This window comes from Gopherus flavomarginatus, chromosome 11 (genome assembly GCF_025201925.1).
Source record: "Gopherus flavomarginatus isolate rGopFla2 chromosome 11, rGopFla2.mat.asm, whole genome shotgun sequence".
NCBI classification, from domain to species: domain Eukaryota; kingdom Metazoa; phylum Chordata; order Testudines; family Testudinidae; genus Gopherus; species Gopherus flavomarginatus.
The window spans coordinates 45,380,459-45,452,547 of NC_066627.1; the positions used below are offsets into that span (position 1 = coordinate 45,380,459).

Here is a 72,089-nt window from a genome sequence, read left to right on the forward strand (position 1 = left end):
TAATGTCTTGGACAAAGCAATCATCCATCCTGCTTTTGATTCTTCAACTGTAAATGAGTATTATACTATACAGTTACCAAGTGCCCTGTGGTTTTTGTGAGGATGGTTAGTGTTTGTGCAGCACTGTGAAGAACTAAGTATCATTATTATGACTACTAGTAAGTGTGACTAGCATTAACGAATGTTTAACAGTTGTTTTATCCTCTCCGAAAAACACCAAACTCAGGCTAACCCACAGGGGATGGAGGGGTTAACAGCTTTGGCTCACCAGTTCCATGTCAATCAAAACTCAGAGAGTTCCACACAGACCTGACATATGCACACACATTGGGAGGTGCACCCTGGAAGTGAAGAGAAACTTCCAAGATGTGTTTTACAGGCACAGATGCATTTCAATATGGTCATGGACCCCTTGGTTTTCACCTGGTGGGATGCTCTGAGAGAGTCAGCATGCAGCTGTCCTTACTTCGTTTTCAGGTGGTAATCCTATTGGCAGAGATCCTTGCAAATTGTCTGGAGTTTTACAGTGTGCTCAGTGCACACAGAGATGGGACTCTCTGGGATGCAGTGACAAAGCAATCTTTTGATTGTGCAATAACCATTATCAAATCCACAGTGCCAGAGTAAAGCCAGTAGGTATGCAGATGTGCATCTAATTTGCACTTGCAGTTACTGTGACTGTGCATGCAAACTGAAGAGCTCAATGTGCAAATGACAAGGCATATACAATGTCCTGATTTGCGGATGTAAGTGTGTTAACTCCAAGCACAAATTAGGTGTTCTTTTGGCATACAACTGTGCACCTAAACCTGACCCATATTATTTAAGATGACCTCAATATGTGACTCTAAAGCCAAATCGTTGCCTTTCTTTTTAATTAAAAAAGAACAAAACCAGTAAAAGTTTTTCTCTTTCATAAAATGAAGAACAACACCTTTGCCTTGCTTTGGCTAGAGCTAAAAATTTGGCTCACAGACTTCAGAATCAAAAATCTTTGCTTCCATTGGGTCAATTATCTGCATTTTTAGATGATGATTATTAAGAATATTTATATTACAGTAACTTAGTATTTTAGAAGGCTATAAATGCTTTTTTATATAATTGGCATTTTAAAAAGTCTATAAACATGCACTGTGTTTGCCTAATGTACTATAAAAGCTTCCAAAGGAGCTGTTATTACCTGACTAGTCACTTCACACATGCTTTGAGGAGGGATCTTTTTTTTCATTCTTGTCTTTTTTCCAGTCTGCCATTAATAAAAGGAAGCAAACCATTAACAACTTTGGAGCTGCAAGAAGAAGTAAAGAGGTTTGTAAACTTGGATTCCAAAGGAAATGTTTGCAACTTTTTACTAGGCTCTTTTGGATTCTCCCCACACAACAGTATCTAAGAGACAAAATCAGTTTAGGTTCATACATGCAAAACTGACAAACTCTGCTTCTTTTAAAGTTACATCTTGCATTGTGTTTAGAATGCTGCAATGTCTCAGTCCTGAATTTGTTCACTTTTACATTCTGCTGTATATCTCGCTGAAGCATCTTTGGTTAAAGAAGTTTTAATGTGTGTATCTATAGCTATATCTACACACACACACACAATGTGAAAGTGTTTGGTTCTTTTATAACTTACCACAGCGACCATATATGGCACATTCAGGTCCGTATCTCTGGTGGCACTCTGTGCACACAACTCTCACCATTATCTATCCATGGAACAGGTGTATGACCAGAACCTCAGGAAAAGCAATGGTCTAATGCCATCAGTTTTGGTTCTGGATTCAGATGTCAAACACCGTATCATTCAGGGTGATTGGATCTGTGATTTTGGTTCTGTCCATTATACAAGAAGAGGGGGCCATGTGCAACTTCAGATTCTGATCAAGGTTTGGATTGTGTGCACTCCAAAAGTACATGTCTTCTGCTCTGGAGATTTGGCTGGGGCCCTCCTCCATTAAATAATTGCTGCAGTTCATGGCATGAGGGTGTGTTCTCAACCTCAGATGTCTGTTAGTGGTATGCCCACAGCTGATTCAAGCCAATAGATGGTTTTACTGGGCCTCAGGTACCAAACAACCACTAATCTTCAAGAAAGCTCCACAGCTTAGCTCCGCTCTTTTAGTGGAGAATACATGGAACTAGTAGTAGATGGGCCTGCAAGATTAGGATGGAGATCTCATGGAATTTTGTCTATTTTATGATTCTGCACTGGGTTGAAAACAGCATGAGAACAATCTTTCTTGTCACTTGTGACACCTATCCTAGTTGTATAAAAATGAATGATATCAGGTGGCAAAAATGATCGGAGAGTTTACAAAACCTTATATCAGTTTGGGTTGGAGATTTGGACAAAAATCTCTTTGGTTTCTTCTTTGGAGAAATGGTTTTTATTCATATAAGGCTATGACTGGGAAAACATCCTTTAGACCAGGGGTTCTCACAATAGGTTTTTTGGTGGCCTCAGAGTGCAGCCACCAACTCTTGCTGGTGGCTGCTCTGACAATTTTTCCAAAAAATACTTAATTAGATTTAGGAAAAACAAACAAATATACACATACGCATTTCCATATCTTTATAATTTATTCATGTAAGATTTTTTTTTGCAGACTCAATAATAAAAATAACAATACACTTGTCTCTGTTCTTTACTGAACCTAAACAGAATAGAAACACAAATAAGGTGCTTTGCATGTTCTATTTTTTTTTCTTGTTATGTCTTTTGCTTTTTGGGTGTTTTTTTTCTTTTTTTTAAGACTTCCTAGTTACTAAGTCTCCTCTAAAAAGTGATATTAAGAAATGTACAAATATCACTTTTCACAGCAGATGTACTCAGCCCTGGCAAGCCTGGGGATAAATTAAGCCCTGGATGGAGAGGTGGATATGGAGGCATCAGGGGCCAGGAGCACTGGTGGAGGCAGCAGGGGCCGGGGTGATGGAGGACGGTGACCTTGGGGTCAGAGCCCACCATCATATGGCTGGGATACGGAGCCTGAAGCTCCATGGCTGGAACCTGCCACCCACCATCCCAGGGCTGGAGCCTGACCTCACCAGCCTTGGGAAAGTGGGGAATTCACTGGCTATCTGTTCCTCCATCTTTTGTGTCTCCAGAGGTGGGCAGGGCCCAACCACCGCTGCTTTGCTGACACCCCCCAAACACACCCTCCCAATCACTGCCCAGGAGGCTGTAACCACAAGAAAGGTCAACAGATTTAGTTCCCTCCCTCCCCTATGTCCTAACAAACCCATGTGTTTTGGCCTAGTAGTTCTATGCTGTGCACAGCCCTGGACTGCCCACATCCTCTCTCCCTGGCAACCTCTGGAGAGGCACCAGAAGATTTCTACAGCTCACAGAGTTGTGTTGAGTCCTCCTTTGGAAGGTCTACACTGGTCGTGCCCTGCATATATATGCCATACAGTTTCTACGATGCTTTTGAATCTTGTCTGAAGCCGGGGGCATCTAAAAACATATCTCAAAGTTAAAATCTACCCACAGACTATCAGTGTGCGTGTGCTTGTGTATGTGTTAAGGGGAGGATGGAGCATTTGGGAATCCCTCTTCTCTCAATGTTGCTAGCAATTCTCAAGTGAAATGAGCATTCTGTTGAGACAGGTGGGATCTTTAATATACATAGAGAGAATTTAGACTTCTGGGGTCAGATCCTCACAGACTGCTGAGCTCTCTTTGATCAAGACCTGAGAGAAAAGGTGCCTCTAAGCTACCTTTCTACTCTCCCAATCCTGTGGCTGGCTTGGGGGCAGATCTGGCCCCTGGTATAACTTAGAGCAGCCTCTGGGATGTTCTACATTACACCAATAGTAGTGACTTCTGCCATCTCAGGATCATCAGGGTACAGCATGCTATGGTCATGCTCCTTTCCTGCTTCCCCAAATCTCTATCATGGGGAGCCTGGAAGCAGGTGATGATGAGCTGACTATACTGGCTTTGTACCACACAGGGATGTTCTAATACCAGGGAAATTCCTAGCTGCCCCATTAGGGCAGCTTTCAGGCTGGCAGCCAGAGGTGGGGCCTTAGGGCCTAAGAGAGAGAGACAGGGGTCAGATGTGGTTTGTCAGCCACCCATGTTAATCTTGGCCTCTCTCCTGTTATCTCACCTTTACAGCACAAGCCACTGAAGGCATTGAGGCTGCATTAATGTGACTTAGAGAAGAATTTGACCCTGTATAGCTCATCACTCAAATTTTAACTGATAAATTCATCTCTGAATGAAATGTGCTGGGTTCCTCCGGAAGAAATGCTTGTGAGCGTGACCCTGAGCAGTACCAAGCATTGAAGTCAATAGGAATGGAGGCATGTTCAGGACCTCACAGCAGATGCTCAGTACCTCATATCAATTCAGGAGAGTGCAGGGTAGGTTAAAAGCTATCAGCTACCCACAAACACGATAGTCTCTGAATAGTATTTTCTTATAGCCTCTCATCAATATCATCAATTGGGGATATCCATTAGGATCAATAATATAAATCATTTACAATTGCTGCATAACTGTATGGGTTTCTGCTGCTTCCACTAAATGGGTTATTAAACAACCTTTAAAATTGTTAGATCATTACGGGGTACTATTAATTGCATATATTTTTATTTACCTGTAGGTTAGAAATCTCCACTGATGCAGTTATGATAATGAATAAAAGGTGGAGTAAGTCATCTGATCCTCATTCCTTTTTCCCATGGCAGGATATGGGGCTTGATGTTACAAGGTGCCAAGCACCTCCTGCCTGGTGCCAGCCGTCTCACTGCCATGGGAAATGGAGGAGTTCAGCATCTTGCAGGATCAGGCCCATCATACTGCCTGTACAAGTACATTTCTGTTTTTTCCTGGATGGTTTTCAGAATCATGGGTTCGGCTCATGTGAGATACTATCAAATTCAATTCCAAATCACACAAAGGAGAGTGATCCCATAGGAGCCTTTATGATCCATTCCGGGTGTGAAGAAGTGGCATGTTCTTTAGAGCCAAGTCTGAATTATACAGAGCTGCTAAGTGAAATGTAATTGTGCATGGGGGGAGGGGCGGAGGAGGAAGAGGATCATTAGATGAGTGAAAAGCCCAGATTTGGGGTTTTGCTTGCAAACAAACAAGGCAGATTCATTAGGAACAGGCAGAGTCACATTTATCATTATTTGTTTTATCCCCAAGGTGACCTGGTCCTCTCCTTACATTGATCTTTTTTTAAGCTGGATCTTATAAGGGGCCCTGAAATCTGATTTGCTTCCCTCACTTCAGGAGTGCAAGTCAATGCAACGTGCTCACATTTTGTGTAAGTACCTCACCTTAAATTAACGAGGATGATGACTTTTCATTGGGGCCAAAACACTAGCATGAACAAACCCCCTGAGAGATACCAGCTTGTTGAGTTATTACATGCGTAAACAGGGCACCCTTTGGAGGGTGACTTTCCCTGGCTTAAAGTTGAGCTTACTCACATTTCCCAACATGAGGAGCAGATAGCGCATGCTCCCCGGGGGCCAGCAGCTTGGGAAGGCTCAGAATAGAGAGAGACTCGGCCAGCCAGTGAGGTGCCTGGGATCTCACAGTCAGGGAGTCTGTCTTAATGTGGTGCTTTTGAATCATGGCTCTTCTCTCTTTAAGGTAAGAATCAATAGCCTTTGAACTTCTTTCCCCTACCTCCTCTTCTGGATACGATTCCACTAGGGAAGAGAAAAGGAATCAAAGAAAGATAGGCAACCCCTCCCCTGCCAATCCCCTCTGCCCCCCTCCCCTAACCCAACCAAAAACCCTGAGGGGAGACAAAGGTCTTCCGGAATGGACATGGTCTCTGTCTCTGTCTCTCAACAACAGCGCTTACCATACATAGTCTGGGCCTGGTGAAACCTTGGGACAGGCAGAGAGTGGTAAGATGAGATGGCTCTCTATTTGGCCTAGCTAAAAATAGCCGAGGGCAAAAAAAAAAAAAAAAAAAAAAAAAAAAAAAAAGGCAGAGTCAGGACCCCGCAGGACTAGTAGTCAATGGGCTGAGAGAAGTGATTGAACTCCAAATACTCCCTGCTCCGCTGTCTCCAGCTGACAGGCTATTTTTTGCCATGGTTGACTAAATATGGTCAGGGAGGCAATGGCATGAAAAGGGGCCACTTGCCTGGGAGTGCATGTTTCAGATGCTTAGCTGGGTATATAAGCACTGGAAAGGTGGACTCGTTTTCTGATCAGAGGTTTTCCCCCGCCCCCCCAGACTTTGTGCAGCAGCCCCCCCAGCTTTTTTTTTTTTTTTTTTGCATGCATGCTCTTGGTTGCATCCTGACCTCTACCTCAGGCTGACCCTTTGGAGGGGCATGGTGGGGGGGGGGAAGAGAAGAGAGGAAGGGCGGGAGATGGGAGACTTCTGCAGACACAGCCATTATGCATCAAGGTGTGCGGCAAGATGTGCATGGAAGGTTGCCTCTCCTTAACTCCTGCTTCCACCTTCTATTCTGCCTGTGCTCCTCAGTGCTCTCTCTCTCTCGCTCTGTCTCTTAGCCTTAGCTGTAAGCTTTAAAGCTCTCCCTCCTTCCCTTCCCTCCCCCCCACCCCACTAAGCCTGCGATGCAGCAGGAGGGATTGAGTTGTAGTGGTGCTTGTTGGAGGGGGTGTGTGGGGGGGGTTGCCTCATAATTTTTTTTCTCTCCAAGTGAGGGGCTAATACTATTACTGGGCCTGCTCTCTTTTTCCCTTCCTGCATTAGAGATTGGCTATCAGGAGAAGGCTGACGGCTGCAGCATGAAGCGCATTATTACCTTGTGATTCCATGACCCTCCTCTATGCATCCCTAACTCTCGAAAGCTGATTCAGCTTTCAGCTAGTGCTCTGGTGACTCTACTGCTGCAACAGAATCTTCTAACTGGTATGTCTTTTTCCCCCCCCTCTCCTATCTGTCTTTCTTTTAACCGCACCAGCTCAGCTTGTTTTAAAACACTTTCCTGGCTAATGCAGGACTCGGTGCCCATCAAACTTGCCCAGGGACTTAAATGTGTGCCTCTGCTCTGTTGGCTCTGTGTTTGTGTACAGAATGTGTGTTTTAATATGTGGGTGGGTTAGAGACCTTTTTTTCTTGTTCTGCTGTGGCATACTCCGCATTTAAAAAACAAACAAACTGCAGAGCAAGCACTGGACTAGAATAATCTGAACTGAAATGTCAGAACTTTGACATGCAATCATTTTGCAAGGTTAAACCAGCCTTTAAATGCCTGATACTGATATGGGCTGGCTAATGACACCTGGGGGAATTTTTTTTTTTTAATACCTAGTTGGTGCAAGCTGAAATAATACCAACAAGAGCAAAGCTGAAATGTGTTTAAACTTACCCTAAGTTGCAATGATCTCAACACTGCGGTGATTAACCATTGAAATGCTAAGAAGCGAGTATTAATTACAGACATGTGGTTTATGGACAATCAGAAAAGGCAAGTCAGAGGAAGAGGAGTCATATTTTCACTGCAAGGCATTTAAAATGCTGGTTACACTGACTATTCTTGCTTCTGAAGCAAAGAGCTGGCTGTGGTCATTACATTTTTTGTTATAGTGGTATATATATGCACACACCCATGCACACACATATAATGATAAATATATATATATATGCACAGTAGCAATATATTGCATAGTGTGTATATATATATACTACGTATACACATTATATAAATATATGTAATATGTAATATATATCATGTGAATGCAATATATATTATATCTGTGTATATATAGTATGCCTGTGTGTGTGTGTATTAGAGACTGAAGAATGTACAATCGTGTAATTTTGTCAGAAATCCTTGATTTGTGCTGTCATTTTAATTGCTGGGTTTCTCCTGAACTGATGATATCGTCTATGCCTCAGACATTTTTTGGAAAGTGACTCAATTTAATCTAAACTGTACAGAATGGATTGCGGGTGGGCTTGGCCGGAACTAACACAAACTTCTACCTCTTTTCAACTTCCTTTCTCACTTGTTCCCACTGCCCCCATGAATAAAGACCTTCTCCTGCATCTCCCATTCTTTGCAGCTCCAAAAAGTTCAGTGCTGTCCAGCTGCTGACAGAATTCTGTAAAATGACTAGACTAAAGTCTGAGGCGAAGGAGGAAAGCCCTGTGAGCGTGAACACATGTCATTTCCCCCATCCTTCGTACTCTCCCCTCCCACATTTAACTTCACTTCCATTAGCTTAGGGCTGTCTTCCTTGCTTTCATCAGCTCCTCATCTCTGCACTCCTCCTTTGTCAAATGACACCAACAATTTAGCATTTCCCTTTCCCAAGATTTGCCTGCCCCCAATCAGCATGCAACATTTTCCACTATGAATGAAAACAGACAGTTAAACCAGCTGAGATGAGGGAGGGAAAGTTGGGTAACCAGAACGCAACACGACCTGATGAAATGTAAAGCAGGGGGTGCAGATATTTTTACTATGCCAAAAAAATTAAAAAGGGGCATTTTTGGAAAACATGAATATCCATGAAGACCCTAAAAGTGAATTAACAAAAATGAAATACACTTCCACCCAGGTGTTACTAGTATAAAAGCAATTGCCACTTGCTGTCCTCAGCAAGACTGGATAAACTTGCCTTGACTTTTATAAGTCATTAGATAGGGGTTCTTTTCCTAATCTTTAGTTTTGAACCCTTGACTTTTAAATACTTTATGCAAGATTCTCCTTATTATACTTTAGTTGATGTCCAATTCATCTGCAAAAGTTTGGGATTGTACAGGAGAGCGTGCATCAACATTTATTCAGGAAAAGCTAATGGAGTGTCAATTACAAATGTTTTAGAGGTCGAAGAAATAAAGTAACCATCCTTCTTCCCACACTTACATTTACTGTTGTTGGGACAAGGGAAAACAAAATTCAGCTGAATGTCTCGTAGGGTGACCAGATGTCCCGATTTTATAGGGACAGTCCTGATATTTGGAGCTTTTTCTTATATAGGGTCCTATTACTCTCCATCCTCTGTCCTGATTTTTCACACTTGCTATCTGGTCACCCTAATGTCTCGGCCATGCAAAACTCTCCCTGAGTGTCTGATTTTTCCTGAAATCAGAGCAATCAGATGTTCATTCACATTATTGGTGTGTCTATTTAAAACCTCAGTTCTCTCTGCTACCTTAATTTCCCTGCAGTTGTGCATTCTGATAGTGTTACAGGTCCATCTCTCTTCTCTTTAGTCCCAAAAGGTTGAAATTTGCCTTTAAATTAGACAAACAACAATAAGTGATAAAGTCAAACAAACAAAAAGGAATGAAAAAAAAGATGTTGAACAAAACCAGGGCTAAAGCATGTAAGCAGTGTAACATGGCAGGACTAAGGTAACTTCCAGGGCTTCACGGTAATTAACCTTCCGAAACACTGGCATAGTGGGACCACTCTGTTTCTTTCCAGCGATGATAGAAGTTGACTGGGAACTGGGAAATATTTACTTCCCAGTTTGCAGTTATATTCTAAAATGCAGTGAAAAAACATCGATACAATTAAGTATTCCAAAGTGCTTAGTTTGCCACTTGCTAAGTTTACTTAAACCCTCTTTAAGGGGTTCATTAGAAGACTGTGTGAAACGGTAAAATTCATTAACACTAAGGCAGCCATTCTGCATTTGCCTGTAAATTGGTATTGATCTGCCAGCTCGGGCTAGGGGTAGCAGTCAAACGAAGCAGGTGAGTGGACAAGCTGAGCATACCATTACAGCAATGCTGAATGAGCATTAAGCGCCCCGTGTGACCTCCTGGTTTGCCTGATGCCTAAAGCCTGCCCATAATAGTCTCGTATTCAGTACAATCATCATTTTCAGCAGTGCCACTCGGACCACATTGTTAGAGGAGCTTTAAAGCTCAGAGTGGCTGTGAGGCAATGAGGGAGAAGAGCGAGAGAGAGAGAAAGGAAAAAAAGAGACTGACTGACTAATGAAAACAGGAGAAAGAGCCACACACACACACACACACACACACACCCCACATGCATGCAGAGGAGTGCTTGAGGAGTAACTTGCAGACTTCCACTCTGGCCTATGCTTTCTGGCATCTACCTTTGGCTGCCCCATTCTGCTTTTTATTTTGCATATCTGCAGGTATGTTACAGGCATCCTCAGTTGTTATGGAGTTCAACCGGATGATATTTAAAAACAATTAAAACCAACCCCCAAGCCTCAAAAGGGCTTTCTGGGGTTTCGTATCTGCAAGGTAGTGTTTCATTTACAATGACCTGCAAAGGAAAAATCTCTGGAGTCTCTAGGTAAGATCCTTTCTTCTTCTTACGTTTTAACCCCAACTAATTGATAAAAGCAATTCTTTGTCTGTAACTGATGACTTTTCTAACTGTGGCGAATGGAACAGCAAGCTTGGTGTTGATTTGTAAGTTATCTACCAGACACCTGATTTTTTGGGGGGTGGTATATACCCCAACTCGCTGTAGTTGTTTCTAAATCCTGGGATGGGAACAATTCAGGTGTCTTATTTTTTTTTCTAGTGGCTTTGGAGAAAAAAGAAAAGAAATCTCTCTAGTAAGAGATATATATAAATATAGATTTGTCTGATTTTTTTTCGTAGTTGAAAGTTTTGGATTTCAAATGAAACATCTACTTTTCAGGTGAACTGGGTAGGATTTTTGTTTTCTTTTGCTTCCCCCCCTACATCTCTCCATCCGATTTATGTGAAAATGAAGCACTGTCAGGGGCAAATTGCCAGATTGCTCAGACTTTTTGTCCAATGGAGTGTCCATTTGTATTCTCAGTGACAAAAAATCAGAAACCTGCAGAGGAGCAGCTATGGATTATTGGAGATTAGTCTGAAGTGGGGAAAGTGTGTGTGTGTGTTGCTGGAGGAAAGAGAAACTCTGCTCTGTTAAATTGAGCCTTAACTGAACACTCCTGGGATGTGAATTCTGAATCAGCACTATTTTCTCCTGTGAACATATAAATGCACATATTGAAACTACCTTCTTGAGAGACATACTTCTTTATATGCCCATATGAACCTGGCAAGCTATGGAATGTAAAGAAGTATGTATTTCAGGTGGGGATCATTCTCAGTGGAGCAATGTGTGATCCAATGTCAAAAAAGAGAGAAGGACAGACAGAAATTTGTTTAAATGCCTGACATGGCAGACTGACTGGGGAGTCAATTGATGATCTTGTTCCAGTGCATGTATTGTTCTGTCACTTTGCCTGTGTCAGCAGGTGGAAATGCTCATCAGGACATTAAATATTCAATATGCTGACTGCGGCATGGGCTTTGAAAGGCAACGCCAGAAGAAAGCTTGCTGTCCACTTGTGTTTTTTAACAAGGGTAGAGGCCAGTTGCTCTTTTTTATTTGTTTGTTCCTCCCCCACCCTCAAAACAAGTAGACTAGATGCCAGCAAAGCAGATTGAGCTTTAAATTGAGAAACGAGAGAAAGGGATTGGATAGGAGAATAGAGGGGATAGAGAGAGAGAGAGAGAGAGAGAGAGAATACAATGATTCTGCCTTAGCTGTGCAGTATTTTAGTTCTAAATTAATGTACAAACTAAGTTCTCATGTTTAAACGCAGCGAGAAAAGGTATCCTAATCGTCTTTATGATGAATTCAATTAACAGCCATCAAAACAATTTAAAAGTAGCTAAAGCACAAGCAACCCTAAATATGTGCATATATTTCCCCCAAAAGAATTATAAAATTAGCAGGCTTGAATTCAGGAAGTCTTATTAGGCTTTTAAACATTTTTTTTACACTGTACAACAAAATGCATTTGGTTATTTTTCTGTTCTTCTGAAATAATGGTTTAAGAAGTGAATTAGGATGAAAGAAAATAGCGCTAGATATTGGATATTGGAGATATGTAGAAGTAATCCCTTATCTGTTTAACGATTTCATTCTAAAAGTATCCTCGCACTTCCAAAACTAACCCGCCTCCCCACAAAAGTGCCTAACGCAGATTTTTTTTTTGTTTTAAACTTCATCAGAAGTATTTTTCTTCCCCCAAAGTTAACCAAATCTCAACTAGTGGTGCTATCGGAAATTAACCTGAAACATTTTGCTTTAATAGAATGATTTGCCTCCTGGTTAACATCACCTTCAATTTGCTTTACTGCTGACATCTCTTTTGGCAACTTGCTATCCATAGCTGGGGCAGGTCAAGCAACCAACAGACACTTGGTTTTGGAAATTAGTAGAGCGTTGCGTGTTCTAATGGCCCAGAAGAGTAAGCGAGATACTGAATTTGGATTTTGCAAAAGTCCTTATTCTCCTCTATTCAAGGCAAGCACCATTGTCACTTGTTACGTGTGTGCCAAAGGGGATTTAACTATAAGCAGGAGTTCATGAATAACTGGTTAGAAAAGGCAGGCTGAATACCACTGAGGTTTTATACCATATATTATTCAGTAGATATTAATTTTTTTATAGTAAATGCTATAGAAAGGCAGAAAGGGTTTAACTGTAGCTGACTAGGACAAGTGAAAACCTTTTTATTTACAAAGTTTCATTTAAAAAAACAAGACTTGACACTGAATGAAAGTGAAACTGCGCCAGCTTCATTTCCACCGTGTAGGGCTGAGATACGTGTAAGGGACCAGACAGAGCACCTGTTATAGTTCAAAGGGGCGTGGTCCTTCTGGCCTTGGTGTTTTTTTAAATCATGTGATCTTTGCTCTTTAGGAGAATTCCACTCCTGACAGGCCCTTGGGAGCCTGCAACAGGTGCAAATCCCCACAATAAACTGTTATGGTTTTTTTGCCAGAAGGGATGACCTTTTGGCATGAATTACAGATTCCCTGTATGAGAAGGGGGAGTGAGGAGACTCATGTTCTTCACCTGCTGATATGCATTTCACTAGGGGCCCCCAAGCTATTTAACCAGGTGTGTTTTTAAAAAATATTTCCCTTGTTGCAGTAGATGTGGGGAGGAGCCCATCATTCCCCAAACACCAAATCATTTAGTAAGCAGGGAAGCAATGTCCTGACAAAGTTTGACTAGTCTGTAGTTCCACCAACAAAGGCAGTGGCCACTGGTGGAATTACAGGGGGAAGACATCCAACCCCGCTAAGCCATCTCACAGAGGCAGCAGCTCCTTCCCCAGACAAAGTCCATGTTTGACATTAGAGAGGTTGTGTTTAAATAAAGAGACAAGGTGTGATGAGGTAATCTCTTTTATTGGACCAACAGAAGTCAGTCCAATAAAAGAGATTACCTCACCCACCTTGTCTCTCTAATATCCTGGGACTGACGCAGCTACAACGACACTGCATGCTTAAATAAAAACCCTGGTGTTTTGAAAATAGATTTAACTGAGCAGTAAAACTACAGATTGTAGGCTTGGTTGCAGCTTCCCCTTATTGTAAATCACCTACATTAGTCTGATCCATGGAATTAAAAATGAGAGAGATTCTCAGTGTTGTAGATAGAAAACAAATTTTCCCTTTTTGTTGCTAACATTTTCCTCCCAGTTCAGGTTTCACTGAAACTTTTCCGATGCTTAGTGTTGCTCTTGCGCTCAGGGACACTGGTTCTGATTTACAATAGGTACTTGCATTCCTGATGCCATTTTTAACTACTTTTTCCCTCTTTAAATTAATAAACTTGTTAATCCTAAGGAATTACTAATATTAGGAAGTAACTAAATATTCAGATTTAATTTTATGTAAATATTTTGGAAGCTATAATTTTAAGCAATGTCTTTGTGGTATTTTAATATCTTGGCAGAAGGAAAATGAGTGGAGGGGAGATAAAGGCATGGGGTGATGTGCTTTAGGGAGCAGCATATGGTAGAGTATAGCTCAGCGATGAGGCCTTCTGCTGTAGCTCTGCTAAATACCCAAGTCTGGATCTTAGCTTTGCTGACGTCCATTACAATTCCCTCTTGTCCCCCTAACTTGCTTCCCTGTAACAATGAAAATGACCCTTGCGGTCCCTTCTAACCCTTTGATTCTATGATTCCACACATATCTCTGTGCTTCTTAAAACAGCCTCATGGAGAGCACATGAGAATGAAAAGCATATGGTACTGAGTGAACATCAAAAGTTGAGCTCTGGTCCTGTGCCCATCCAAGTTAAAGGAAGGGGGAGCCTGCCATCAACTTCAGTGGGAGACGGATTGGGCCCCAGGTCCTTGTAAAAACATTAGGCTACTCTCACTGCTGGGTTGATAGTTCTTTCTTTAATTACAATTGTAACAGGCCCCATCCCTGCAGAACTCATCAATTGAAATGAAGATTCAAGTTATTTCCATTTTGTTCTCCATACAAGAGAGATTTGTTCCCGTTTTTCCAGTCCAATCTAAGTTTGTTCCTAAGAATCCCTCCGCAGTTCATGTTAGGCAAGTAATTCTATTGGAACCAGTTGGGAAATTCAGGTGCTGTCATCCAAATAGCAAATGGAGGATTGTGAAATGCCAGTTATGGAAACAGTAGCTTTGAGAATTATAAAAGCCGTAAATCCAGTGGACCAAATTAGTTAAAATTTTCCTATACTATGCCTCACAAAATCCAGTCTTTTTAAAAATGAATTTTTCTCATGTAAGCGAAACCATCCCCGGATATAAAATGGCTATTTTGCACACACTCAAGAGAGCACAAGGACGATTTGTGACGTACAGTTTTCCCAGTGGGTGTTTAGGTTTTGTTTGTTTGTTCCTGTTGATGGCAAGTGATTATAATTATTATTATTATTTTATATATTTAGAGCAGGTTGCCAAATAAATTTCAGTACCTCCTTCTAAAAAAAAGTCTGTTTGCAATTCAAGTTTAATAGTGCTTTCATCAAGCGCAATAAAGCATTTTATTGCACAAGTATTTCAAAGCATGTGCTGGCTCTGGTAAAAGCATTAGTAAAGGGGTGCATCAGCAATCTCATTTAAAACTGTCGACTCAATGTGAAAAATGGTGCGTTGAAGAATAAACTGCTATTAAGCATGATTAGATTGACCTGCAGGACAGATATTTTAGCTGCTGCAGCACAAGTCGATCAAAGTGAGCATAGCTTGGATTGCAAATTTTTTTTTTAATGCCCTAAATTAAAAATGAAAGAGCCTTAGAATATTTAGGACCAGAGTGTGACTTTGGGGATGAGATTTGTGCATTTGATTCAAAGGTTTTGTGCAAGGCGGGGGAAGGAGGAAAAATGTATTAATTGCTGCCACTTTAGCATAAATTGAAAGTATGTTACTCAGATCAACCAATCAAAAAAGAAATTGTGCTGACTCAGGGTTTGGACTAGTCTGCACGTCTGATTGCAGAAAAGATCAGTACTGCACTGCAGTATCTCTCCCTTCCTTTGACACCAGCCTCGCTGGGCAGGGCTTCCCTTGTGTTTCCCAGGACTGATTTAGACTCAGAGCAAGAGAAGGTCCTGGAAAGAAAGAAAGAAAGAAAGAAAGAAAGAAAGAAAGAAAGAAAGAAAGACGCCTTTGTGAGCCACAAGCTGATAATTATTCTTTACAGTCAGTTAGCAGGACCTCCCATCATAGGTTTCAGGACAAATGCAAATGGCATGAATTGCTTAGGATATATTTAAAAAAAAATAGTTCCATCACATCATATCTAATAGTGACTAAGGGCGCTCTGTTGGGATAAATATATTTACTTATTGTTTGATCCCCCTGAAAGCTTAGAACTGCCTTTTAAATACACCAGTTGCTGTTCCATTTTAGTGAATGATAGTAGGGTTAATCTTTGCAGCCTGGTATTGCAGTGGTTCTCGAAGTGGACAGCTACATTTAAAAAAAGCACTGTATTTCCATTGACTGTTCAAGGTTATTGAGAGAGAAATGGAGTCTAGTGGTTAACGGAGAGTTCTGGAAATCTAGAAGTCTTGACTTGTATTATTGACTCTGACACTCTCACGTGTGTGGTCTTTGTCAAGTCATTTAAAACTCTCTACTTCAGTTTCCCCATCTGAAAAACAAGGTGAATAATATTTATGCACTTATTTCTGTAGAACTGTTGAAGTTTTATTCAGATAATGGGCCAAATTCATTCTTGGGTATAAACACCATCTGAGTTAATGAATTTATATCAAGGACAAGTTTGATCCATTGCTAGTTAAGTGCTTAAAATACTAGCTCAATACTAGTGAGACACGGTTGTCTCTTTCATCAACAGAAGTTGGTCCAATAAAAGATATTATCTCACCCACCTTCTCTCTCTAGTATTGAGCTGGTATTTTAAGCACTTAACTAGCAATAGATCAAACTTGTCCTTGATATAAATTCATTAACTCAGATGATGTTTATACCCACGAATGAATTTGGCCCTTTATCTAAATATCTCTCATTATTTTTATTTTGGGACCGACATGGTTACAACAACACTGGATAGCTAAATACTAAGTATTATTATGTAAAATATCATTCACTGCTACTGCAAACCCATGCACACAAACGTATCCACGATATATATTATATACTGACATGTTTCAGTTTACCATTGCACTGTGTATTAAACAGAGATCGAAATCCTGGCTCCACTGAAAATCAATGGCAAAACTCCCATTGACTTCAGTGGGGTCAAGATTTTATCCAGAGTAGCATTAGCCATATACAGGCATTCCAGGACAATAGGCTTTTTAAAGATAAGCCCAAACCCTAGTCTGTAGTGATTTTACAAAGCCATTTATGGGACATCTAACTCACCTCTACCTGTACTAAGCACATCTAGCTGGTGTAGTGCATGGGTAAGCCACACACCTCCCGGGTGCGGCGTTCTGTCCCATCTAGTAGCACTGAGACCACTCAGAGCGAGAGAAAAAGAGATTAATGAGCTTGCTCTACAGCCTTAGCTAACAGCCAGTTGGCTTTTGGCTCATGCACTAAGCTCCAGAGGTCCCTGGTTCAATCCCGCCCACGGTCTGTCAGTGTTACACAGGCATGAAGCCTGGCATAGCTCCTAGAAATGGCTCAGCATGCACAGGAAGGAGAGTAGGCCCAACATAGCATGGGTTGTTCAAAGTGCTCCAAAGAGTCGGATGTGACTTCGGTGTCTAATGGAAGAATTGCATTGCTGCAGGAGAAAGAGAACACAAAGCAGCTGAGCAGTTCAGAGAGTGAGCAGCGATTTTTGTCATGAAGCTTGTACACTTGGAGTTGTGGCACCTTATCTGTGCCCAGTTTTCAGACTCTCAAGTGCCTCTTGACAGTTTGTGTGCAACAGAGCAATGTGGCTTTTGTCCTGTGATTTTTCTGAAGCTAAGGAGTCTGTGTAATGCAAGTGCTCTCTTTCCATGGCCTTGCAGCACATAACTTCTAGTGTGTTTATACTGTACAGATATAGATGCATATGCAGATCAATTCACATCTTCTTTTATCTTGAATTCAGTCTAAAGATATGTTGTTTCAAATAGCATACTTTTAAAAGGTTTTTTGTACGTCCTATTAAATCTAATCTACAATTTTAGCCCTATCTTTAGTAGTATTAACTATGCAGAGCTTCAATACCCACTCCAATATGTACACGTATGGTAAGTATACAGACATAATAAATAACAGATGTGTGTTGTGTATGTAATTTTTATATATACGGACAAATGGAGCCTATTCAGAGAACAAATGTATTTTTAATAATGAAGGAATTACTACTTTCAAGGGGAACTCAACAGCAGAAGTTTTCAGCAATCAGATCATTCACCAACCGCGTTCTGAAGGAAGGGGATACATAATATTTTGTCAGGCCAATTGACATCCTGAACAGATGCAGGGTTTTTTTTATTGTTGCTGAGGTTTTTTTTGTTTTAATAAAGCACTGTGCTGTGTTTGCAAGTTGTTCGCCATGCCCAGATATGGCCAGTATTTGAAAGTGTGCCGCTATCTAAAAAAGCCTAGGGGCCATCTGATGAGTCCAAGGGGACTACAGAACAGCTGATATAAATAGTCCTCATTCTCAGCTGCCCTTCTGGTGAAACTGTATTCAGATGTCATCTGGGCAGTCAAGTAGTGCAGGCCTCCTCGTGATAACCCAACACAGAAGTGCAATGCGATCAGTGACCAAACAGCTGTAAGAACATGAGCCACTCCTGCGAAGGCCTTACATAGGCAAGTAAACACAGGCATTTCAGGAGTCGGCTAAAGCGACAGGAGCAGGAATCTGGTGACCTAACAGCAACCAAGAATAAAGTTCATTTTGAAGGCTAGGACACCAACTGTCAATCTCAAAAAGTCACTCTTTCTACTTTGGAGGCATGACTTTGCCTTTCTCTTTTTAGCCCTCTGAGTTCAAATTAAACTTGCAGGGAGAGAGCCAGGGACAACCTTCACATTGCAGAAACTGAAACAGTGCAAGTGATTACTGAAGTAAACAAAATAAGGCATTTGATCCCATTCAGAGGTCCAGTCCTGTTGCCTTTGAAGTCTGTGGGAGTTTTGAATTAAATCTTAAATTTAGTCCCGGTAAGCAACATTTTTAAACTCCCCATCCCAAAGAAGATATAATAAATAAATAAATAAATAATAACAACAGCAATAATAATCTAGAGGCATCCAATTGATCGAGATAAATGTAAAATAACGAATAGCACATGTGGATTTGATTTATAATATAGTCATGTCTAGATATAGATATATACAATATGTATGTATGAGACAGACATTGCTTTGTATAAATCTAGGCAGTAGGGACCTTAACCAAGTCATCAAAGGAATCACAGACTTTTGCTTGAATGGTGCTCAGATTGGAGTCCATAGCCCTGTTTGTCTGAATGGAATGGGGGACATGGAATTTATGTGGATATACAGAGGGCTGGCTAAGAGGGTGAGATTTTTATGTAGATGATGCATATGGGGGACAAACCTGAAATGTACTTCATTCTGTACATGACTAATTCTTTTGAAGGATGAGCCCGGGGAATGTAAAGGCAAAATAAGTTGAGGGGGGGCGAGTAAGATTTCTTACCCTTCTTTTGTTTAGACTATATAATTATTTAAATGATATAACCAGCAAAGAATATCATGCTCTTGTTTTCAATCTGAAATATTTAGCACATGAAAAAAGACTGTCAGAAAGTGCATTGATGAAGATATACCAAAATTAACACCTCTCAGTAGCACACATTGCATAACCCTAAGTGGTCAGTAAGGGAAAGAAAAAAAATAAATCCCTGCATACCCTTTAGGTGTGAAATGGTATTTTCTTATCTAGGAATGTGTTAGTCATTAATTTAATACACAGTGTTTGTCCCTTCTCGTTTTCTTCATTGGTGCCAGAGCTCTGATGCACTTGTGAGCAGAAACATATTTCTTTCTTTAAATTAAACCAGCTTTTTACTGAAGTCCTAAGACACAAAAAAATCTATCTTGCCATTTCTGCAAAGAACAGCAAAAGTAGCCCTTGCCTGGCTGTTCTCTCGCACTCTGTCCCCCATGTTCATTTGGTCTATTTGAAACCGAATTTATTCCTGGGAAAGCCCCCATCAATTTCCTTTACTCTTTTGTTGACAAGTTTATTAAGAACCCGGGCAACTATGTATTAAAGTTTTATCAGTGTTACGAAAGAATGCATTCTTTGACTAGACACCAAAGTTATGGATTGAGCCTTAGCATTTCTTGTTCCATACTTTGGCTGAGTCAGCACAGCAAACACAAGCTACTATCTATTTTTTTTCTGACGAGATCTTTTCTTAAACAATGTAAGTAACAGTGTCTGGTGATGGTAAACGGTTTAGGGGGTGGATAAATGCAGACATATTTCCTTGATGGGCTGTGATTCTTTGCTATTTATGTGAATAATTAACTAAAAATTGGAATTAAACATCCATTTCTCAGTGAATCATCACTTCCTGGCAATTGAGGCTATACTGTTGGGACAAGAAATACGAAGTTATTTATATGTTTAAACAATAAATGCAAACAACTCAAATGATAATTGTAATACCCCATGATATCTGAACTGGGTCTCTATTAAATGTATTAGTAATGCAATGAAACATCTTAGACCAATTTCACTAGGTTTGGCTTGATATCTCTTGTCTATGGGTGTATTGTAATGTTATGGGTATAGCTGTGTGATATAGGAACTTCGCTCATTTTCTTTAGTCAGAAGATTAAAAGAGGGAGGACCCAAAATGTTACACAAACGGTGTTAAAAATAAAACACTAGAATCAAATAACCTAGTTTCTGTTTGGTCATGCAACCGAGCTTTTAAATGTTGAAAGAGCCGTGAAAAATAGTTGGTATGAAGGTTTTTGAATGACAAAACAAAAGACATGAGGAAAAGAAGCAAATGTATAGTTTAAAACCAAAATTTTTGAACCAACAAAAAATCCCTCTGATCTCACAAACAGCATATTTCTTTACCTGTGACAATGTTCAAGGATTTTTCAGTTCTTAAACAGGTTTGCTGGAATAATTTGTCAAGTATAACAGGGAGTTTTCTGTGTGATGGAGAATCATTTGTCACAACACACAGTAGTGCACCAAAGCAATCCTAAAAGCTCTGTGCAACTCCATAATTAGATAAGAGTTAACATATGTGTATTAGATAGATCGACGTTCATGTTATAGGATACATCAGAGCAGGGGACTGCCAATATTGTGCTGTGCATAAAGTGCATATTCTGGGCAAATACATCTTACTCTGGGAGTTTATCTACATCACCATTTGCTCCAATTATAACTAATTGGACACATATTGCATTTTCATAGCATCTAATTTTCTATTGATTTTAACAGGACTGCTGGTGTTTTGTAGTATACAGCCGTATGTGGTATCAGTTGTTTAAAAATGCTGAATACACTCCCTTAGATAGGATTATGCAATCAGCAGATAGTTTAAAACCTATTTAATTGTTTGGTTCATAAAATGCACCAACTGTATTAGGGACCAGCTTCGTTCTCTTCCTAGAATAGTGTTGCAATTGCGGAATCCAACAGATGCAGCTTCAGGAAACACATACATATTACTGAATTTCAGATCAATGACTTCAGAGTTTTCTCCATTACATTTCTAGAGCCTATGTATTTAGGCACCAGAATGCCTCAGACAAATACGACCATTCTAGAAGGGGCACTGCTGCTACGCTCTCTCTTACATTAGAGATGTGTCTGATACACAGTATTTGCATCAAATTCAGACTGTGAACTCCTTGTATTTTTTGAGTGGGCTAGCTCTGCGTTTGAATTTGGCCTCTTACTTACACTGGGCCCTGTAGCAAAATTTGGATCCAGATCTGGATGATCAGATTCAAGATTTTGATTCAGGCCTATCTCTGTCTTAAACTTTAATAAGGGACAAACTGGCTAATATTTTTTTCCATAGTAGATTTTGTTTGCTTTATCCTTCATGGTGAAAATTGATATATATAGTAGTAACAAGGTGTAACATCCAAATAAACATGGACTCTTAAATTAGCAATTGCATTTAAGCAAATAACCACTGCAACAGGATTGAAACCATTGTCCTCTGTTGAGCATCACTGCAGAAATAGGATTTTAAAGTTATCTCTAGCCCAAAGAATAGAGAAGGAAGGGAAGTGGCATCTCAGCAAAGTATTTTCAGTGTTGTACGTCTGTACCTTTGAGGCACAAAACAAGCTTGGAGCAAGTTTGTATGTTGGTATTAATTACTGAGACCCAGCACAGCTGAGGGGAGGGGTAGCTCAGTGGTTTGAGCATTAGCCTGTTATACCCAAGGTTGTAAGCTTAATCCTTGAGAAGGCCATTTAGAGATATGGGGTAAAAATCTGTCAGGGCTGGTATTTGGTCCTGCTGTGAAGGGCAGAGGACTAGACTTGATGACCTTTCAAGGTCCCTTCCAGCTCTATGAGATAGGTGTAGATAATAAAACTGGATGGTGGTTGTGAGTTGGAGATACAGTGTTACACACAGGGTTGTGGTAAGATTGCTCTTGCTTTGCTGTCTTTGTTAGCCATAAGCAGAAACCTCATTGTGTTTGTGGGAGACAGGTGAGTTCTACAGAGGCATGTAAGTTAAATATACATATTATTAACGTCAGGTAATAGTCTTGGTTTGAGAGACTCAGTAGCCAGTGAGATGTCTGCAACTACTCTAGTCCCCCCAAGTGCTTTTCAATAAGTTCAAATAAAATCTAAGCAGAAGATGCATGTGTCCTGCTGTGCTGTACTTTTAGGGGTTGTATACTCACATTTTAAAAAGAGATGTTAAGAAAATGTAGTACAATCTTTCTATTATATATGATTTAAATCTATTATAATATGATTAGTATTTGACAGCTGTATGGAAAAAATAACCAGTTAGTTTATATTTTATGGCTTGCAAATTACATTTTGTGCAGAATACAGCAACTGGGGCATTGATTTAAACATCCTTGCAAAGATACAATGCAATCAAATTGAAACATCTGCAGTACCGGTATGGGCCCTTTGGTGAAAGACCAACAAAGTGAGAGATAAGAGGCTCTCTGTGTTATCAAAGGGCATTTCATTTTTGGGAAATTTCTTCAGATTTAGCAACATTTGCATGGAAATCTAATAAATTAACTTGTGAGAGGGAAAAAAAACCTTCTTAGGCTAATTACTAAGGGGATGTGCACTTCATTAAGATAAAGCTGTAGAAAATAAATGTTCTGTATTGTTGTTTTTTCCTTTTGATTGGATTTTAGAATGATAAATTGTTAATGCATTTGATCTAAAAATGATTTGTTTATTCAGATGAAGACCAACAGTATTTTGTCTCATTTGGCCTTTTAGCTTGTAATGATAATGGCTTTGAGGGGCGTTCATTTTTCAAAAGGGGGTTAGACTGGAATATCCAGTAGAGTAGCCAGGCCCACTCCTAGAGTCAGAAGGATGGGCCCAGTGCAATGGTTCAATGCAGGCTCATTCTATTGCATGTCGAATCTTCTGCTTCATTAGGAATATTGACAATTTGTGATAAATTCTTTAGCTTCCCTGTGCTGTCTATAACATGTCTTTATTAGAATATCGAGACAAAGGCAGAAAGCTCTTCCAGACAGAAGATCTTCTTGTATTACCTCCCAGTGACACTCACCTCAGTATCAAAGATTCTGTAACCTGGTACATTTGTGCACCCTCCTGAGCATAAGTATTCACAGAGGAGCCAATGTCTGGGATAACAATAAAAGGGATGCACGATCCAGTGCTGCAGCTCTTCTCTATGGCTGCTTTCAGATAACATTCCCATAACATCAGTGGAACGCCAGGGCGGACCAGGTCCATTCAGTAGCATGTCTTAAATGCACTGATGTCAACAGCTCACACAGCTTGTTGCATGCTGAACCAAAATGCCGCTGCCTGTCATGATTTAGGTTGCATGCTCCATGAAGCATTGTTAACTGAAGGTGTTTCCTCCCCCCTCTCCCACCAGTAGATAATTCCTTTCCCCTACAATTAGCCAAAGGATGAGTTTAATACTTCCAGGTCTTCTCTTTCTACGTTTATTTAGTTCCTTGACTTGATTATCTCTTGAAATAGTTCCTAGAGATAACTTGATTTAATTAATTGTAGAGCTCTTCTTTAAAAGCTATTCTCTCTTTCCTCCCCCCTCCCCACCCCCGTTTATTTATAGGAAGCTTAGAGTAACGGTTTTGAGTAGTTAAGTGATCTATGATACTTACAGATACAACCCAAAGCCTGTATTGGTGAGCTGTAATGCTGGCCCATTGGTTATATTTCTACATTGCGTGGTTCTAAGCATAGGCATTATTCTCCTGTTATCATTTTGCACAGTTGGTGGACTGCTGTAACATCACTTTTCCCTTACTAATCTTAACAATTCTTTACATATGTTAGACTTAAAGATATACATAATATTCATGTTTGACCCTCCCCCCTGATAAAACAGGTCTGATTTTATTGTACAGCACATCACAAATGATCAAAACAAATATATATTTTACTTAATTTACTTATTTTCAGCAACAGACCATTAATTCTGCAGAGTCTTGTGAGACAAATCTCTCTCAGGTAGCTGAAAAATAACTTCCATGCTTGCACTTTGGGCAAACAGAGTTTACCAGCACTAAGTATTGTATAGTCCTCCGAATGGCTCATGCTAGCTTTATTTCTGGTTTCCCATCCTGATTCCTTACCCCTTTTCAAACAACAAATCCAAGGGAATAGAAGGTTGCCATGAAACAATAGCGGTTTTCCTTTTTGTTCCTCTTTTTTACTTCCCTTTTCATTGCTCTCCTTTGGTTAGTCACAGGTGGCCAACTCCTCCTCCCGCCCCCTCCCCATCACTTGTCTCAAGCAGATATTAAACATATTGAAAATCCTGCTTTTCATGCCAGGTTACAGGCTAATGTGGATTGGTGGGTACAGAGACAGAGGTTGCTAACCCCAGGAAATGTTTAAGCTTACATTACTTGTTCCATCGCATCTGCTGAGGAACATCGCTGAGAGAAGATGTCCTATCCAACCCCAAACTGTTCCATCACAGGATGACTCACAATAGTGCACATGGTCTACTGGCCTCTATAGCCAGTACCTACAGGTCATCCTTGTGAGCAGCAAAGCATAAAACAGAAAGGAGAACAGCAAACAATAAAACATTTAAAGGAAGAAAGCGTGAGGTGGGGGATTTAAGTACCCAGATTAAGCCCATGGCCTTTACTTATGTTGAATCCTAATAGTATTTTAGCTCTTGAAGAAGAAGAAATTAAATAATGGATTTAAAAGTGCTGTGGCCCGGAGGTTACTATGGAAGAGTAGGAAGGCCACTACTTCAAATTATCTATTACATTCAGACCCACGGTTCAGACCTAGCAGCTAAGAAGCTTAAATAAATCCTGATGGCCTGAAAATGAAGCTGTTTGAACCAGGGCAGCAAGTCCAGAAGAGGTCCAGGCAGCTGTGAAGGAAAGAACCTGAGGAATCACCCTTTTTGCCTTCCAAATGCTTTGCTAAAGCTGGTAAAATGGAACCAAATCAACTGTTCAATGGATTTGGTCCCCTTCAACCAGCTGTAGCTGTGCATTGATCACTCAGACGCAGCTTGAAGGATTAAGTACTTGAACTGGACCAAGACAACTAAGGTAGCAGAAGACAAATGGACACATGGACCCTGTCGATAAGGAAATTATTATGACTGGCGCCTGCAGATCTATCGCCCTGACTCTAAACTGGTGGGCTGAACCTAAGTCATTATGTGGTTGCCAGTCAATTTCGTGTAACTGCAACCCCTCGAGATTGATAATCTCAATCTTCCCACTGTATTGATCTGAGCTGTAATTCAGACCTGTATATTTTAACTGCAAATGCTGCATTTTCACATGTATGCACTGAAGCCTTTCAAAGAGCCCCTTGCCTCGATGGTCCATCTATTGTGATGATGAATAAACATTGTGATGCTAAATTCCCTTGTTGGTATTTTATACTATGTGATAAACTGACCATTCAGCAGGCTCTCATGAAGAAATGTATGCTCTATGGCCAATGCAGCTAGATGCAAGAAGTGAGCTACAAAATTAAAGATACTTTCTAAATGTCTCCAGACTGGTAAATATCCACAGCTTGTGTAATCAGTGCAGCCACGTGTTAGGTTTGAGAGTTTATGGTGTATAACAAACAAATATGCTCCAATAATGGTTCTTTGTTTGTCTTTGTTCTTTAAGTTGACCTCATGTTCTTAAGGATTTGGGGTAAGATATAAAGTCCAATCTGGCCATAATGAGCATTGATGTTATGCTAATAGCTTAAAGAAAATCACTCACTTGCTAATATAATGATGGGTGAAAAAATAAGCCAAGGGTCATCTTTTCCAAACTTTATCATAAATCTACAGGACTATCACAAGCTACAGATACTGCTGGTGCAATGGGCCATTAATACCCAAATTCTGATGTAAGATTATATATTTCCCTCATTTTGAGATACTCTGGTCAAATTCTCTGTTGCTGTAAATTGAGTGCACTGCTGTTGATCTAAATGCAGTTTTGAGTGCTTTCATGAGGAAAGAATTTGACTCGCTTTAGCCCAGATTTAGGCCCCGATACTGAAAACTACATGAATGATCTACCAGAAGCCAATGGGATGTTTGCTGGAGTCTCACCTTAATTGGTAAATTACGTTCAAACTCATGTGTATTTTTATGTGATCAGAAATTAGGGAGCAATGTTATTAAATTAGAGCTCACACCTCAAGTAAAAAGCACAGTTCTGTTTCTGTCATTATTAAAAGACCCATTTTGTTAGCATTTTGCAGGTGTTCAAAGATACTTGAGGAAATCCTGACCCAACTGTACTCAATGAGATTTTTGCCCTTGACTTCAATAGGCCCAGGATTTCACCCACTGTTTCTTCTTTGAAAATCAGTTAAACTGAAGTACCACTCACAATAGATAGAGAAAACTAGATCCTCCCAGCTAACCTTCTTGGAAAATAGCCGCCAGAGTGACTCACATTCTGAAAAGCCAGATCAAAAGGCAACAATAACAAATTTTACTAAACATGACTAGTAACAATATAGTGGCTATGCAGTGAAATCATGTTCTGCAATAAGGCAATCTTTTGTTAGAGATGGTTTCTGTATACTGGAAATAACTATGGTGTCATGAAACTAAATACCCATGGAATTTGAAATGTAGGTATAAAGTTGTTTGGTATTCCCCTCCCGCCAGCCCCCTGCAATTAGCTGGTAATTATTAGCAAATGTGCCAACAGGGATAACACAGTGCATCAGAGCTGATTAGAAATAGTTACATTTATTTTTAAAATGAAAAGATATAAAGCAATGCATCAAAAAATAGGGACATTTTTATCCTCATAAAGTGAGTGTGTTTTTTAAAGACACACAAAAAAGAGGCTTTTTCATCATGCAACAAATTGCAGAACACCAAGATCACATACCATGAAAATGCTTCAGAGAAGGATTTCCCTATGGAGTAATGAAAAACAACAGGATCTTGTGCATCCTATTATTGGTGGCTGGAAACATCACACATACACCCCTGGGTAAGCAGTTTGCTTAGTGAGAAGTGACCAGGCTGTACTGGATTGTAAACTGAGTTAAGCAATACCAGCCGTTCCCTAGGCAAAATATGCTGCCCTTCATCTTTGTACCTTCAATTTGCAGACACAAATAATTGTGTCCACAGTTTTTCCACCGACAGCCATTTGCATTGCAATTTATAATTAATGTCAATGTCCAAACGCCCGAGTGAGCCCTCAAATTGGGCCTCAGGTAATTGGGCAGATACAGGAATGAAACTTGGTTAAGGCTGATTGAAAATGTAGCTCTCTGAATTACCTTCACAACATCCCAGAGCCACTCAGTCAGGGTAGCCACTGAAACTGTAATTTAACCCTGCTTCAACATTTACTAGCATCACCTTAAGGTTGTGTTCCTGCCAAGCAAGGAGCCCAGATTTAGAAACAAGGAAGGACAAGAAGAAGAACAACATGGAATAGTGAAGGGAAAGGGAATCCTCAGAACTAGTCCCTGTTTGCAGACAGTCTAGGCTGTGAATGATATCAAGACTCTAGAAAGAAAAGAGAGAGTAAGAACAGATGCTTCCAGCAGAGAGTGGACTGGGTTTTCAAAATATTACTTCCCTCCCTCCCGCTCTTCTCAATCTGGGTAATTCTCTCTAATTCCCACAGGCCGCATCCAGTGTAAACAGCAGCATTATTAAAATTCTTCCTTGGTAATAATAATTAAGTTGCTAAAAAATGTCAAAGGGGAAAGCTGGAGGCATCATAATTTAAACAAAACAGAGAAAGTAAATGAATTTAAGTGTTTTTCTTCTTAAAGGTGCCATATTGCATAATAGCACATCAACTGCAACTGGTTTGGTTGACTTTTCTTTTAACTTTTGAACAGATATTCTGCAATTAACAGCTGAAAATACATGAAGCAACTGACATGGCATAATTATACAAATGTATTTGCACAGACAATCTGTAAAGCATCCATTTATCCCAAGGCATTATTTCTCTAGGAATTGTTCTGTATACATGCATATAACAATATTTAGCATATGTACGCCTAAGAAAACACACACATACACACACACACAGATACACATAAAAATTATATGTATGATATTTTAGTTTTATAAAAAGTGCTTATCAAATAGAGGTTTTGGGGTTTTTTAGTATATAAGCACTTTGACCAAGATTTGCAAACTTGGATGCCTAAGGTTAGGCATGTAAGTCCACATAAGTGACCCAATTTTCAGAAGTGCTGGAAAATTGCAGCTCCCACTAAAATCTATGCCACTGGGAGTGTTTAGGACCTTTGAAAATTAAGACACTCATTTAGGTGATTAAAGATGCTCTGATGATTATCTTTAGGCACCCATGCTTGAAAAATTTTGCCAGTATTTTTGTTGACTGATTGCATTTTTATAGAACAGGTAATTCAATTTACTTAACAAGGAATTTCTGTAACAATATAGCCTATGACAGTCTATTAGAGGAAATACAAGATTCAAGAGTAAGGCTTAAACATAGTAGATTACTATGCATGGATTACAACAGCCTTGGGCCAGATCCTCCAGTCAGGACAAGAAACTTGGAAAGGACCAGGTTGGCAAAGATGGCATTAAGCCCCTGATCTGTGCTGGCCTGATTCAGAGCAGCCCGTGGGCTGCAGTTACTTATGCTGCTTGCCTAGGGTTTTCAAGGGACCTTTCTGGCAGCTAATGATTGTTGGGACATGGGGATGCCCTGGTCAAGCAGGCTGTCTCCTGACTCACTCAGGAGATGGGAAGGAGAGAGGTATAGGAGCTGCTAAAACTGCCTTATGCCACCCAGACCAAGGCAGAGGAAATTCTCCAGGGCCCTCTTGTGTCTGCAAACAAGATAAAAACTGGGTCAAAAATTCTGTTGCAATTCTGTCTATAGTTACGCTTTTTCTAAACCTAGTTAGTGCAGCACTATTGCATTAACTGGCTCACTTGCAGCCAGTCCGTGCAGAGGCCAGGGATCGAATGGGCCATAGAGAATGAAGTATCCTGTTGTCCCCTAGAGATAATTCCACTTGGTCAGGGTTGAGGTTCATCCAAGCCCTGCTGCAGCTCAGATTGTGCCTGCGCTGGGGCCAAACAGAACACCTGGGCTGTCGGCCTGTTTCCCTGTAGGGTCCCTGAATACATATCAGAAGGGAAATACAAGATATAAAAAGAGTTTGACTCCACCCTAGAATAGCGATGTGCTTTTCAAAGGTGTCTCCGTGCCCCCTCAGCTCGTACTGAAGTCAGCTCAGGGTTGGGCTTGACTTCAGCAGGGGACGGAGGAGGTGTTGGGTGCAGAATGCAGCAAACAATTCTGCCACTGAGGAGAGGTAACCCCTGCAACAGGCCTGGGCTCCACTGGGGCCTTTATTTTTTCTTAACAAACCTTCATGGCTTAGGGCCCTCATTGGTGTTACTGCACATATTAGTTCAGATTCCTTTCTCTATGAGGATGATACCATGTCCAGAAGGCACATGCAGTCTCTCACTAGCAGGGCAACAGCAGGATTTTCTTCACTCCAGGCACAGATTAAAACCATAAAGAAATGGCAACAGAAGTTGAGGGGAACAGACTCGAGTGGCTTTTCCAGAGGGAGCACTTGTCTTCATAACCCGCTCTTCTCCTGCCATGACCGCACCAACTCAGCAGCCGTTACCCAGGGTAAAATCTTGTCCTCATCTTCTCCCGCAGGAGCCAGTGAGATTCGGATATGACGGGGTGGGGGAGGGGTAGAAGGGAGTCCCTTACCATGGCCTCTGCGCGACATTGTGGACTATGGCTACAGCAGCCCAAGGGAATTTTTTCCAGGGTACTGGAACTTGAGGAATGGGGACAAGAAGCTCTGCAGAGCCACAGGCTCATATGATCCAGGGAGGGGGAATGCAGGGGCTAAATATACCCCTGGCCCTATAGACCTATTTGTTTCCATAGTAGACTCCCAACCCTGGCTCCCAAGCAGCCGTTTAAACCTCCTGCTTTATGGACAGGCAGTTGCTTAGTCAGCCCCAAGAGGGTGAGACTCATAGGATGGCGTTAAAAAAGAAGCCATAGAGCAGAATGGGGGTGTGGAAAGTGGTCACAGCAAGGTCCCTGCAACAAGAAAGAGCCACAGACTTGGGGAGCAGATGGGTGGTGGGAGAGGAACACTGCAGCTCAACACGTACAAGCTGCCATGGTAGGTACCAAGCATGGGTTTTATTGCTGCTAGAGTAGGAGATGTGAGCAACTCACAGGGGAATGGAAGCAACAGTGAGGAATTTTTATTGGGGCAGGTGGCAGGATTACCCAGGCTGGGAGATGTGGGTTCACACCCTAATCGATGCAGAGACCAGGCTCCCCACGGTCTTCAACCCCCGCATGTGTGTGCCACATACCTCGTTCAGCAGCACAAACTTTTCATTTTTTAAACGCATGTGAAAAATCAGTCCTCTTCATTGTGCTTTGCATAAGCCGCAGTGGTGGTTGGTAGTTTTGCTATTGACTTCAAAGGCAGCAGGATTGGATGGTATAATAGTCATTATTAAACCTTTAGCCAATCGGCTTCTAAATATATCAGATAGAATTGTAATCCATTTCCAAACGACAGGCCCCTTACACATTCAAACAGATAATGCTAGTTTCCTGGAAACCTATTAGCTTCTCAAACAAGACAATCTTGCGGACTCAGCCCCCAAGCATTTTGTGCAAATATTAAATAATTAGCAAGAATAATCCTTTTTCATTTGACCTCTGCTGTAATAAAGACCCTTGTCTGGAAATGCAAGTGTTATTTTGAGCAGCCATTCATAACCTGAATCTGCTAAACAGATCATCCTAAATACGCTAATGCTCAAATATCCACAATATTTATATAGGATTTAACAGAGATAAAAGCCAGACATGCTCCATGACCCAAAGACCTCCCAGTGTGTATCAATCAAACTTTGGGAAGGAAGATGGCAATGGAAGGGGTGGCAAAAATGAAGCTAATGTGAATTATATTATATTATATTAAAAAAAGAATTTTGTATGTTGGGATATTTTATTTAGGGCATCTATCCATGCTCTCGGGGTCCCCCTGACATACTTTAAAAATACATGGTAAATTCAGCAATACAATTTAAGATGACCCACCACTAGGCAACTAAAAATCATGCCTCCCCCTCCCCTTCCAACAATGCCCACTCTCACAATTCTCCCCCATTTACACATATCGAGGGGGGGGGGAATAGAAGACGAGCTTTGCTATGTGTTCAGAAGGTCATCAGATTCTGGCTACTTTGGATCATTTTGAATTGCACCTTGAACGCTGGCAACTGGGCCTGACCTCCAGCTATTTGTATTGAGCTCTACATTTGTAATCTTTTATGTGTCTATCAGTAATAAATCCCTAGCTGAAACCCCTGATCCAAACACCTCTGAGCACTGAGGAAAAACGGGATCTGGATTTGGCCCTGTATTTTTGGATGGGACCCAGCTCCATCACTCATATTGTGGCTTGGTTTGTTTCTTACTGGGGGTGACTGAATCTGTGCCATCACTGTTGGGTACAGTGATTCTATTGGTCAGATTTTGTCCATGGATTTTTATCATGTTTGTCCTTTTCTTTCACATGGCTCTCCTGAAAAGAGAGAAGTGGGGATGTAGGGGAAGGAACCCACATATAGCTGGTCTGTGGTGACATTTCATCAAGTGATGGAAATCCATTTTCAGCCAGGAATGCTACATTATCATAGTGCCTGAGCAGAAGCTACTCTTTCTTTGCTCACAGCTGGCACTGACATATAGCCTGAAGGGGTTCTCAGATCGAAAGCTAAAGATGGTTAAAGACATTAAAAATTCTATGATGTGAGCACCGTGAACACCAAGAACATCATCCGAGAGGAAGATGTATTTTGATGTATCGGGCAAAAGAGAGAATACAGATTACAGCTCTCTGGCCAAAGATATTTTAATGATACGTGAAAAATATATATGTATATGTAACTAACAGGCCTTTTCTCATTGGTCTTTATTGACTCTTTCCTTTAAAAAAAATATTACCAGTAAATATAATGGGCTGCCTGCATCTTTCTTCCTGGATGAATTATGGTTCCTGTGGGGCTATTTATCACTGAGTGCAATGATTGGGCTGATCATACAAGTGATCTGTTCAGCACTTGACTTCACTTCCCAGCAGGCTAGTGAACATCCTTCTTGTCTCAGGATAGCTAGCATTTGCAAGGTCCTGCCATGGGTTTTGTTACGCTAAATAATAAATATCCCACTTAGAAAAAGGTTGTAAATCTTTCCACTGGGCTGGAAAGAATTTGCATGTCTGCATTCACTGAGATTGGTGCTGCATTAAGTCTTCACAATGTACTTGTGTAGAGACCCTGAATGGACTCAGTACTAATGTAAGAACTTCTTTTTAATAAGACTCACAGATATTTTGTACATCAGACATGCCAGAGCCAGCTCGTAGGAAAGAGACACAGGAGCAAGGTACTTAGTTAAGTGAAAAATGCGCCTCCCTCTGCCAAAAAAAGCAATTAAAAAGTCAATAGTATTGACACAAGCTGTAAGTAAAAATGGATGAAATAATAATACATAAACTGGTTAAATATAAATAGTGAGATACAATGGAATGTTGTGTTTGCAGTTTATTGAGGGTCATATCATGGCACATCCTGTGCTTTCATGCAGGGACATATGAGGCTGTGCAGTGGGGAGACAGCAGCCTCCAAGGAACATCTCTATCATTGCATATGGATGGGACTGGGTGGTGCCATCTTGCTGAGGCATGTGCACTGAACTAGTTATAGGGCTAGAGTGAGTGTTGTTTCCCTCCTACACCCCTGAAGCAGGTGGGATCTCGGAGACAGATTATGATGATCCTCTGAGTCTCCACCTGCTTCTCCATCTGCTCCTAGGGCAGTACTCGGAACTCGGGGCAAAGCCAAAATGGAGCCCTCAATTGTCATATATATACAGGATCAGGCACATCATTTATGTCCCTGATTTTTCAGGTTAGCTTCTGCTAGCCTTAAGCTCCTTCTCTCCCCCAACAAGACTACGTGGCACTAAGGTATTACCCCAACTGAGTAAAGCTGACCAAATTTGGCCTTACCTTCTTGTGGGTCAATTTTCAAAAGAGCTCAGCACCCAGCAGTTACCATGGGAGTCAAGCCCTTTGGAAAATGTGGCCCTATCTGGCCATTATAGGAAATGAACATTATAAAACAACATCTCCCCCCATTTTGTTCTGTGAAACCAAATCCCTGTTTTATGAGTGTTAGACAACAGAAATATAATAATAGAACGGCAAGTGTCCTCCCAAAGCCAGATGAGTGGGACTTTTCTGGTCTAACCTGGGCACCAGGAGTTGTTCAAGTGCTTGCAAATCTGACATGAGAAAGGAACCAGATTTCAAATGATGAGAAAGATAAAAGGCCTAAATCTTGATAGTTTGAATGGCCTGATCCCATTCTCATTTGCACCAGTTTTACACGGATGTAACTCCATTGACTTCAGGGCAGTTAATCCTTATTTATACCATGGTGAGACCATAATGTATGTGGTCAAATTTCTTGGTTCTCATAAACCACCACATTGCAAAATCATATCCAGTGACATGACATCTGATTCCCATAGGGTTAAGGAAAGACTCGTCGGCTCAGTACAAAGCTGCTGTGCACACCAATATACAATGGGATGGCAAGCGATTCATGGTGATTTTTTGAAATGTTGATCTCTGTCCACTAGATAGAGAGCCGAGATCAACCAAACTCTTCAGTTTATTACCACAAGATCAGCTTGGCCCCACAGCTTGGGACCTGCCTATTGGAGAGTCTAGTCCTCTCCCTCTCCACCTCCCTTGTGATCAGCAGAGGGGCTGGAACTGGAGTCCTCTCCATTTAGATGGATGGGGACCCAGCTCATGGGAAGCTTTCCTTGACTCTGGACTTCCCCACGTTGGTCTGAAATAGCATGAATCTATTGACTTTCTGGATATGCTGTTTATCAGTTTTTCTAGGTATCTGGTGAGAATGAGGACACTGAGCAAATGGGACTCTGTGATATTATGGGGGATTATTTGCCCTGTTTATGAGCTTGATCCAAAGCCCAGTGAAGTCAATCAAAAGACTTCCATCCACTTCAAGGGGCTTTGGGTCGGGTCCTGTCTGTATTGACTTGTATTATGGGGTTGGGCTGACTGGACTAGATGGACTTTCTGTATTAATATTTTTATGTACATGTTTTAATGTATGTCAGAGTATCTAGACCTGCTGCAGATGCCTCTCATAATAAAACATAACCAAGAAATAAATTGCCCCTTCCCCTGCCACAACAAAGCTGAGGAGGTCTGAACATTGTAGCATCACCTGAATATGGAGCAGTTATTTTGTATCTTTGAATTCCTCCCTTGATAACACCTCTGCCTCCTTCCCCTTCCCCTGCACCCCCCAAGCTCCCAAATGTTTTACACAATACATGATGGATAGCCTTTTTTCCTCTGAAAGAAAGAAAGAAAGCAAGAAAGATTTTTCAAATGCACCGGGTTCAGTTGTGACTTAAAATTTCTGCCCAAGTAAAGGGTGGCCCACAGCAGCAATGGCCCAGCAGTAAACAATGTATTGCAATCTCTGATGCCCCGTTGTGCTGAGAAAGGGGTAAGTTATTTCACCCCTTTTTGTGGGGCAGCTCTCCCCACTTATGCCTAGCTAGATACTCTTGCTGGTGAGCTGGGGATGGGATGCAGAGCCAGGGATCCTCCCACTCCCCCACCTCTGGCCAATGCCACTGCAGTCAAGGGGAGTACTAGCATGCATACAGGTTTGCAGGATGTGACCCATCTAGCTTGCTCCGACGAGGAGAGTTGAGCAATTCGTTTTTGCTGCCCCCACTCATCCATGGCTGAAGTCACAATCTAAGCAGAGCCAAGCAGGGTGCAGGGCTGTACACCCCTGCGCAGTTGAGTGAGGGCTGTGAGACACTAGCCAATAGCTCTTAAAACTATAGCCCTGTTTTTCTTTCAATCTCTTTCACTCAGAAGCTCAGCAGCCAAAGCCCTGGATCTCATGTCTTTGGTGTTTTATTAAAAAATTAATCTCAAACCCGGAGAGAAAACAATATTTGTTTCTGTACAAGAAGGGCTGGGGTTTACATGTCCATTTGTGTCCTTACCTTTTTCGGACACTAATCTGCGTATTTGTTTTTACTACTGTGTTCTTACTGCTTTGGATCTGACTGACAATGACTCCGAACCTTCTAATGAAATAACTTTTTGGCTATCTAACAGGAATTTCCTACCATGTCATCTGTCATTTTCTCTTTCTTTCTTTCTGAAATGCAAATAGACGGAGGTTTCGTAGCATCACTCATTTTTTACTGATTGGCAGTGACAGCAGCCAGCTCGCCCTAGAACCCAAGAAAGTGTGGATATTTCACAAACGGGAAAGGGGCAGGGAGAAAGCATGGACATCATCTTACATTTGGAGGGTACGAGTCACTTCATGTACGAGTCACTTCATGCCCTTTTCTTCATGTTGAAGACATTCATTCTGCGATGGGTTTAGTAACTCAACCCCCCCTCTCCGAATCATGAGGGAGGTGAGACAACCCCACAGTGGGTCCTGTTAGTCTTAGAGAGAACTAGCAAAGGTTGGTTTGCTCTTGGCTGGCCTTCTCTAAGGAAAAACCATGACCAGCTTGTGAGGGCAGGGACCAATTGTTGGGATTAAAGCCATGATTCAGTTGTCCATTGGAAGAATTCTCATTGACTTCATTGGGCTCTGGATGAGGCTCTTGGAGAGTAAATAGGAGAGAAGTGATAGGAGAAGAGGAAATTTGTAAGGGGAAGGGAAGAATGATATGGAGAGGAAGCTCCAAGAATAACTTCATTGCATGCGCCCCATATACCAGAGCCACCCTTGGATACACTGGAACAGACGGTGTAAATGGGCATAGCTAGATTAATTCAAGGACAGTTTATATCAGATGGGGGATCTGGTCCACTACTGCCTACAGGCGTTAGCTGTTATGATGGGTGAGCACTGGAACTTTGTCCAGTTTTTCCAAAAGCCTGGTGAATCAAATCTCTTAAACAGGCAGTAGGATCTCTTTTAATTGAGGCATTTCCATTCTTTTTTTACTTAAAATTTCTTAGGGGTTTCTGCAGGGCTGGTGCAACCATTTAGGCGACCTAGGCAGTCGCCTAGGGTGTTGGGATTTGGGGGGTGCCATTTTCTTCGTCAGTGACCGTGGCAGTTGGATCTTCCGCTGCCCTGGTTGCCGCCGGCATTTAGGTGGAGGGAGCTGGGGCAGGGGAGCGCGAAGAGGGCCTCCTGCAGCAAGTAAGGGGAGGGCGGCACTCAGGAGAACTCCCTGCCCCAGCTCACCCCTGACCCGCTTCCTCCCCAAGCATGCCATGGCTGCTTCACTTCTCCCGCCTCCCAGGCTTGTGGTGCCTAAGCTGACTGGTGCCGCAAGCCTGCGAGGCGGGAGAAGTGAAGCAGCCACTGCGTGCTCGGGGAGGAGGTGGGGCAGGGGTGAGCTGCTTCACTTCTCCAGCCTCCCAGGCTTGCTTGGGGTGCTCGTGCGCAGATCAGGGGTGAGCTGGGGGGGGTGCTTCAGGGCTGAAGGTGGGGGGTAGGGAGCTGCCGCAAGGGGTGTGCCTCAGGAAGGAGCGGGAGAGCTGCCATGGGGGGGTGCTCAGGGTGGAGGAGAGGAGCTGCCGCGGGGGGGGGGCGTGCCTCAGGGCAGGGGTGCAGGGGGATGCGCAAGGTCGAAGTTTCGCCTAGGGCACGAAACATCCTTGCACCGGCCCTGGGTTCCTTCCCAACCATTGAGGATATTACTCATGCAGAAATCCTATATAGAGGTCTGACTCTGAAGTTTCTATGCATTTAAAACTCCCATTGACTTCTGCAAAGCTATTGGCCAGGGATAACAGCTGCAGGACAGACCTACGATATAACCATTTGGAATTAAAACTCAGGATTTTTAAATATATCATTAGAAATTAAAGGGACAGCGGAGATGGGCCCTACAGTACAAACTTGTGTATTCATGCAGATCTCACTGAACCAAAGAGCAGTACTAGCACGAATAAGGGTTTGCAGGACGGCCTCCATGATGTTTTCGGAATGCTCAACTAAGCAAAAGGGAATTAACATGCTGAAAATATCAGAAGAGTTTGACTTACGTGACAGATTGTTTCTAAATAAAATTCCTTCCATCCTCTTTCCACATTGCTCCTCACTTTGCATTCATATTGTCTAACCCTGACATTCTTTATCCAACCCTTAAGAAAGGCCTGGTAGACAAAACTATCAAATCTCCAAGCTTCTATTTTTAATGCATGCTTTTCACTGATGGTGAAATTCACCCAGCAGCCTAGGTTCCTTGCACTGTGGCTCTGACATTGTTGCTGTAGACAAAGTTGGACAGCGCTAAGAGGAATCTACATCCCCTACTCATGGGAAAGGTAGGGGTAAGGCCAGGGATGGCCATGGAGATCATCACTGGGGCTATGATTACACAGATTCACTGGCCACAAAACCCCACATAAGGTGTATGCAGGGGACACAGCCCTCTGTTTCAACCCAGGGGCCAAAGGAGCAGCTGCAACTGGGCTGTCCCCAGGCCACATCGGTGGATTGAAAGGTAGATTCCATCTCAGTAATCTCACTACATTTCCCCTACTCGCAACTGTTCATCAAGGGGAGTGTTAGAGTGAATTTCACTTTAAATGAATATGAGAAAGGATATAGATTCTTACCACATTTTGTACCATCCGTTATGACTGATGTTTGAGTCAATAAAGTCACAATAACAAAATCAACTAATAGAACGTACTGAGCCTAATGTCCTTGGCCCAAAACCAGACATCTTACAGGTGTAAATATATTATCCTTTTCATTTAAAAGAGCAGAACAGAATGTGGAACATACTATAGAGCTGTGATTCCAGGAACAATTCTGGAAAGCTATTAGGAATCAAAATGTAGCTACTGACTAATTACCGGCTAGGAACCCAAACTAAAGCCCAGATCTGAATACCCTCAAAGCTTTGGAAAAATGTGGCTCTGGATCCAGAACCAAACTTCATAGCTTTGTTACATCTCTGGTAATTTCAAAGGGTTTATCTGGTAAATATAACGAGCCTGATGTTGCAGTTTTCATTCTGGCAAACACCTCCACTAACGTCAATAGGAGTCTTACCTGTGTCAGAATCGAAGAGAAGGTTTGGTGCTAATAAACAACGCTGAGCCATCCACATCAATCTGCAGGCACAATGATTGCAGGATATGACCAATATTAACGACAGTCCCCTTGCTAGATAATCCCTTTCATGTGCATATTTGAAATTTCGTCATATTACACTGTGCAATTAATGGGGAATTGGCCCACACCTTAAGAAGTGCTCTGCAACCATAATTCGACTTCAGCTGGAGTTGAGTGTTTCCAGCGTTTCTGAAAAGTCAGGCTGTGCCTGGAAAAAAGACAGCCTGGTTCCCATTTCATTTGCAACAGTGCTACACAGGTTCCACTGATTGTGATACGGTAACACTTCACTTACATTGATGTCTGAGATATCAGAATCAAGCCCAGAGTTCCTACCCTCGCTTTACTTATCGTGACATAACATGCTTAGTTGCCGATCTGCAGCAGAAATGCAAAATACTGCCATGCTGTACATTTTCTTCATTTCTTTAGCTTTTCTCCTTAAGCCCAGTTCTCCAGTATTAAACCTGACATTGGAAATAGTTAAGTGGAGTGTTAGTACGTTTTCAAGCATGAATAAATTGATTCAATAACTGAATAAATCTGATGCATCTGTTAAATGGAAAACGGACATAATTTCCCAACAGATATCCGCTAATAAAGCATATTTAATCTGCTAATCCATTCTCTCTTTGCTAAGTGCCCCTTATAATGTATAAAAATATCAAATCAATAGCAAAATGGTATATAAAAATGAGGATGAGCTATTAGAAATAGTGTGAGAGCAATCTCTTTAAATGGCTTTTTTACTGGATTCAGATTTCTGTTTCCAAAAAAACTCAGCTCAGAAGTTGAGCTAGGAGGGTGAGCTAGCAGAATTGCAGATGTCCTCACGATGTCACAGGGGAACCAGGTGTAACCAACCACCTGGTTTGAGGTGCTTCTTGAAGTCAGCCCTCCTGCTACCCTTTCTATTTTTAGAAACACACAGCACAGCTCCCCCACCCGCAGTAGTGCAGACATAAAAAGAATTTGCGTGCAGAGCAGAACCACCTTTTAATTCTCTCATTCCAAGAAATCACTGAAAGTTTTGCTGTGGAATCTACACAGCCTCCCTGTTTATTTTTCATTTATGATACAGCAACATTATTTCCAACAAGGCCACATAGCTCTCCCTCCCAAAGCACTGCAACCATCATTCGATCAATGCAATTCTCTCATGACAGCCAATTTAACAAACGGTTGCTTTGCAGGCTGTAGAGAATTGGCTTTTTTCCTAATAATTCTGCTAATTTGCTTAACTTTCCCAGATTGCAAACAGCCCAGCTTTCAAAATACAGTTTTCTAAATGAACCCCTAGACAATTTTGTGTATGAGAAGAGAAAGGAAGATGGATGACTTGAGAGGAATAAAGCACATGGTCTTTTATTTTTGACCTTTGGGCCAGCATTCAGATTTGCTTGTAAGTAAAACAAGCATCCAAAATATATTTCCCTTAGGGATTTACACTACCCTTTTGCCTGTAATTATTTTGACTTGATGCCTTCCGTAAATTAGTGAACAATTCTTCTGTTAGTGAGTTCCAGTCCCTTTAACATGTATTGCTACAACTCTTTCTATAGATAGCCGATATCACTGACACAAGAATTGTGATCTTGATGAGTACTCAAGCAATAGCTAAAGGCAGAGAAATAAAAAATGTGGCTGGATAATACAAATGTTTGCTCAACCAGGAGAAGAAATGAAAGCCATGTTAAAGGTAAATGTCAGACTATTTAAAGACAATGTTGGCTATTGATTTTTAGCGGAGACTATCTCTTTAAAGGATTGAAAGCATTCCTTTAGATGCGAATGATGGAAAAGCATATCTTTCTGGAGAGCAAAATGATGCTTTTATGGAGGAAAATGAAGCTCCTTTAGGATTAGAGAGGTGGAATATTCAACAAAAAGTCTTTCTCAAAGTAACCAAAGGGCAAGAAGGTATTTGAAATAATGATGAGTGATGATGAGATAAGCAATCGCAGCTTTAGTTTCACTGGTGTTCTCCAGTGAAAAATGAACACTTGTGCATACCCGGTGATTTGTTGTATATGTGTTAAAGCTTGCCCAAGTTTTTGATTCTGCTTCCAGCTTAAGGGCTCATTGTTCACTGTTCTACACTTGTACTATTCAAGCTCATTAAGTAGCATTCACTCTCCCTGCAGGCTGCACCATAAATCTGATATGTACCGTACCCTCGCCCACAGTAGACTGGATCTGCAGAGAAACATAAGCAGACTAAGGTGAGGAGAGTGCTAATCAGAACTGGTATAAGGTAGCCAGGCATATAGTGTACAGCCGCCAAGAAGAACGAAGCAAAACACCAGTATTTCAATAGAAAGGACCAAGAGCATGTGGGAAATTCTAATGAACTTGCCAACTGTTTGTCCTAGTTTATACATTACAGCAGGTTTTGATTTTACATAATACTGTATTTAAAAAACCTTCAATAAAAAAAGTTTTCGAAGAGAACAGGAATGTTTTCTTTGAACTGTCCTTATTCCAGATGGTTCCTTCTATGAAATCTTTCCAGAACGCTATTACAAGAGTCCGTTTTACGTACATACTGTGAATTGCTCTTTCCAGATTCTGGCCCCTGTTTATCACAAAGGTGAGGATATCAGTGAATGCCACATGAAAATTACAGTACACTTTTAGATGATGCAGTGGATCCAATCCTGCAGTTTTATCCTGTGTATTATCCATGCAAAGTTCTCATATCAATGAGCATTTTGCCAGTATTAGGAATGAACAATCAAACTGAAGGTAATGTAGTTTCAGATAATACAAATGAAATTTGTATTTGAACACTGCCTTTTTTTTTGAAGTCTAATTATGGATTTAAAAAAGTCTACAAAGCAAACAACACCCAACCCACCTGTGCCAATCAATTCCCTTTCAATATCCTAACTAAGCAATCAGTCAGATGAACATTTGAGATCTGATTTTAACATGTCTAGGCAAACTAAAATGACTGTTTGTCCATGCAGATCAGATAACTGTGTACAACAGTATCTGGTTTTTTAGCACAACCATGAGAACTACTTGTATAAAATTGCATGCCTAACCATAGGTGCTGGAAGCTGGGGTGCTGGGGGTGCTAGTGCACACCCTGGCTTGAAGTGGTTTCCATCAGATACAGGGTTTACAGTTGGTTCAGTGGCTCTTAGCATCCCTACTGTACAAATTGTTCCAGCATGCCTGTACCTAACCAATTTAAAAAACAGTTTTGTGATATTTTCCTTGTGGCAACAAATTTATTGGGAACTCATGTGTGTGGAAACAACATTATTTCCCACCACACCAGTGTGTCTGACCTTTGCTGTAGGTAAGTTCCTCAGATCTGTAACTAAATCTAGAGGGGATCATAAGTCCATTACTCATATATGAACATAGTTAGGATCGGGCCACTAAATAAAAATAGAATTCTTCATATATATTGGAACGTAAAAGATTCTAGATGCCACTTCAGGGCTTTATACAATTGTTCAAAAACATTTTTTCATAAGTGACTTTAGTGCTGGTGAAAAGATCTGGACTGACCTGCTCTTTCTGCTTATTTTTGAGAGACAATACGTCATCTCTCCTGCAATATAAGCCATGTAAAGCTTTCCAGTATATTACCCCAGCTGGTCCCTTAAACATCTGGGAATAACATTAAAATCATTAAGAAACAACTTATTTCAAATAAGTCATCAGCTGATAATGCCGTGAGGTGACTACCAACCCAGGCTGGATTTGAACAGGGGAACATGAGACAAAAGGTTCTATACATCCCTACCAGATCTCTGCATTTTCTAGCTATGAACAATTCATGTGCATTGTGGACTTCCATTTTAAGATCACTGCAAGATTTAAAAAGTTATTTACCATCATCCTTTGGCACCAAACTAAAGTTGCAGAATTTTGTGACTCTTTGTGTGTTCTGAATGCAGTGCAATATGATATTGATGCCTCAGGTTGCTTTATGATTAGATGTATTATTTCAATAAGGAGGATTTAAGATAGCATTAAATGACAGATTATATCCTTTTTTTGAATGTGATGTACATCTGAATTTTATTTTTTGGTGTCTTGACTCATTGACTTGATATCCCTCTATTATGCACACACCTCTGGAGGGGTTTCTGGCAATGATTATGCATAGCATTGAGCTTGTGAATAAAGCCACTACAGAAACTGCTTTACAGATTGCAGTATCATTTTCTCTATAATTGTCTCACAAACTTTAGAAGTTTTATGGAGAACATAGTGTACAGTGACAGATTATACATTTTTACAATGTGCATTAGATTTTGCTAAGGGTTTCCGGACTTACTTCTGATGGTTCTTGGGGATTTATTTTTAGGACCAACATAGTTTAGAATACATATATGAACCACCACTCATGTTGTCCAGCAGTAACACAGGATAAGCTGTCTCTTTAATATGGATGTCACACTGATTTTTCTAAGTTATCACCTCTCAATCTCTCATTCCTCTTTACCGTTAACTGCTGTGTTTCTGACATCCAGCCCTAACCTATCAGCAGCTTCTTCCACTTCAATTGAAAACAGAGGACATTTTTGGCTGGAGGTTCTTGTTACGTATACAACGACTTCCTCATCTCCCAGCCGGAACTCAAAGATCAGGTGATCAAATCAGGGCTCTGGACACCTCATTTTAAAGCCAGAACATTCGCTACAGCAACATAGCATAGTAAATCAAAGGTCAGGATACCTGTCCTCCATCTGAAAATATATGAGCAAATTATTATGTCCCATGCTTTCTTTGAAAAATACTAAAACCCTGATCCATGCATTTGACTGCAATGTCAGCATTCCTTTCTCCCTTACTAATGCCTTCCAAAATCTGCAAAACTTAGCCCTATTCCTTGTATTCTCTGCACAGAAGCTCCCTGTGGTCTTATGTATCAAATAAAGGTCTCGTTACTCAGTTGCTGTACTCATCATGACATTGCTCTCATTTATCATCCTGTTCTCAAAGCTGCTTCTATACACCATTAGGTCTGCTGCACTTTCAACCCTTCAATGAGGAACTCACTCCCCTGCAATTCCCCACCCACCAACAAGGCTACCTTTGTTTCTTTATAAACTCCAGTAAAAGAATGATCTGCTGCAGGTGTCAAAACCACTGATACATGTTCCAGGGCCAGACTTCAGTGACTGGAGCCATAGTGCTGGGCCCCAGTGCAAATCCACCGCTCATGTTCATTTCAGCTGCACACATCCTGCTGCAAATGGAGTTTTATCACTCACTACCTTCAAGCCTCAGTAGTGCAATATTTGAATGGAAGGCAGCAGGTGTTATGACAGTGTCCTGTTTGTACATATGTAAAGAGCTCGGTAATAGATAAGATGCAGTCGAGGATGCTCAAGAATACCTAGCATAGTTTCTGGGCTTTATAGGACCAATACACTACAAATTTGTTTTACACTGCAAATTGCTTCTATTGTGCTGCTGTTTACATCAGCTCGTAACAGTGGACACAAGCTGGCCCACATGAGGCAAAATTCATTGCACACTGATTGATCTTAATATCATGCTCTTCTTAAAAGTAAAAACCTCTTACTCCCACATTAGTGGAAGAGATGACCTAAAAGGAAAGCGGAATACCGCAGCTAAGTACTGCCATGAAGATCCGAGCTGTCACTTAGGCTGGTAATTTGATGCACTTGTCCCCAAAAAGCAATTGACCTAATTATCATGAAAGTGTTATTGTCTGCTTCTGATTTTGTTCTATTTCATGTTTGTGTTATTTCCAGTGTGCTCTGAGGTGCCTGCATGACAGAAACTTTAAAAGGCTAAATTATTTGTTTCTCTTTCAAAGTGCTAACCACAATCATCAAAGATCTACACCCAACTTCACGTTAGTTACAGACTTGTGCATATGCAATTCTCTTTGTACCCCGTGGGCCATGCAATTTGCTACTTTGACCTAGTAACACACTGCTTAAGGAATACAGGTGACTCAGGCAAAGCAATGTCGTCTAATTCTTCTTGTGCTGTGTATAACCTGCATAACTATCCTGAAGAGCTGGGCAAGATCAGATCCCCTTACAAATGTACTCAACCATTGACTGGGATTGTTTATTTGTTTTAATTAGCCTTGGAATTCAAAAATATAATTACATAGAATTAATTTACAGTGTGACATTTCTGAACAGGTAATTAAAATGTTTTATTGTTGATTAATGACGTGCAAAATAAATTATTAGTAATGTCACTGCTAGCATTATGATTATTATTACAATTTAGAGAAATTAAGGCCATTCACTTACATTAAATTAAACATGAAAGCACAGAGGTAATGTACTTTAGACAATATCTATTTACTCTGAGAGCGTATTTGATGCATGTATTACAGTACATTTGCTAGGACCATACATCACGGGAAGTGCTGTTCACGCTGGCAGCAGAAACCTAGCACTAATACATATAATATTCCTGTCCAGTTCCTGCAAATGTAAGAGTGAGGTTTGCTGGACTTTATCACTCTTCCCACTGTGTAAAGCTCTTATAAAAGCTGGTACAGCTCATCTGTTGATACCAAATTAAATCCAGGCTTAAAATTACATATTAAATGTTGAGACTAAACCCCCAAGAGATGGTCAAATCTTTCACAAACTCTGTGATCAGAAGCTGATCATAGAATATTAGGGTTGGAAGGGACCTGAGGAAGTCATCTAGTCCAACCTGCTGCTCAAAGCAGGACCAATTCCCCAGACAGATTTTTGCCCCAGTTCCCTAAGTGGCATCCTCAAGGATTGAACTCAGCCCTGGGTTTAGCAGGTTAATGCTCAAAGCACTGAGCTATCCCTCCCCCTTTTTTAAGCACCTTTGAGCAAAACCACTATTCATGCCCATGGAATTACTCATGACAGCAAGGTGAGCAGGGTTTACTCCCAAATTAAAGAGAAATGGAACAAATTTAGGACCAGATTCTGCAAGGAGTCAAGGTCCCTACTAAGCAAAGCACCTAAATAGGTGCTGGATTTGAATATACTAAACTTGATTTCAATGAGAATTAAGCACATGCTTAAGTGCTTTGCTGGGCTGGGGCCTGAGCACCTCCTGTGATGAAATAAGCACCCTCAAATTCCATCCATCTGCCTGACTGTTTCACTTGGGGAGTGTTCAGACTAGACTTAACAAAGGCGTGAACTACCTTGAGCTAACTGGCAATCCATTAACACAGGGTAAAAAAAAAACCACTAGTGAAGACAAGTGATGAGAGTTCAGGGTGCTCAGCACCTCCCAGCAGGTTCTCAAGATTAGCCCTTAATGATTTAGCAGCTGCGGTGGGGGAGGGAAGGGAAGTAATCTATAATGAGGTGTGTAAAATAGCTCTCCAGATCTCTGCTTCTAGCTCGAAAGAGACTCCTCAATTATAGCTGCTGGAAATATAAATAACTTAGAAGTACAGAGTAAGACAAGAAACTCTAACAAGGGGGCACATGGTGTGGTTTAATGGATGCTGCTGCTTAATTACTGAGTAGAGAAGCAACCTGAGGCTGGGAGCATTGAGGAACTGTTCTCAGCTTCCACATGGAGGGCATATTAGGAACTGGACTCTTTCATTTCTGGTGAGGGAGGCAGTGGAGTCTCACAGGGAACACTACTACCCCTCTAACTAGCATGGCACAGTCTAGAATCCCAGCTACAGCCAAGGCACGCAGGGTGGGAATATCAGTTAAAAACAATGTCTCAGAGCAAAGACACAAGTAAAAAGCTTCAGATCAGCTAATATGCCCCTGAAATCCTGATGCTGTTACAAAAAGTCCTTTCTGCAGGTGGACAGATTTACCCCAGCCAATGGGGTGAGGGAAAGCCCATATTTTGTAAGTTTCTTCAGCAGAAGCTACAGCAAAAGAAGATAACTAGTGCCTAATGCTGCTCCCAGTACCTCAGTGGGAGCTTTGAGATGGAATGTAATGGGAGCAGAATTCAGCCCTCCATGGATGGTTTTAATTTTTAAAAGTATTTTTTGCAAAGTCAAATAGTATTTACAAAAATATTCCTTCCGTTATAGCTTACCTTTACTGACTCCTATTCTATATTAATTACCTGTATTAGTGCATGCAAAAGAATGCCCTGTATCTAACAGCCGTTTTTTGAAATCTGCTCACGTTATTTTAGCACTGGGACAGATATTGCCTCAGACCATCTTTCCAAAGTGGATTCTAGATCTTTTAACAATTTAATATGTGAAGGGCCAACTGCCCCTTCATTCCCTCTGCACGCCTGTGTCCTTGAGCCAACAGAGTTAACCTCTAGGGAAATGTGACCTGCAATGATATGAATAGCAGGGGAGAAAAGCTTTTAAAAATTTCCTCCTCTATCCAGGAACTAGTGACATTATATCTGAACAATATGCTTTTTGAGTGCTGGCCTCCAAAGGAAAAAGACTCTTGCTTTCTTCATTAAGTTTTCACACTTAGGGACTTCACCTCCTGGGCCACCGGGAAGAGTCCTGGATCAGGACCGGTGCTAGGGATTTTAGCGCACTAGGTGCACGGCAATTTCGCCACCCCGTGCCCTGGTCCCACGGTTCTGGTGGAGCTGCCGCAGTGGTGCCTGTGGGAGGTCCACTGGAGCCGCGGGAGCAGCTGACCATTCGCAGGCACGACTGTGGCAGCTCCACCGGAGCCGCAGACCAGCAGACCCTCCGCAGGCACCACTGCCGCAGATTCACCGGAGCCGCCTGCCGCCCCCTCCGGCAAAATGCCGCCCACCAATAATCCTGGCACCCTAAGAGATTGCCTAGGCTGCCTAAATGGAAGCACTGGTCCTGTCCTGGATTAAAGGCTGGATGCGGAAGGTGAAGCAAACATTCCTATATTCCACTCTAGTTACATTGATGCCAGGCTGCATCTTCTTACTCAAAGACTTCAGGGCTAAAATTTGAGAAGTGCTAAGGGGCCCAGAAGAACTCCAGATAATTCTCAACACTGTGATAACTAATAGGAAGGATTCTCATTGTCTATATGCCTCATAACCTGACTGTTGTGTGTTTGCAAATACTAAATGTGGTTGGATGGTTTAGGGTTTTTTTTAAATAGCCAATATTTGTTTCACAGTTTCAAGAAAAACCTCAGAAACTGGAAAATGCTGTGTAGAGGAGAGGGGTTTATCAAATAAACCTCTACCTCAATATAACGCTGTCCTCGGGAGCCAAAAAATCTTAACGTGTGGTGAAACCGTGTTATATCAAACTTGCTTTAATCCACCAGAGTGCGCAGCCTCCCCCCCGAGCACTGCTTTACCGCGTTATATCCGAATTCGTGTTATATCGGGTCGTGTTATATCGGGGTAGATGTGTAATAGAAAACCTCTTTCATTTGCTGCCATATTATTTTGAGGACCACTATGTCAGAGGTTGGGCTAAGATATCCCAGGGATGATTCTCAGATGATTCAAATTGCTTGAAAGCATCGGCAATAGAGAAGATGTCATTGGAATTGGAATTATAGTGTTGCCGAGTGTCATTCTGTTCTCAGCTGCATGTGTGCAAATTAGGCCCACATACTTTATGGTGGAGTTAGTTTTCAGTGATGATATACTTTTTTTCTCCAGAATACATAATCTGCCTGTTTTTCAGATTAAATAGAGTTGTGGCAAATTCTCCTCTTGCTGAGCCAAATTCAAGTGCATTCATTAGGATTTCACAGGACAGAATTTGGCCCAAATAATCTGAAAAATTACAGTGTGGCCCCTTAAAATAGACAGCATTTGCATGTGAAAGCTTTTATGTTGTATAATTAGATATATGTTGTGCTATAATATTATATATTAGATGTAGCAATTACACTAAGGGTTTAATTATTCTAATGAAAGTGCCTAATTTATTTGTGTAATTCATTTGTTAAATCTGAACCAGAGCTGGCTCCAGCATTTTGCTGCCCATTCTTCATTCATTCTTCAGTGGCAATTCAGTGGTGGGTCCTTCCCTCCGAGAGGGACTGTGGGACCTGCCACCGCAAAGCCGGACTTGCTGCCCCTTTCCGTTGGCCTCCCCAAGCACCTGCTTGCTGCGCTGGTGCCTGGAGCTGGCCCTGGTCTGAACGATGGAATCTGTGAGTGGATTTGGCTATGTGTTCTGTATCCCCTGAAAAAATGAGACAGGCTATCTCAAGAGATGATCCTAGTGGACAAAAATATTTAATAAGAAATATCTACGGTAAATAACCTCAGCACCGGCAGATTGATCTAAAGATAAGGGGCGTTTCCTTTAGATTTTGGCTGTCACATTGATAAAAGGAACACACATGTTTCAGATCTTTGCACACTAACAAATGTATCTGATTCAAAATACATGCAGTGAACCTACAGTAAGTGGAATTAAATTGTACGTCTGTACTGAGGATGGCAATCCAGCGATTTTTTTCTTGTTTGAATTATCTCCTGGGTGGTTGAGCACAACTGTAATTGAAACTATAATGTTTCATCTCTTTTAGGCTATTATTTATCTGAAAACTTCATCCATTACTGTTCTAAATTCCTTCCAGAAACCATTCACTATACTTTTCTTCCACTCATGTTGAATCCATCCTCCCCTACATCAAAGTGGTACTTGATTTTGACCTGACTTAGATTTCTATTGGATGGCAATTCTGACATTTGAGTAAATATAGCATTAACTGGTTTAAAGAAATCTATTATGTGTAACTCTGTATGTGATTGAACAGGACTTTCCATGACAAGGATAAATGTAGAGCTCACTAGTATTTTCTCCTTCACAGGGGGTTTTGAGTGAATATTTTCTTTAGTTTCAATCTGAGTTTCGCTCCCCCAGAGGTTTACCTTTAGTTTAGGGGTCAAATTAACCCCAAAGCACAAAGTGAAACTCAATCATATCACTGACTTTCACTTCATTTTCCATCAAAACCATGAATTCTGAATGATTTTGATGCAAAACCACCAATCAGCCCCACATGTTTTGAAATAGGCCTTAATGATCTTTCCAACGAACCCGATCTGATTTCTGGGGTACCTGACAAAATTCCTGACTAGAACTGAATTTAACTGGTTAGTCTGGATCCAGAAATCAAACCCTTCAAATGTCCAAGGTGTTTGAACCTGAGATTTTGTCTCAGGCCAGGCCATGTGTGAAATTCAGATAGGAATCCAACTTGGATGTCAAATGTTCCCAGTGTTCAGGGAATGTTCAGATCTAAGGTTTTTGTTGATGCCCATTGCTACCAGAAATCTAGCATGTGTTTTGCACTTTGAGGATGTAGAAGGTGATGGAAAAAAAAAAAACTTTTTCAAAAGAGTATAACATGAATGCCTAGGGCTCCAGGCTGCCATGAAATACACTCTGCTTAGCTCAGGAAATGAGTGCAAGTAATGCTCTTTATAACATTCAAAATGCCTTCAGTGTTCGTGCTGGCACAATAAGAGAAAAACAACACAGGCAATAATGCACATGAGTGTGGAGAGAGGGGAAGAAAGCGAGTACTGCCTTTCAAATATACTCTATGACAAGTCAAAGCTGTAAAATGCACTCATCTGTGTTACTAAGTGTCTAGCAGAAGTGTGTTTACTATTGTTAGGACACATCCATATCTCAATATCACAGCCTCACTATTTCCTTGGGGTACAGACATTAACCATAATATGGGGAATACAAGTTCTCGTACACATGCTGATGGCTGTAGTGTTATATGCTGGGTTTATCTGTTTCATATATTGTGATTCTTGGGGACTTGATCTTTCCCATACTGAGGCCAATATATCAAGACCTGGACTATCAACCAGAGTGCATGGACATAGATAGGTACCTGCAAAGTGATCAATGCAAACAATATGGCATCTCAGACCATTGTTTTCTGTATATATCTGGTATTGGTTTTTGCATCAGTCAGTTCCCATACACTGTTCCCATGTACTATGCATATGTCTGCTGTGGCTACCATCCCGGTGTGTGTTTGCATGTGGGCATGCATGCATGTGCTGCTTGGCATATGCCTGGGTAGCAAATGGATTGTATATCACTTGATACTGTCCATTTATAAACAATTTCAAGTCTGTTCTCACATAATATTGATAAACAGAAGAAAACAAACTATTCTACTCACCCATGAAGTCTGACATTTCCAAAGACAGTATCAGATTACTCTTCCTACATACCTATAGAAGGCTAGATTGCTGGATAGCTAGAAGTTTGTCCATGCTGAGTGGTAGCACCTAGCTTCTGAGATTTCAGACTGAGACAGGCTGATGCAAACGGGTATGTTTTCCTTTCAAATACTAAGAAACACCAGAGCTGGACTATGTGCCACAGGATTACTTTTTTTTTTAATGGAACAATAATCTTGCAGGGATTGTCCAAAATCCATGCAGAGTCCCTAATGCAGACGCTTTCAGTGGGAACTTAATATTAGCAGATCTATTTTTACAAACATGTGTTTCTGGCCAGCTGCCTACATAAAGATGTCTGCAGAATGCCAATTGTTCCTATCAAAAGTGTGGAAAAAATTGTGCTTTTGCAACAAATTTAATGGGAGAAATTAAATGGGCATGCTGTGTTGTGTTTTGAACTGAATGGTTCTTTTTGTCCATATCACATCCCCTCGTGCGGCCCACCACACTCTGAAAAGCAGCAGGCTTGAGGATCCAGAGTTAAACTCATGTGGAAATATGATGAAAGAATATCAAGAGCATTTTAGTTAAGCATTTTAGCAGCCAACAGACCTCTCTTAAATCAGTCTTCATAGATAAGCTCAGCTACATGCGTGCATTTGACAGTATAATTCTGCACTAGGAATAGAATACCAGGATGTTTCTCTTAAAAGTGGACAAATCTGTTTGACTAACTCCATCCTTCTTCCAACTGGAGCTTTTATTTGTGTCTGGATTGTCATCTGGGGAGAGTGAAGAATCTCCTTCAATTTTCTTTCAGAATATTTTGACCTGTGTGAAACTGACAAGCCAGAAAGCGGGAAAGTTAGAGACAAAGGAGAAGTGAGGGGTCCCAGAGATAGGGCTGAGAGAAGGAAATCAGAGATCTCTATTGCCTAGAGGAATAGAAAAATCCTCAAGGAGGAAAACAAAAAGAGATTGAAGAGAAATAACAAGGCTAAATAAGATTAAAAGGACATCCTAGGCCAATTTCTAGATGTTAAACTTCCAAAGGATGTTAAAATTCTGCATTTGGATCCTCGCATCGGCACTTGGGTGCCTAAAAAGGGCATTTGTGTGCAGGGCCGTCCTTAGGATTTATGGGGCCATACGCAGTATTATTAAACTGGTGCCCCTATGCCGGATGGCAGCCCAAGCTCACAGCCTGGTGGGGGAGGGGGAGGAGGGACTTGACAGCAAAGGATAATGAGATGCCCAGCCTGCCTCATGGTGGCGGAGAGTCACAGTTCCCTGCAGAGACTTCCATGCACTCTCCCTCATGCAGAATGGACATGAAGAAAGTACCTAATTAAAAGCACTAAAATTTGGGAATAAAAAATGTCAGTCACAGGTTTTTTGATATGCCCTGAAGTTTGTCAGAGATTTATTTGCAAAAACTTCATAGTAAGGGTGAGTCAGCTGTCCTGCTGAATACAACATTACATATAATGGAATACATGATGCAGCTCTTCTCTGTTTTACATTTTCTTCATCAGTATTTCTAAGTAGAATTTATATTTTAAATGTACTCAAATCTTAAGCCAGCATTCCAGATTACTACATATTTAACTCACTGAAACAAAGGCATTCTTTTAAAATAATCAGAGAGGTTTAGTGTGTTCATAACAATGTTCATTGCTTTTAGAAAAAGGGAACAGTAATTTACTTTGTGTGATCTCCATAACAAGAGACATTGTTGTGAAATTTCACCAACTTTAAAAAAATATGTTTCCAAAGATTTTAGGTATAACAAGGATTTTGTCTTACTAAGGTACTGATTTTGCTGGAGGGTTCTTTTAAAACTAGTTTGTCGGATAATCAGAAGTAAAGAAAGGGAACTCTTTGTCCAGCTATCTGGAAGGGAAGGACTGTTGTCCCTTTAAGGGCTCTCTTCAGTGGGGAGTGGGGGGAGAGGTGGTGAAGGGATGGACAGAAAGGACAGGAAGACTTGGAAGCACTTTTTTTTTTAACTATAGTAATTAAAATGTGTATTTTAGATAAGGGAGGTCTTTTGAAGGATTTATTTAAAAAACTATGTCTGAAGATCCACACATTTAAGGCTAAAGATGATTGTGCATCTAAAACTCTATGCAAGCATTTTTTAGAAATGTGATTTTATAATCTTCACCAGCTCACTAATGAAATATTTTTAAAGCAAATGTTAAACTAAGGTCCTGTAGACTGACATGTTCTGTGTAAATATTACATTAATGCACAACTGTTTTTGTCAGTAAAGTCAGAAACTGACTGTATAAAAATTTATTTGGGCTTAAGCTTTCATGGACATCTGATGAAATGGGTTCTAGTCCACAAAAGCTTATGCCCAAATAATTTGTTAGTCTTTGAGGTGACACAAGGACTCTACCACTCTGAAACCTGTCAGTATATACCTTGGGGTTGGCAAATGCCTGTTAAATGGCTTTATTACCCCTTGAATGTCTCTTTAACAATTTCAATGTTGTGCTAATAGGTCTGGCAGGCTGGAGGTTTTTTCACTTTTAACTACTAGATTCCCTCCCAAGGAAGACTCATCAGGCTAGAGCAGCCATCTGTGGGAGCCTGCAGGAAGGATCAGAACAGGGATAGGAAAACAAGCGGTGGACACTAAGACCCAGTGGTGCCCCAAATTTTCAGGTGCCCTACGCAGCTGCCTATGTTGCCTATGCCTAAGGACGGCCCTGTTTGTGTGTCGTCTGAGCATTGGGATTTTCACATCCCAGTAAGGCTGCCTGCAACAGCACTGCCTCTTCCAGAGCGGTCCCTCATGGCCAGAGTTGTCTTTGCAGCAACCTCCCTCTATTCTTCCTCTTCAGGGCCCTTACAGATTCCCCAGAGCCTTTCTTATACATCCCCCCTGCCTTCACTTGGGGCTGGCTTCATGCCTGCAAACAGTGCCAAACAGTCCCAGCAGTAAAGTCCATCACTGCAATCCAAAGGCTCTGGCTCTCCTGCCATCGCCATAGACCTCTTCCTCTGCCACAGCCTACTCATCACCTTTCATAGCTGTTTCTCCCTGCAGTTTAGCCTCCTGGATCTAGCTTCCTGCTCTCCTGTGTTCTGAGGGTGAGGGCAGTCTGCATACTGCCCCTCTCTAGGCTGGCTGGAATAGAGGGGACCCCTGACCCACCCTAAACCACAAGACTTCCAATCCTGGGCCCTTGAAGAACAGCATCCTGAAGTTTCCCCCCCGGCCAACTCCTAATTCCCTAACTCCTTCCTCTCTTCCATTACCAGGCCATTTCCTCGGTCTTTGTTCATTCCAACTCCCTGGAACTGGGTCTTCTGGCCCCCTCTACTCTTTAAAGGCTAATATACCTCATTACAGCTCCACATTTAAAAACTGGACTAGGTTAGGGTAATGGGGACAATTGGGTGGGGTAACATGGGCAGTGGATCTCAATGCCACTGAAAGACCATCAAACACACAAGGAGAGAGATGTTTTGTATGAAAAGGGGGCTGAGGAGAGCGGAGGACAGAGTGTTTGAGTGAGCCTTTGATCAGGAATAAAAGCGTCTGCTTCAAGGCAACGTTATTTCACTCTAAGGCAACATAAGTCAAATTCATCCCATTGGTGACTCCACTGGATTCAGTACAGCTACAGGGATAAACTGGGTCTAGTACTAGAAAAAGTTCCTCCTTCACCTGCCTGAATTCAAGGTCCTTGTGTTTCCCCTTCAAATCCAATGACCCCATTAACACCTCTCCCACAGAACAGGAGTGCAGCGGAACGTCCTGCTCCTAGTGCTTGCCAGTGATGTAATCAGCTCTTGAAGAGGGAACACAGAAATGTGGACTCAGGTCTTGGCAATCATGAAATGTGAAGGAGGAACTGAAATTTCTCAAACACTGGCCCGAATCCTAAACGCCTAAGCGAGGCCAAACTCCAGATGAAACCAAAGGGAGTTTGACCTGAGTGAGGACTTTAGGATTTGGCCCACTGTGTTTTAAAGCACACACACACACACACACACACACACACACACACACACACACACACACACACACACACACACACACAATCTTTTTGAAATCCACAATTTTATTGCATTACTGGGGCCACAGCGCTACACTCCCATCCCCTGTCTTTCAACAGTTACTTATTAAAGTCTTTTTTGCTCACCTTCGAGTGCAAGACGAATAACTGTAGCAAAGCGGTTGCATGTCTCAAAATAAAAACTGAATTTGTAAGTGCTAGGGAATGTCTGCAGTGTGGGAAGGGAGAGGTAATTGACATTCCCTTGGGTAAACCTCTTTAAAAATTCTGGACTTGGTTCCTTTGGATTTATTGTCAGTAGACACAGAATAAGATAATGCTTATTAAAAAAAAAACAACCAATCAACGACAAAAAACATAAGTTCAACTCCCCAGTGTCTCTGAAGGCTGAGAAAGGCAGGAGACACGATGACCATGACCTTAGTGTGATCTTCAAACTATTCAGTAAAAAATGCTAGATTAGTGCGCAAAGCTAAATTAGAACACAAAAGGCCAATAAAGGGCTTCTAAATGGTCCTGAAATAAACAAACAGTCTAATTAGTGAGCCCAGGAATCCCTCACACAGAAAGGGCTAAATATGCAAATGAGATCCAAGAGAGAAGATTAGTATTCTACAAACTAGACGAAGTGCATACGCACATAGGATAGCGCATTTCTTTATGATCTGACGCTGCCACATGTCTCCCTGAAACTCTGCAGTCAGGCTCCACTACCTGGCGGGGTGTGCAGTAACACAGAGCTGATCAACTGCTGACTCCTCTGGGCTTGCCAAGATTTCCAGAGAAGTAATTAATAGAATTTGTGTGGCACCCCGCTTCACATAATGTGCAGAGAAGATAGCCTCAAGAGGTATCCTTCCCACTCTCCCAGCACACACTGTATGTCTATACACACTGCTGCATACCCACTAGATACACATACACACCGTAGACTTGATTAACCGCTGCTGTCACAAGAGGGCATGCGATGAATGACATTTTGATATTTGCCACTGTCCTCTTCCTTGCTTCTGTCTGAAATGGGCGGCTTTGGGTCCCAGCCACAGCCCCACCAGCAGAAGCCAACTGCGAGAAAGTAAATTCCTATCACTTATCCCAGCCCTTCACTGTTGCTGCTGACAACAGGTTAGTCTTTCTGAAAGCAGAACTTGTTGCTGGACCCAAGTGCTGAGGTTTGGCTAAATATTTTTAACAGCGTCGTATTTAATCCAGGCAATTCAGGTTGAGGCCCTGTGTTTTTGATTTCACCCTTTGAAGGGCTACAGTGAAGGCTTGGATATTATTTATTCATTTAGATACACTCTCTCTCTCTCTCAAAAAGGAGTATCTTTCTCTGCATTCTAGATGCCCCAGCCATAACCTAAGACTGCCCCCAAATGAATATCCAAACAAATACCATAATGCAAAAGCACCAAACCAACCAACTCAGAATCTCAAATCCCATTCTTCCAATGGTTCCTCACTCTGACCATTCCTTCCTGTTTCAAATGCCTGGGGAAGAAGACAGCTTTGCAGTGTGACCTGAATGTCATCAGATTGAGGCTATTTTGGACGCCCCTTGGGATCCAATTGCTTGAGATCTGCCCTTTGTTAATGTGAGTAGATAGATCAAATTAAGTTATTAAAATGTTGATGTTATAATGATGGAACTAAGTTCATTCCTGAAGCCAATGAGGTGACGCCAGGTATGAAATGGTTTACTGTGTTTGAGTTCTCTCAGCTGCATGCTTTCTTTTGCATTCAGTCTTCAAAGACTGTCTTGGCTTTCAACATGTTACCATTGGCGTTAAAATACAGACCAGTGACTGCTGACTTTTGCTCCTGAGTTTGCATTAAAACAAGCCCCCCTAACTAAACAGTATGGCAATTTGCCCCTGCGCTGAACTGCAGAACATCTCTGAACAATGACGTTGAAGGTCTACCAGTCTACTGGTAGGTGCTGTTTTGTTTTTATAATTAAACAGTTCCCTGTGTGACAGACCCAGACCAGTGGGGTACAGGAGTCTGGTAGAGGGCAAATATACTGGTCATTGGGTGAGTAGTTTTCTGTTCCCTGAGTGACCAGAGCAGGGGCTGCACTAGAGTAATCAGGAACTTGCTAGAACCAATTAAGGCAGACAGGCTGATTAGATCACCTGCAGCCAATCAAGGCAGGCTAATCAGGGCACCTGGGTTTAAAAAGAAGCTCACTCCAGTCAGGTGAGGGGGAGCCAGAGGAGAGGAAGTGCGTGTGAGGAGCCGGGAGCAAGAGGCACAAGGAGCTGAGAGTGAGAGGGTGTGCTGCTGGAGAACTAAGGAGTACAAGTGTTATCAGACACCAGGAGGAAGGTCCTGTGGTGAGGATAAAGAAGGTGTTTGGAGGAGGCAATGGGGAAGTAGCCCAGGGAGTTGTAGCTGTCATGCAGCTGTTACAAGAGGCACTATAGACAGCTGCAATCCACAGGGCCCTGGGCTGGAACCTGGAGTAGAGGGCGGGCCCAGGTTCCCCCCAAACCTCCCAACTCCTGATCAGACACAGGAGGAGTTGACCCAGACTGTGGTGAAGATCACTGAGGTGAGAAAATCTGCCAATAAGCGCAGGACCCACCAAGGTAGAGGAGGAACTTTGTCACACCTGGTATTTTTCAATATCTTCCTCTTCCAATCATTCGACCCCTCATTCAAATGGGTGAACTCACAAGTGAAACTTTAGGATTCCATCCTGGCACATTTGTATATATTTAATGTTTTTAGCATCAGACTGCAGAGCTTTTCAACATCATGGATGTCTACAAGATCTTCAAGAGGGACCTTATGGATTAGACTCCTCATTCCTCTCCAGTATAAATCTTTTTAGATCCCTAAGTGCCTTTTAAAAAGGGTCTCCCCCCTATGAGGACACCATAAAAATCTATCCTCCTTGATCTTATGTCTACAAACATGTAGTTAGGTGTTTAAGTGGCTTAACTGCTGATAAAAGCACAATGAGCTTGATGAATTTGAATAGCTAATTTTTCAGGAAGTGATCCAGGTCTTGCTTATGGCAATGTGTACTTGGCTGACTGATTGGAACACAGTGTTAAATTTGTTGAAGTGAGGAAGAATAGCACATAAGAACATCAGGTCCAATCTGGCTAATAGACTCTAAATCAGTGCCAGTCTTTTTTGCACCCTCTTGTCTCTTTCATCCTTCCTGAATCTAAACTAAGATGCTTGAGCAACCCGCTGCTCCAAAGTTCTAAATTTGGTGCATGCCTCCAGTTATAAGTGGTTTTTGTATTGCTGAGATCATGGGTTATGTTTGGGGGAGCATTAATACTGCTGATCCCCAGTGACATTTCAGGGCGACTGCTTTGCACTGCAGCTGAAATACCAAGAGGCTACCACAATGTTATGTCTGTGAATCACAGGTATTTTTCCATGTATCAGAAGCACAAATATAACTGTGGTAGCCTCCACACAGCCTGATCCCCACGATTTTCTACATGATACACAATGCTATTGACCAGGGTCATCCAACCACTGGCCTCTTTAAGGCTAAGAACTCCTGGAGGATGGATGGAGGAGGACAATAAACCATGGGAATAAATTGTGCCCTGTTTTCCTTCCATAACCCCCAGAAGGCTTCTTCTCATAGAAGATACAGAAAGCATGGGACCAATGCAATATTCTGCTGTGTGCATGTGTGCACACATGCCTGGTGGGGAATGAAGATCCTGCTCCAGGGACATGTACTTCCTGCATTTCAGTGAGCACAGCTCCAGAAGGGCTCTGTGCACCCCAGTGCAAATGGTGGTTTTGGAAGCAGGGTGAGATGGGCTGGATAATGGATCCATGGCTATGCGTATCCACCAGGAAACCACTTGTCCTGTGGAAGGGGGTGTGTAGGGAGGGAGACACAGCAACCAAGAGGGCAGATAGGTCAATTCACTCCCTCCTCAGAAATTGCACTAAAGAATCTCTCAGAACTTGTATTTATTTCTATAAACATCAAGGGCCTGAGTTGGCAGTGATGGTACCTATGCAGCTCCAGCTGAAATCAAGGGGAGATTTATGCAATGCAGAGGCTGCAGAGTTGGGCTTGGTGCAGGATGTAGTTTGTGTCTGCACTGTTGACCTTTGTACCACTTTGCAGTCTGCAAAGGCACACAGCATTCTGTGGGCCAGTGGCATAAAACAACCTGCAGTGCTGAAAGGCACCTTCCAACTGAAATACCCAGGAACACCTTCCTCCGCTCCATAGCGTGGTACAGTTCTGTGGTCCTACAGATGCCACGTATGCTGGGTGCCTAGGCCCCAGCCTCTAGCTGACTGAGTAGCGAATGTGGAAATGTGTCTGGGTGCCTGTCCTTATGTCCAACATATGCTCACACATGAGTCCTAACCTAAAGTTGACAATATAATTCTGTCACATCTGACATTGAGTTGTACAGTGATCCTGGCCAGGCAATTGCCATCATTTAGGTTCTGTGTCCAGCTTCCATTCTGATTTATACTTTGGTTTTTATCCCGTTTTTCTGATTTGTTTTGGTAGGGTGGACAAAATGTTCTCACTCCAGACAGATGACAGTTTGCCGGTAAGAGGTGCAACTTATCACAAACAGCTTTGTGCTCTACTATTTTTTCTCAAATGCTTAGCCTGTTGGACTAGTTTGAAAGCCTAAGATGTTATTGTGGGTCTTCCCCTTGAAGTGTATTCCTTCCTCTCTTTCATGCTTTATGGCTTCAAGAATCAGTCCTTTTAAAACAACACACTTCAATCTTTTTCCAATTCTCTCATTAATATTTTGCCTTAAATTAACTTTAAAAAAAAACCCTTTCTTTTGCATATGGACATAAAATAAAAGCCCTAGTTAAGTGACCCTTTGAAAGCTTGATGTTCCTTGAATCTAATTTCAGAAAACATTTGTCACAGGTACAGATACCTGCAATCAGAACTATCTGTTAAATCTTTCTTCAAGCAATTATATGCTAATTTGAGCAGTGTTTTCAGTTGCAGCTCAGGTTCCTCAGTTTACTCACATCAAATACGTCAGGAAAAAAAGAAATCCTCAAACTTGTTCTGGTTTTAAAATCCCCTTCTTTTTCCCTCTCTGTAAAAGAAAGAATAAGAAAAGACAGGCTCAAAGAGAAGTGGAGAAATGAGAGAGGAAACCACAGTACAACTTGCTCTGGAGATGAGCCCAGTAGGTTAACGGGACATTATGGAGTTGGTTTTAGCTCAGCAAAACAGGACACTCAATTAGTGCTGGATGAATCATTGGTAATTAATAATTTAGGCCAATTAGATTTGGGCCTCTTTAAAAGTTTCAACCTTATTCAATGAGTTTCACCTCCTCTTCTGTTTGTGAATTCTCTGCAAGCACAGTGCGAAATCCTCCAATGTATTCATTGTTCTAAATTGTTTGCTGACTGCGTTAGCAAATAATTCTTAGTCTGCAGATTGTTTGTGCATTGTGAATAGTCATTATTAGAAATTCATATTGTTTCAATTGCTTCCATGACTCACATGATATGGCTTCTTTCCCCTGACTGGACAATTTGTTGTATGTAACTAATCTCAATTTCAAATTGCTTATTCAAGTGTAAACTTTGAAATCCACAATTCAAAAATTCATTGTTAGCCGTTCATTGTGCAATTCAGAATTTGCTTTTGAATGTATATTTACATCCTCATTGTAGTAAATCTTGTATGCTCAAATGTTCACAGAAAGGGTTGCAACAGAATCAAATTGCAATTCAAATTGGATTGAATATTCATTAATAAAGTGTTGCATTGTTCAGTCAGCTCTGCCCTCAATAAGCAATTCTTCACTTTTTATATTACAGCACAATAGCGTTCCTTGGTCCATAGGAGCAGGTTACTGGAAAGGAAAGGAAAAAAAAAGGCCAGTTTTGTGTTCTTGCTGTAAAATACTGGTAAAGACAGCTCCAGCGACACACATTTTCTGGACAGCTGCAGAACTAGAATCAACCAAACTGTCCCATATCCAAGTGACTTGTTTCTATGGTTTATATTATTGTTGAAGCTTTATTTGTCTGATCCAGTCTTCTTGCCTCCCTCAAGGGACCCCCAACCACTCCACACCCCGCATTCCTTCTGCTGCATTAAGGCTGTTGAAGAGGAAACTATTTGGGCTCAGGAAGTAGGGAAGCACATGTTGAGATTTTCAAAGGAACCTAAGGGACTTAGACACCTAATTCCCATTGAAATTCCTTGAAAAACCCCATCTCTGAGCAATCTTTCCTACTAGCACTCCTATGGCAGCTGAGAAACATTTTTGCTAGCCTTAGCCATTTGAAGCCATTTTTGGAAGCCTGGCTAATCAGAGATTTACAGGACCTACCAACCTACGTTGGTGGTACTAGAATGAAGGGAAGATTGAAAACATGAGGCCTTCACATGGCCCAGACTTCAGTTTGTAGCCTCGCATGGAAAAGGATTGGGAGAGCTCAAATTCCTATTACTCTTGGCCAGTCTCCTCCCTCACCTTCACACCCAAAACAGGGCTCCTGTAAGCCCCTGGACACTTTTTATGTTGCCTGTGCTACCTTTCAAGGTGACAAAATGCTGGCAGGTTGCTTTTTATCATTAAGGAATAAAATGAGTGGAAATGTTGACTGCTCGGATTCTAATATATTTGGATCTGAACAATCTCAGACAATGTCATTATCAAACCATGGTTGCCCCATCCCAAACAACGACATAGTCCAAACCCAAGGACCCAAACTTCTGCATTGGCAACAGTAGCTGGGAGACAACTGCTGGGTGCAATTCCACTCACTTCAGTGCACACGATTGTACCTGCTTTTCCGCAGTCCTGAATTTGGCCCTGTGGTTTTTGTTTGCTTTATTAAAGAGGTTAGCCGGATGGTCTCAAGGTCCTTTCCAGGGTTGGAATTCAGCAATAAGCATATACTATTACTCTCAGAAATACAATTGTATAGTAAGAAACCCCTGTTCTGAAGGGGGATGGTAAAAAGAGAAGCCATACAACTCTATTATAGTGCAGTGTGTGTGTGTGTTTGTGTGTGTTTTTGTGTGTGTGTGTGCGCCCGCGCGTGCACACAGAGTTAATTTAATTCAGACGTTCAGGGGCACTATTCCTAGATGCCACCAAAAAAAAAGATGCCTGCATCTAAGCAATGCTAACCTTTCCCCCAAATCCTTTTAAACCTGACCTCAGCCTTTGCTGTTTCCATGCGCAGTGTGTCAGGGTGTCCCAATGGGCACAGTGCAGCTGCATACAACCTCTGTTGCCAGATACTTAGCCTTCAGATTCACTCCTCTACGAACATCCGCAAACAGTTGCAAGGTCAAACCCCACAGCAGCACAAAGGAGCCTTCAGGGAAGCCTAAAACGAAGGAAGTGTGAAATACAAGTCTAAACGCACATACTGCAAACAAGTTGCCTCTTTTACACAAGACTTGGTTATAACCCTGAAAGAGACAAATGGCAACCATTGTCTTTATGGACTTCATTTTCTCCTGACCCTAGGAAAGCACAGCCCAGGCAATTTCTGCACACTGCCTACATGATTCCTCAGTGAAATGGTGCAGCTGAACTGCTGAAGCAGCCTGCATCCACTGGAATAGATTCTTTGCGCAGCTTCATACATCATTTGCATCAGATATGATTTCAAAACTATAGCATAGGATTGGCTTTCCTGTGCCTTTCCAGGTCTCAAGGTGCACAGAGACAATTGAACAAGACACACTTTTTTAAGATCGTGTTATCCCAGTTTCAGTAAATAAATGTCTGCATCTGTACTTTTCACTTCTGTCTGAGAGGAGATATTGTATTCCTCAGGCTTTCAGTTTTATTTTTCATGCTCCTTTGTAGGGGGTGGGGTGGGGAGAGGAGAGGGAAATGTATCCGAAAAAGGGAAAGACTAAGAGTTGAAAGAACAAAAGACAGAGAGAAAAACTTCTGTCTGCATCTTTTTTCCCCTGCTTTTATCATAATTCAGTTAAATTATTTCTCTTATTCCATTTTTCTTCTGTTTTAACAAAATAAATGGTGTGAGTTTAGGGACCGACTGAACAACGCAGTTGGGCATATGTGAAGACTGGTGTATGTGTCATCTTCCTGCTCCCAGTTCTTCTTTCAGTGGGCAGTATATCTTGCTATTGTCCCCACTGCCTTACCCTGCAGCCCACAAGCAGGGGCAGCTCCAGGCACCAGCACACCAAGCACGTGCCTGGGGCGGCAAGCAATGAGGGGCGCTCTGCCGGTCGCCGTGAGGGCGGCAGGCAGGTTGCCTTCGGCGGCGTGCCTGCGGAGGGTCCGCTGGTCCTGCGGCTTCAGCGGGCCTCCTGCAGGCGTGCCACCGAATCCGTGGGACTAGGGACCTCCTTCAGGCAAGCCACAGAAGGCAGCCTGCCTGCCATGCTTGGGGTGGCAAAATACCTAGAGCCGCCCCTGCGCACAAGATTGCCCCTCAAGTGTCAAAAATGCTTCCAGGCCCTCACCTAACGTCCCCTGCTTGTACATGATAGAACACCTGGAGTCTTGCTGGGATATGCTTGTCGAAACTCACATATTTTCTAGTTACATCAGTTGGCTTCAAGGATGACAAAGGGGTGTGATGGAAAAGGTTCATCAGCATAGACAACTTGGTCCTCACAGGTCAGCTGAGGAACAGATAGAATGTACTTTCATGAGGTACAGTCTGAATATCATATAAAGCATAACTTCATGCAACAGGAAGAGGTGTTTCTCGATGTTCCTCCAATATGCAAGCAATGTGCTACTTTGGAGTCCCATGCAGTCTCTGCACTATTCCATTTCCTTAGGGACGGACACAGCAGATTTGTAATGTACTGTATGAATACTTGTCAGAAAGTCTTCAAACTCTCCTGGTAGAAAAGGTGTCCCATTATCTGAAGCAAGGCCCTCTGCTAGGCCAAACATAGAAAATAAAGTGATTAGAGGAGAAATGACCTCCTCTGAGCTGCCTGATGTAATTATGAGTGGAAAGGGGTAACAATTAACAATTGAGATGCCAGTTGTACCCAGCTGCAATTCTCTGCTATGGGCTGTCTATAACTACCAGTTTCAAAGGGGCCAGAGGAGCAGTAGTTCTATGCATTGTGCAGGCTGAGCAGGACGTCACATGATGCTCAATGTTTTAGTGCAGCCCTAGCCACCAAGCAAAACTAGGCATAAATTCCTCCATCTTCGTAACTTCCAAATGTCCTTCATGAGCCACAGCCAGGACTGCTTATTGCATTGCTGCTGGAATGATCACCCATGCTCCTCTGCATAAGATACATCGAGCAGCACGTCTTCACTCAGAACTTGGAACACATTTCACAGAATGTAAATGGTATTTACTTAAGGACTGGGTCTGGCCAACGCACTTGTACAGCATGTATCACCTTCCAACATCCTGAGGAGTCTGCCCAAAGTCAACTGGCATATCTTTCAGTAAAAAGCATACAGTGTACTCTGCCATTTCTGCGTACAAGGGTGTCTATGCCTTGAAAAAACATGGGCAAGTAAATTACCCTGACAGGTGTTTATGTGACTTGTTCTTAAAAATCTCCAGTGATGAGGATTCCACAGCCTCCCGTGGAAACCTGTTCCACAGCTAAACCACATTTATAATAAGAAAGATTTCCCTAATATCTAACCTAAATCTCCCTTGCAGGAGATTAAGCCTATTGCTTCTTTTCCTACCTTCACTGGACACTGAGAACAATTAATCACCATTTTCTTTATAACAGCCCTTAACATAGGTGAAGTCTTAACAAATCCTCCCTCAATCTTCTCTTCTCTGTTTTTAAAGTCTTTCCTCATAAAGGGTTTAGAAAACCAGAACTATCATTTTTGTTGCTCTCCTTTGAACTCTCTTCTGTTTGTCCACATCTTTCCTAAAGTGTAGCACCTAGCTGACAAAGCTGTTCCAACAAGAGGACCCCAAAGAATGCCTGCACGTCATCATATATAAAGAAACTCTGGACCCATCAGCCTCCCCATGGTTGCAAAGCTGTGACTGCCATTCCTGAGAGGGGTAAGCACAGTAGAGCTAACAGCAATCAGCTCAGTTTAATGAAGGACTCTCAGGTAGTTCAGGGTCTTGATAAAATGAGCCAGGGAAAGACAATGGTCTGTGTAATGGACAGTAGGGATGGATGAACTAGTTCTTATTAAAAAATACAGTGAATAACACTGGGACCAGTTTCATATTGCAGAGGAAGATGGTGTCCAGTGGGATATGGTATGGGAGCTATCAGATGATTCTGAGCCAGAAGGTGCAATAGGCTGCACTATATATTGTCAGAGGAACTTATCATTATTTAGAGAAAAACAAAGCAGCAAGGCTCATTTCAGGAAGAAAAAAAATCTGAAAAAGGCATAAAATAGGCAATTTGGGGTACCTGTTATAGGTAGTTTTCAGATGACATCACATACAGCGGAGATATTTTTTTAAAAAAGGAATAGATATAAAAATGTGATATGGTCCCTTTAATGAATTAGATGTTCTATCACCACATTTTGCAGTGGTTAAATGCAGCTTGAATGTTAACTGGTCTTGAATGATCTGATCCAAAGCCCACTGAAGCCAATAAAACTCTTGCTGTTTACTCCAATGGATCAGACCCAAGATGGACATACTATAGATGGGGGCTGGTGGTTACATGCATGACTTTGGCATTCAGTGGGTGGGCAAAAGGAATGTTATTGACATATCAAGGGGCTTGATCCTGTCCCACTGAAATAAATGGCCAAGCTCCCACTGTTGTCAGTGATGCAGGGGGAGATCCCAAGAGGTGGTGGGTGGGACACCGGAAAAGCAATCCAAAGGAAGGTGCAATTAACTCAGTCTATGAAGCCACAACATATACACCTGCTGACGGGAAGCACTGGCAGTAGCAGCATGATGCAGTGCTGCCACAAAGAATGCTACACTGGGAGGAAATGGATCAGCATCACATTGCACTCCCCATCAGTACCCAGTCCAAGCCAAGGGAGACGAATAATCCAACCAGCAGATGAACTTTGGTGATGAATCTTGAATCCCCTGAGGCACGTTGCGCATATGCTAAGAAGAAGAAGGGAGGAAATATCACAGAGGATTGCAAACTAACCCCTCTTACACATGACAAGTAGGAGAAAAGGAAAAAACACTGAAAATGAAAGATTAGCATAGCATGTAGTTCAATGTTTATGGCGCAGACTCTGCTCATTTACACTAGTGTAAATGGAATTACTCCAGTGACATTACTCCAATGTAAGTGCAAGGAGTTTCTGACAAGCACACAAACGTGTGCATGTGCACCCTTTACTGGACAACAAGCTCCAGATCTTCCAGCTGGTATTTTCAGCTATTCACATGGAATCACATAGGGATGTAAGGTAAGAGCATATTTTCCATAACCTCCCCGGAAAAGTGTGGGGATAGGGCAGACACATCTGGTCAAAGCTCCTCCGAAGTTGCTGCTCTTAACATTCCCTCTTTCCCTTAAAAAATGAAAATAAACCTGTTCCTCCATTTCTCATTGGAAGACAGCAGCGTCCCATAAAACGTTGGCTGCTCTTGAGGGATGAAATGAAGATTTCTCCTGCTAATGATAAAAATGCCAGGCAAAAACCGGCCCAATATGATTTCTTACATTACACAAATTTTATAGCACTGAAGACTTTTAGTGGTACTATTTGCAGTTCTGGCCTTTTGCCAGCCTGCTGTCATTAAATCTGTCAATTTTCAGTATCAGCTGCAGTTATTCAAAGGAAATATAAATAAGACTCTGAAGCCTATTAAAGGAGCCTGACTGCTTGGGCTGTTTTTCAAGATGGTGAACTGACAGCCATCATGGGTGTTTGTTGAGAACTTTCCCATATTCCCCAATTAGTGCTGAGCACAAGCAATTCAGAACCTCCCAGGACAGGGCATAGAGTCACTCCAGATTTACACAGAGATCAGAATTGACTCCAGTTTCTTTTACTTGGCTATAGGTTTATGATTGAAACTGCCAGTATTTTCACATTGAGTGAAAGCTCACCTTACATTGGAAATAAATGGCATTTATTTAAGTCCCTACTGATACTTGAGCAAATGGTTGGATCCTGCCATATTTTAATCTTTGGCTGTCTGCAATGGTAAAAAGAGTGGAGGAAAAACCAAACTAGAATATTATATAAGACAAGGAGATGTTTTAGTGTAAAAAGATGACATAAGTCACCATTCACGAGACATTTATATGCCATTAGTCACACTTTCTCAAGACTGTGACCTTTCTATGTGAAGAACTTGGATGTGCCTAATTACAGAATCCCAAACCCATGCTCTACGAACGTCCCACACCACAGAGATGTGTGTGTAGGTCAAAGAAGGCAGAATCTTCCAGCAACAAGACAATACAGGGTTGTGTCAGTAGGGTAGGCCCGATGAAAAATTGGCACCAGTAGAAATACATGGTTAACGACCCATGATTCAGAAATGAATAGGAAGCAGGAATTACATTTACAGTCAGCTCAAGTATTTATTTTTTTTAAACTTGAAACCCAAGTTCCTAACCATCAAAGTCTATGGAAGTGCTGATTTGCTGCCAGTCAGGTCATACTCTTGCAGCCAGGCCATAAAAGCTCCCTGATTATGCAAAATTTATTTTTTTAAGTGCAAACTAATGAAATTTAAAGGCTTCAATTAAAAATAAAAAGTTGAAATGCAAAATGAGGACCTCGTGGACGAAGTGATAGCAAATACCAACTCATATCAATGAGGCAAAAAACACTCAAGCCAGGGCTCTCAGATTTCGTGCACATCTTCATAGCGAGATTGTCTTATTGCTATTTCCCTGCCCGCTCACAGTCACTTGGACCATCTCCTTTCCCAGCTAAAATTACACACTATCCCTGACTACAGTGACTGCCTACAGGAATAAAAAGCATCAGAAAGTTTTAAGATGCATCATTAGAGTTTTTTAATGCAGGTTTTCAGCTACAAACAAGGAGGATAGATAGTCCCAGGAGCCAGATTTTCAGCTGTGCTGAGAATCCACACCCCCACCTGAAGCTCATCACCTGTAAACTTTAGGAGCCGTGCAACCAGCCACAGACCAGCAGCAACTGCTCTGCAAAATATACTTTAGCCACCTCTAATTTACATCTAACAAAGACACTCCCTTCTCCCCCTTTCTAAAAACGAACTGGTGGTGTCAGCCTGGGTTTGGGGCTTTATAGCCATACTCAAGGAAGGAACCATTCAGACCATGTAATGGTTTATATTTTAATTACAACCTAGTCACACTGAATTGTTTTTATTTGAGAAAGTTTCCTCATATAAGAACCAGCTATACTTGCAGGAATGCCAAGAGCTGCTAGAAGCATTATATGAACATGCACAACTGGAAAAACTCAGAATGGATTCCCACCCCTGTCCTTACTGCAAGTAGAGAATTCCCAGTCCTTCAGCAATCCTCTGTAACTACCTTGCTCAATTCTATGGTGAATGGAACAGGAGAGATTGATACATGGACTGACCAATGCAGAGTGCAATGGCTAGCTATGCCCTCCCTGCCCCCTATAAATTCAGGCCACCAGGGCATTTTGTTTCCTAAAGCAGCTGCTACTATTCACCAATCCAAATTGAGGTGCTCTTCTTAGAACTAATAGTGTCTAGAGAAGTTATAACAGCTTAGTGTTATTGATTTAATTTCAAAGCTCCATTATTCTTACCCAAACAGACTCTGATCACCTGTTTATTCCCTTAGCCCATGAGACAGATTTGCTGTTTTAACTATTTTTTAAAAAGTTTGTTGCTGCTGTGGCTGCTGGCAAATAGATCTACTGCAGCATCTAGAGAGGTGTGAGACCAGACTTACATGTGATTTGCTGCTCACAGAAGCAAAGTTGCATTTTCAAAAGAGTAAGAACAATTAAAAAGAGAGAGGGGGTAGGTTGTACAATCTGAGTACAGGCCTGGGAGCCAGGAGCCTTTAAATTCTAATACCAGCTCTGCAGTTAATTCCCATTGTAGCTTTGAATAAGTCACTTTATGTATCTCTGGGCCTCAGTTTTCCCCTCTGTTGAATGGAGGATAATACCTGCCTCTCAGAGGTGTTATAAGGATCAATTAGTTAATGGCTGGAAAGTGTCATAAAGATGGAAAATGCTAGAGAATTCTAAAGTGTTTTAATTAAGAAAAGGCTAATATCATTATCACATTTGTTACTATATCAAGCAAGGTCAGTGCTGTTCCATCTGATTTACCCTGAACATAGACATGAGGTTTATATATCTTTGGTACTGTCTCCCCATCTTCTCTAGGAATGAGAGCAGGATTTTGCCAAGTACTGTTGTTTGAATTGCAAACACTTTCCCCATCTGTTCCACAGGGGATGCAAACAGATCTGCATTTAGTGTGAAAACATATCTTCTAAAAAGAACATAAGAATGGCCATGTTCTGTCAGACCAAAGGTCCATATAGCCCAGTATCCTGTCTTCCAACAGTGGCCAATACCGGGTGCCCTAGAACCTGAAAGCTGCAACAGAATCTGAACCCTTATGAAGTCTGTCTAGTTCAGGGCTTGGACATGGAAACTGGAGCTGAGAGAATGATGCAAACTATTTTTTTCGGTGCATCTTTGGGCTTGTTTTCACTGCAGAGTTAACTCGAGTCACAGCTCAAGTATTGCCCCTAGCTTGAGTCCTGTATGCAACACACAATCCCTTTAGTCACGTGTGGAGGTGCTTTTAACTCGAGTTGGCTGGTCTGTCAGAGGGTATAGGATAAACCTAGGATAAACTGATTTAGCACAGTTCTTCAGCTACTAACATGACTCTGAAATGTGGACACAGGCTAGCTCCACTTGAGTCTCACTAGTCCTCCAATGCCTTCCCATAATTCTCTGTGCACCCAGAAAGGACAGATACGTTCTCCCACAATTCACTGGGAAAGGATTCACAGAACAGCTCAGCTTATTGCTGCACAAAATAATCATGGGATATGTCCCAGAAGTATAACTGCCACACATAAGTGAGTGTAGCACCAGCGTAGACACAGTAGCTCAAGCAGTATTTTGCAGTGTGGCCACTTGGGACAGGAGTAACTGGAGTGTAGATAACACAAGGTGACTCTGTAGTGAAGATGGCATTTTTAAAGGAATTCACTTTGGCCATTTAATTCCTGTATCTTATGTCTCAATGCCCAATCAAGCAATAAAGTCTTATAATTTAACTACAATGGATTTAATGGGATCAGAATGACAATAGCAAGAAAACTAAAGGAACAACAAAATAATTATGGTAGGAAACATTGAGTTCCTTGGATTATAAGGGACACCCAGCCTCACTTTAGTATTCTTAGGTTCAGTCTCTGAAACCCTTAGTTGCAGCTACTTCCAGTGGACAAGTCTTGTGATATCTGCATTTAGACTGTCCTGAAGTGTTGTGACTTCACCCAGTTCTCGAAGCTCCCTACATCATGGGGCCCCTCCAGGTGTGCTTTTCCTGAACTTTCGAGAGATCTGGTTTACTGGGATGCATGTTACTGTCGGTAATCATGCTGGAACAGAATGTGACTTATCTGGTGAACCACACTAAGCAACCCAGTCTGAATTTAGAATATTTCTTAATGGCCCTGTCATAAACAGATAAGTAAGAGTTAATAGAATAAAAGTGCTTCATATCTCTTTTGCCTGGAAAGGGTTAACAAGAACAGTGAGCCTGGCTGTCACCTGATCAGAGGACAGGATACTTTCAGATCTTGAGAGAGGGAAGTTTTTGTGTGTGCTGTTAGTTTTTGGTGGTGGTTCACTCTGGGGGCTCAGAGGGACCGGACATGCAACCAGGTTTCTCTCCAATCTCTCCGATACAGGCTCTTATAAGTTCAGAATAGTGAGTACTAGGTAGATAAAGCGAGTTAGGCTTTTGTTTGTTTTCTTCGTTTGCAAATGTGTATTTGGCTGGAAGGAGTTCAAATGTGTATTTTGCTGAAAAGATTTTAATTTGTACTTATATACTTAGGCTGGGAGCCGAAAGGCCCTGTACCTATTCCTTTTTTTTAATTTACAAAGATAATTTTTACTGTTTTTTCTTTCTTTAATTAAAAGTTTCTTGTTTAAGAACCTGATTTTTTTTATTCTGGTGTGAGACCCCAGGGGATGGGGTCTGGATCCACCAGGGAATTGGTGGGGAGAAAGGAGGGAAAGGGGAGAGAGAGGTTATTTTCTCTCTGTGTTAGGATTACTGTCTCTCTCAGGAAGAGTCTGGGAGGGGGAGAGAGAAGGAGGGGGGAAGGTGCATTTTCCTCTCTGTGTTAATATTCAAGGAGTTTGAATCACAGTGATCTTCCAGGGTAACCCAAGGAGGGGAAGTCTGGGAGAGGCAACGGTGAGGGAAAGGGTTTACTTTCCTTGTGTTAAGATCCAGAGGGTCTGGGTCTTGGGGTTCCCGGGCAAGGTTTTGGGGGGAGCAGAGTGTACCAGGCACTGGAATTCCTGGTTGGTGGCAGCACTACAAGTACTAAGCTGGTAATTGAGCTTAGAGGAATTCATGCTGGTACCCCATCTTGTGGACGCTAAGGTTCAGAGTGGGGAATTATACCATGACAGGCCCATATAAACAAAAGGGGGTAAATATGAATAATAAGGTCAAACAAAGCATGATCTTGTACATAAGTTATGAACTGGGTCAAAATGCAGCAGTCTGTCTGCTGAGTTACATAAGTTGCCATAAACATGTCACCTCTGTGCTCCATTCTCTGCACTGGGTCTCCACTGTATAGAGGCTCTATATTCCCAGCCCTCCACTGGAATTGGTCATAGCCATCCTGATAAATTCATTTACCATTTCTTATGACCGAGCACATTGGAGTTTAGATATGAAGAGAATAACTGATCTCACCAAGAGTTCACTTGTGATAGCTTTAGGTCTGATTTATACTGCCTCCCCAGCTTCGTTGGTCAAACCCATTAAGGCCACTTACACAGTTCATGCAGATGAAACTCTCACATAATAGCTTAGTTTTCTCCCTGGAGAAAAAAAGCCAACAGAGGAGAAGAACAATCTAGTGGGTAGGGTGCTGGTCTAGGAGATCTTTCAATTTCCTGTCCCACCACAGTCTTCTTTAGGCAAGGCACTTAATCTCTCTGTGCATCAATTGCCAAGCTGTAAAATGGGTTTAACAGCACTCCTCTAGTTCACAGGGGTATTGTGAGGGTAATTACATTAAAAATTGTGACGTGCACAGGTAACACAGTAATCGAAGCCCCAAATCCTTCCTCTTCATATCAGGGATTTCACCCAGAGTGTTCTGATTTTAAAAAGCCTCAAAATTGTTTAGAGAATGACATAAGGCAAGGAGAGGAAACCCATAAACTCACAGCAGAGGCATCTCAGAAAGGGAAGAAGGCTGCAAAGGAGCCGTTCAAGGATAAAGACAATCTTGAATATTTTCCCAGAAATGCAGATGCATAATTTAGAGCAGCCCAAGGGCATTTTGTAACTAATTTTACGTATTGTAGGCCCTGTTCTCTTGTACTTTTCTTCTTCTATATATAATACTATATTGGAATGAAAAAGAAGATGTTTACTTGAGGAGAAAAGGATGAGTGAGAAACGACCACTCGCTCAGCTCACAGGGTTGGATCTGGACAGTTGTATTATTTTGCTGCTGCTATGTGAGTACAGGAGAATCATCTTAGCTTAATATTACATGCATTCCAGCTGTCAATAAATCAGCTTCATGAAAAAACTATGAAGCCTCTTGTTCCATGCCCTGGCCACAAACTGTTTGTGACCTACAGCAACAGAATTATGATGACGGTTATTTGTATTGCCATTCTACCTGGGAGCCCCAGTCAGAAACCAGGACCCCACCGTGCCAGGCGCTATGCAAACAGAACAAAAAGACAGAATTGCTAAAAAATTTTAACAAGGGTCTGTTAAAATCATCGTAGTTCAGCCCC

At 41.7% G+C, this 72,089-nt stretch overlaps 1 long non-coding RNA gene across 2 annotated transcripts; it reads left to right on the forward strand.

Annotated features, from left to right (window-relative positions):
- The first annotated feature begins 5,523 nt into the window (after positions 1-5,523).
- LOC127031630 (uncharacterized) lies at positions 5,524-40,546 on the forward strand. 2 transcript variants are annotated; one of them, XR_007768580.1, is made up of 5 exons: positions 5,524-5,610; positions 6,698-6,856; positions 10,066-10,229; positions 39,658-39,794; positions 40,240-40,546. It is a non-coding gene; the product is annotated as an uncharacterized LOC127031630 (long non-coding RNA). The 2 variants fall into 2 exon arrangements; XR_007768581.1 differs by lacking the exon at positions 5,524-5,610 and adding an exon at positions 6,204-6,385.
- Positions 40,547-72,089: the final 31,543 nt, after the last annotated feature.